The following is a 72089-nucleotide window of genomic DNA, read 5'->3' on the forward strand; positions in this document are numbered from 1 at the left end:
ATGCGCTCCACTGGAGTGCTCATTGCTGGCATGGAGAGGACCTTCATGGCAAGCATGAAGAGAACTGGATAGAGTTCTTGAGAAGCAAGCCAGAAGGAGATAGGATCATCATCCCTCTGTCTCTAAGTACCAGTTAAACTGGGCCCGCGTGCTCTCGTCCATGCTCTTCGAACGCTTCCTAATGGTCTGGTACTTGGCCAGCAGATGAGGCATCTTACATGGTGGTTGTCCATTCGCATCTTCCTCGCTAGATGTCCCTGTGCTCCATGCCGTCTCTTGCTCTCCTTCCTCCAATCGCGACCCATCACCTGCCACCTTCTCGGCCTCTGAGATGACATATTCTGTGTGAAATAAAAAAGAGAATATTGATTTTTAATACGTGAAAGAAATAAAAGGCATTATCAACCATTTTCATACGTTCTGTTCTTAATATCACGTCCAACTGTTTTACACTGCTGCTCATTATAAAACCAAATTATTAAAATGCAAGTAAATATTTTGTAATGGATGCTCATAATTCTTCTCGTTTGATTAATCTATCTATCTATCTATCTATTGCCAGACGCCTCAATCCCGTTTGGGGTGGCCACAAACAAATCGCCTCCAAGTCGCCCTGTCCCCCGCCATTTCACTGCCCTGCTCCCAACTCACACCCCCCTCTCTCATATACCTCTCCACCCCATCCCTCCATCTCATCCTCGGCCTCCCCCTCCCTCTTCCCCCCTCCACCTCACTCACATACACTCTCTTCGGCAGTCTTTCACCCTCCATCCTCTCCACATGACCAAACCACCTCAGTGTGTTCCTCCTAACGCTTCCTATCACATCCACATCCACACCACAACGCTCCTTTATATTCTCATTCGTCAGCCTGTCTCTCCATGTGACTCCACAGGCTCCTCTTAAATAACTCATTTCCACTGCTCTCACTCTTGACTTGTGTCCTTCCACCAACGTCTAAGCTTCACTTCCATACGTTAGAGTTGGTATCACAATACTGTCATGTAGTAACTTTTTCACTTCCATGCTCACTTCCCTGTTTCTTATCACTGCTTTCAAAGAACCAGCAACCTTTCTTCCCTGCTGTACCCTTTCAAGCACTTCACCCTCCAAACCTCCATCCTTACTCATCACACTACCCACGTACTTAAACGTACTCACATTTTCCAATTCCTCACCATCCAACCTCGTTGTACATTCACTGACTTCACCTCTCTCAAAGACCATCACTTTACTCTTCCTTACATTCACCTTTAGATTCCGTTTCTTACACACACTCCCAAACTCATCCACCAAGCGTTGCAGCTCCCCTTCGTCTTCACTCAACAACACAGTATCATCTGCAAACAACAGTACAGGGAGTTTCCAAACACTATCCTCTCTCACCAGGGCCACTCCAACATCCACTACCCTACCTTTTACCTCTTTTATTACCCCATCCATGTGCAGATTGAACAACCATGGAGACATGACACATCCCTGTTTCAACCTAACCTTCAAAGAGAAAAATTCACTTAGTTCACCATCCACACGCACTGCAGCCTTCGCACCATCGTACATACTCTTCACAGCATTCAACAACTTCCCATCTACTCCATATATTCTTAACACTTTCCACAATCCTTGTCTATCCACTCTGTCATATGCTTTCTCCAAATCCATGAAAGCCGCACACAACTTCTTTCCCTTCTCTAGAAACTTTTCCACTAAAGATCTAAGAATGAATATCTGATCTACACAACCTCTTCCCTTCCTATAGCCTCCCTGTTCTTCTCCAACTAATTTCTCTGTTCTTTCTCTAACTCTGTCAATAAGTATCCTACCATACACTTTTCCTATTATACTAAGAAGACAAATGCTCCTATGATTACCACACACTTCTTTTTCCCTTTTTCCTTTGTACAAGGGAATAATTATACCTGACTTCCAATCCTCCGGGACTCTACCTTCCTCCCAGGCCAATCTGAAATGATAATTAAGTAAAGAAATGACTAGTTCATGATTACTGATTCATGTAGGCTCATCTTCTATTCCATACTAGAAAAACGAATCCACAAAAATTGTGCAGCACTAGATTTCTGAGGTCAAAACATTAACTTAGCACTACAAAGTTTAGAAGTGTTATATGATCTTACAAGTACAATTATATGCTTGTTATCCTCAGTTCCCATAAAAATGACTGAGTCCTAAAACTTATAATCCATTTCTAACAATATCTATGTAGGGTTAAAGACATACCTTTGAAAGGGTCTTTCAGTTCCCCTTTCGCCACTGCTGCATTCCTTGTTGGACTGGTATTCATGTCGATTCAGTGGAGCATGAACTGAGGGTCCAGGATTGATGTGACGACAAACACCTTTTCTCTGAAGGGTTCATTGTGGGTCCCTACAACAGGCTTTGTCATTAGCCAGTTGATAAAGATGCCTTTGAAACGGAGGCTTGCTAGCAGGGTCTGGTTGAGGGGCTTACAGGTCCTCGCTTTTGTCTCCATATTGCGTAGATGGCTGTGTAGGTCTAACACAGTTGGAACCACCAGACTGATTGTTACTGATAGTTCACCTGTTGAGGAGAAAATAAAGAAAATATTCCTGACTTTCCTGAGTTCCAAAGACTTATCACTGACATATTACATTGTAACTATTGTTTTCAACATACAAAATGCAAATACAAGTGAAAATTTATTTCTATTCATGATCCACTGGCACTTACTTTCGATATATGAATTCTTCCAATTCTACAGGCTAAGTTGAATTGTGCAATTTAGCATTATTACAGAGCAGAATTAACATTCCATCATAACAAAGGATTTCAAGATTGAGTACTCATAAATGCTCACAGAAAAAAGCTGACTTTCATCAGTTAGCAAAGAAGGAACCTGTAATAGATAATACATTTATGAGCATGTAGATTTCTAATCAATTACAAGCATTCAGTTACAAAGTAATCACAAGGTCTGTATCTCTAAAACTTATGATCCTGAATGGAAATGATACCTTGTGTAATTGCAGTTGCCTCTACAAAGAGTTCCAGCACCTTGTATAGTTCATCTAGCTGAAGTCACTCCCTGTAAGCGAAAGCTAGGTGATCAAACTTCCTGCCTGTAAGGCTTGTATGGAGAATTTTGGCTTTAATGTGTGTATTTGATTTTACAAATATCCTTACAAGGCTGGAAAATTTTGCATTACAAAATGCAAACATTAAATATTTAATCATGTATTCCTTGTTTTTTCTCTAAATGTAATCAAATAAAAGCTAAATAAATACATTATTTATTACGTGATTGCAACTCCAAACAGGTATTTCAACATCAATCAAGAATAGCAAACTTACTTTGGTTCCAGCAAACTGACAAATGCTCTACAATCTTAATCCTCAACAATATTCAGTGGCATTGAGCAGCCAACCTCGATATGCTGGATCAATGCCTGTCCAATGGCCTGTTGTCGGGGATGGCTGTGGGTATACTTTGCGCATGCGCCTCCATCTGATCCCAAGCTGGTGGAAGGTTGAGAGGGTGTGGGAAATGATGTGATCTTTGGTTGTCCAGGTAATGCCTTTCCTTGTTTCATGTACTCTTTATGTCTGCATGCAAATAAATTTGGTAAGGTTTAACTACTGGTGGGTAGTAGACTAGTAGTACCTAGAGTACCTACATACTAAGAGTAGCGTCACAGGGGGTCCTGGTATAACAGAAAATGGCCATTTTGACTCCACCCCATCCACTCACTCACTGCATTGTTATGTCTTTTTCTACACAGTTGCTTGAATCCTGTTGATAACAGTGGACGTGATGCCGTGCTGCTGTGTCTATGGATGGAGTAAGGGTGCGGCTACACTTGCTCGAAACATGTTGGCAACATGTTTCTAACTTTGCCCAAAACAATATAACAGACATGTTTGAAACACTAGTGTCTCAAACATGTTGGCAACTCTGCTGGAATCATATTGTAGCACTGGTGTGGGTGAGGCTTTGAGCTGCAGACATGAATCTAACACAGAAGTAGACCATTACCTGCGACCATGATACCACTTCAGAATCTGTCTTTGACATCCTAAAGAAATTACGTAATTATTAACTATCCCACACTTGCATCGGTGTCAGTCCACTGTCATCTCCAACAAGGTCATTTACGAAATGATGTCCATCACTATAGGGGTTGGCCTAACGTGATGGACGTACCCAAAATCGCTAACAGACACTTATTTTTTGTTCCTGCTGTACTCATAATACAATCGTTGTCGCTGTGGCAAGTAAGGTGGCCTCCCTCATCGCCTTGTTGCTGGGTACTGTCTGTCACAAGTCTGGACCATACGAATACTTTACATTTATTTCGAACATGTCAGTGACTTTGTCAAAAACCAAGCTTGTGACATTGCCCGTAACACGTTTGTGACGTATTGCTAACATGTTCAAGGCATGACTAACATGGCACGAGCAATGTTTATGACAATGTTCGAGGGCAAGTGTGGCCGCACACTAATAGGTCAGAGAAATGGTTTATGCTGTAGCTATTCATTTCCTGCAAATCCACAAAGAAGGAAAATATGGATAAACAAAGTCCGTCACTGATGAATGTGAGCAGTACTTCTCAGTGACAGAGTGACAGCTTATTCAGCTTGATAGGTTATTGTGTTCACAGCATTAATAACATGGAGACCACTTATAATGAGTGCATAGAAGTTATAGCATTACCCGAACAGGCAGTTCACAAAGCAGTAGACCTGACTTTGCTAAAGGAGTGTAAAAAACGAGAACTTATTACAGTGTCAAGCAAAGCATATGACATGCTCCTCAAAGTAGAGCTTATGTTTAAGATAGGTTAGAGTGATTTAATAGGAAAGGCAAGTGTTAAAAAAAAAAAAAAAAAAAAATGGGTGAAGCAATAAATTTAATCGAAGGCTTTGAACTTCCCACCTGTCACAACCTTAAGAATTAACTTATGAGTTCATTTATACTCGCATGTATTTCTAGTGCAAAAAGATGAATGAAGAACGTAAAAAACACAGGAGAAAAAGAAGACAGAAGTTGACAGTAAAATTATAACAATGAGAAAACTAGTAAAAAATATGAAGTAATTAGTCAATTTTCGGAAAACTATATTTCTCGATCCAGGAAATCTGATACAACCACTTTGTAGACCATGATAATTTGATTCTATTCCACTATACATTTGTTTTCGGAAATGTATATTTAACGTAAAAATCCAATATAATATTACCTTGGATCTCCCCTCAGATTCAGACTTTTGCGTCGGTCTTTCTCCCTGTCAGGGAAGCTCTGGCGTTTGACATCATGCCAATACAGCGCCTGCTCGGACGTCACGACCAATGAAATTAAAATCAGCCAAAAAGTGGTCCAATGAAATCATTGATAGCATTAGATTTTCACATTTCAAAATCCCTTACTTTAGTCAGTTCGACAATGGATTCAACTTGTACTGAGCGTGCTGTGACTGAATAACGAGGCAATTGCTTGGTTTTTTTAACCCGCCCCATCCCGACGTTTTCTGGGCAGTGGTACGCCCCAGTCCCAACATTTTTGGACCTTTTTTTTTTTTTGGCTCAAACATCCGCTTTTGGTGAGAAACATCGAAAATTCATAGAGAAATCGCTCACCTGAGGTTTAAAATACTCGATCCAGGTACGAGTTCCTCCTTACCTGACTGGGTTTTCTAATAGGCTGGCACCAAAGAAAACAAGTTCTATGGGAGGGTAACTATTTTATTCACTCATAAACAGTATTTATTTATTTACTTGGTACGAATTTATATGTAGTACAAGAGTATATTGGTTTTCAAACATTAATATAGGCATTGTAAGCATTGTTTCACTCACTAACTCATCACCATTCATGACCTTTTTTTCCCACATTACCTGATCATCATTTCTGACTGTTTCTTCCTCTAATGCTATGTAAACTTTGTCCTCCACATTGTCATCGATTGGGGAATCACTCTGGCCCTGAATATCTTTATTGGCCAGGTCACTGGTAACAGGTGAATTGCCGAGACAATGGCGTGCAGGGGGGGGGGAGAGGTTATGCGGTGTAAGGCATTGTCCCTGCTTGGCATCTTGTAGAGGAATAGAGGAAGGTGTCCCGTGTATACGTGCCAAAAATCACTCGCGAAATCACTCGCGAAAATTGAAAATTGTGCAAATTAGGGACCTTGCAATGTTGCCGTGTTAATTTACGTCTCCGGGATATGAGTGCACATCATGTGAGGATGTGAATTCACGTCTCCGGGACGCGGCGGGTTAAGGATAATCAGGAAAGTGTAAATTTCCTTTGCAGTCACGGTGTTTTGCTTTCCTCCCCAAAATGTAAGAAGTGTGAAAGTGACCCACATTATAGACAGGACCATCATCGGTGGTACTGTATGAATTTTAAGAGTTACGCAAATTCAAAGAAGCAGAGGGCATATGGGTTTAGGGGACTGAGGCAAATTCCACCTCATTCTCCTCCTCCGACATTTAAGGTAAGGTAAGGTTAAGTTAGGTTGGGTGTGGTTAATGTTCGGTTTGGTTAGGTTAATAATTTGGGGGGCCAAGCCCCCCAAGTAGGGTATACGGTTCAACCCATGTCCTCAATTTCGAAACCAAAAATTGATCAGGTTTAGTGTGATTTGAATTTGACCTTCGTTTTTGTAGGAAATTACTCGTTTCGGAGATAGGCTTGGGTAGGCCTATATCCAAGACGAGTGATTTCCGACAAAAATGAAGGTCAAATTCATTCAAAGCACACTAAAATTGACTAGAAAAAATATTTTTGTTTCGAAATGGAGAAATGTAGTTTCCCAAAAATTCACCAAGTAATCAGTAGGTTCTATCTCATAGTGTTGCATGTACTGTTAATGTTAAGCATAGCTTTGTATAAACATTGTAAACATCCTACTTCTCATTCATCAACTTCTAATCCTATATTATGCTTTCCTCAATATTCACAGCAAGTTCTGTGGCTTTGCACCAGAGAGAGAGAGAGAGAGAGAGAGAGAGAGAGAGAGAGAGAGAGAGAGATTTAAGATTCGTTTAATTCAAGATACCTGAACACACTGAATTTAAAAGACTGGAGGTCGTAGACAGAAGGAAAAACAGATAGAGGAAGAGAGTTCCAGGGTTTACATGGTGTATATGAAAGACTGAGAATAACGATTCATTCTTGCATCAGAGGGTTAGTTTATTCCACAATTTGCTAGAAAATTGAGATTGAGTTTGAATTTAGGTATTATAAAGACAAAAACTGGTTTTGGTTGCGATTTTTGGCAGTTTCTAGGGGTATTTGCTGGAAAAATTGGGGGGAGATTGGCCGTTTTTGAGCCGAGTTTTGCGGGGGAACCTGACAACAATCTGTAAACCCTGCCGTAGCGCTAGCCAGGCAGTATCTATAGACAGTACAACGCTGTATGGCGCTCCGTGAATCTAATCAGCCATGATCTTTCTCCGTGTATGATCATGAATTCCGACCTTCCCCATGCTGCGATGAACTTTGTAATGATGGGCTCGACTTGGTCTCGAGCCAAAACTCCGAGACCAGATGCTTCGAGACCAAGATCAAGACCAAGACCACGTCAAACGAGACCAAGATCAAGACCAAGACCACATCAAACTGGTCTCGAGACCTGTCTCGAGACCTACAACACTGATGAGAAGCATCAATGGAAAATATGCAGGGACATGAAAGTGATCAGCCTACTTCTGGGCCTTCAGAGCGGTTACACAAAGCACATGTGCTTTCTCTGCTTGTGGAACAGTAGAGCTAATGCAGAGAACTATGTAAGAAAAGAATGGCCAGCAAGACAAAAGATGCACCCGGAATGTTCAGCCGTCTTCACAAACCCCTTGAGTATTCAGAAAACATATTCTTGTCTCCACTGCATCTCAAGCTGGGCTTGCCGAAAAATTTCGTAAAAGCTATGGATCAAATGGGTACTGGGTTTCATTACTTGTCTCTGAAGCTCGATGGTGTGGTATCTGAAACCAAATTGAAAGTAGTGGTCTTGAATGGTCCTCAGATCCGCATGCTGGTTAATGATGGTGACTTCATCAAGGCATTAAACCCGCTGGAGAGGGACGCATGGAAGTCATTCGTGAATATCTTGCAGAACTACCATGGAAACCAATGTTCAGACAACTGCGAAGAAACTATAGCAGGCATGTTACGGAGCTATCGAGCTCTGGGCTCACGGATGTCCTTGATTCATTTCTTTCACTCCTACTTCGATTTCTTCCCAGATAACCTTGGAGACATCAGTGACGAGCACGGTGAAAGGTTTCACCAAGACATTGCCATAATGGAGAGTAGGCATCAAGGCCGATTCAGTCCCAACATGATGGGCGACTACTGCTAGATTGTACAACGTAAAGAGAGTCAGCTGAACAAGAGGAAAAGCAAAGTGCGTAGGTATTTTAGAACTTCATTGCTTGCTAATATAATGAACAATAGAGTTCCATATTTTTGTACCTTAAATCATCAGAGTATTATCTGTGTGTGCCTCAATATATGTTAAAGGCTGAGACGAGTTATGCCACGCTGAATTTGTTTTCAGTCTGATATTCAAGAAACCTGGTCTGATAGCGCAAATGAATATCAGAATTGAAATCAGTGCTATCAAAATAGTCAGGGACACATACTCATGTATGAGAACCATTTTGGCTGTTGACCAGTGGGGAAGGAGACAAGTGGCAAAAAGAAATTCTAAACAAATGAAACAGCACAAGCGACCAGAAGAATTCTGTAATCTAAGAGATGTTGGTACAGAGACAAAGAATGAGTGAAGGAAGAAATCAGTGGAATATATATATATATATATATATGTACCCCCTCCACAATATGTCTACCCCGATGTATATATGTCCCCCCCCACAATGCATACATGCCCCCACTAAACTTGCTAGGTCAGCACGCTTTCCCAGGGCCCCCACGCCTGAACGAAGGCATGATTGCGTCAGTTGATAGCAGGCAGCCATGACGGGCAGACTATTTTACTGTGAGCTTGTAATAAACTCCTTATCTAGCTGTTTGTACACGGAGTTTCTATCACCAAAGTATAGCAAGTTACACACACACACACACACACATATATATATATATATATATATATATATATATATATATATATATATATATACCTGGAGAGAGAGAGAGAGAGAGAGAGAGAGAGAGAGAGAGAGAGAGAGAGAGAGATGGAATGCAAGAATGGATTTAGAAGAGAAAACGACAATAAAATGGAAAGTTAGTGGGAAAAGGGTACAAGTGCGTAAATTATAAAAAAAAAAAAAAAAAAGAAAGAAAGAAAAGGGAACTAGGACAGGAGGAAACCAAGGGGAAAATTGCTGGAAGAAGGCAGGTAAGGAAGAGTAAAGGACGACGAAATCACTAAAAGAATGTAGGAGAGGAATGGAAAACAGATTTCAAAGAGATGGGATGAAAAGAGACGAAAAAACAGAAAGTATTGTGTGTAAAATGTCATAGTGAGAGATAAAAATGTCTTAAGGATCGAATATAAGGGTTAAAAGAAACAGAGGAAGAAGTGAATGGAGGAACGTAAAAAAGAAATTAAAGAACGGATTTCAAAGGGAATACAAAGATGAAAAGTAGGTAGGAATGATGAAAAGGTGAATACAGACACGGAAGAAGAAAAAGAAAGTAAATAATGTACAAAAGTAATAAAACAGTGGATCTGGACGACTGGTAAATCAAAACAGATAAAAAGGAATAACAAAAGGAGGAACTGGACGAGGGATAAAAATTGTGTAAAGTAATAAACACTGTAGAAAGAGAGACAAAGAAGTAAATGAATAAAATGATAAAAGACTTAGTGGAGAAATGTACGAAAGATTAGGAGGAGAATGCAGAGATGAAATGTAAAAAGATCTAAAATGTGGACATTAACATAAACCAGAATTGAGACAAGGAAGGAAGGGGGAAATTAATTCAAAAACTCAAGTAGGAAAGGAAATAAACATAGGGTTTAGAACAGATTACAAACACAAAAGAGAAGACATGAGGGTAATAAATGTAAGAATGAACAACACAAAACAAACAGGAATAGAGGCAAGCCAGGAATGTGAGAACAAATGCAGAAAATAAAAGGGACCGAGAGCATGGAGAAAATTGGGACAGAAAAAGAAAGTAGAAAGGGAAAGAGACAGGAAGAAATCGAGAAAGAAAACTACTAGAGGAATACGAGAACTGATGCAGAGGAGAAGAAGTAAGATAAAAAAGTGAGAAAGAGGAAAGGGAGAAAAAGTGGGGCAGGGAAAATAACAGACAGTGACAAAGTGAGTGGAAGGAGGAAATCGAGAGAGAGAGAGAGAGAGAGAGAGAGAGAGAGAGAGAGAGAGAGAGAGATTGAGTGCAAGAGAAATTCGAGAAGGAATGTATACAAGAGTAAGGGGAAAAAAAAAGGCATATATACTCAACAGGGCAGGAAAAATTCAAGAACTAACGTAGACCATAGTAAGAAAAAATATTTTAAAAGAAGGAGGACGGGAAGTAAAAGTGGAACAGGAATGGGAGCAAACGAAGGCAGAAAGAGTGGGGTAAATACTGTACTAGAGAAAAGAGTGAGGGTTGGAAAACGAAATATAAGAAAAAAAAAAAAACTGTGACAAGACAAGATTATACAGGGAAATTGTATCGGCGACTGCATGGTATGGATGAATGCATCGGAGGATCCAATATTTATTAGCCCCTCCGGTCAAATGACGCTTTTTTACTTTGCAACATTATCTACACCGTCATTTTTTTTCCTTGTCTAAGTTAATGACTTGATCTCAGGTTTCTGTAACTTACAATTAATTTCAGTCGGGAATTCCTCATTTGTCCTTCGAAAATGGGTGTTATTGAATATAGGCTAATAATGAATGGAGAAATACTTACTGTACAGCGTCGCACTATATATAAGAATAACGAAAAAGACAGAGAAATAATCATCATGAAAGACAGTCACATTAGAAATTTTATACAATATTTGATAAGGAGGGAAACCATAAAATCACTACAAGAGCGAAATATCCATTGTAACGGGTATGACTAAATTATGTTAGGTTAGGTCAGATTAGGATAGACTTAAATATGTTAGGCTAAGGCATGGGTTGGCTGGGATTGGCTATTTTGTGGCAGTTGAGTGTTACAGCTGTCTTGTGTTCTTCAGTGTTTAATTTTCATGTGAACACATTTCCACCTAATAAGCCCAGTTACCCATATATATATATATATATATATATATATATATATATATATATATATATATATATATATATATATATATATATATATTCACTGCTAGAAGAAGTTGGAGAAGAACAGGGAACCTTTAGGAAGGGAAGAGGTTGTGTAGATCAGATATTCATTCTTAGATCTTTAGTGGAAAAGTTTCTAAAGAAAGGAAAGAAGCTGTATGCGGCTTTCATGGATTTGGAGAAAGCATGACAGGGTCGATAGACAAGGATTGTGGAAAGTATTAAGAATATATGGTGTAGATGGGAAGTTGTTGAATGCTGTGAAGAGTATGTATGGTGGTGCTAAAGCTGCAGTGCGTTTGGATGGTGAACTGAGTGAATTTTTCTCTTTGAAGGTTGGGTTGAAACAGGGATGTGTCATGTCTCCATGGTTGTTCAATCTGTACATGGATGGGGAAATAAAAGAGGTACAAGGTAGGGTAGTGGATGTTGGAGTGGCCCTGGTGAGAGAGGGTAGTGTTTTGAAACTCCCTGTACTGTTGTTTTCAGATGATACTGTGTTGTTGAGTGAAGACGAAGGGGAGATGCAACGCTTGGTGGATGAGTTTGGGAGAGTGTGTAAGAAACGGAATCTAAAGGTGAATGTAGGGAAGAGTAAAGTGATGGTCTTTGAGAGAGGTGAAGTCAGTGAATGTACAGCTAGGTTGGATGGTGAGGAATTGGAAAATGTGAGTTTGTTTAAGTACTTGGGTAGTGTAATGAGTAAGGATGGAGGTTTGGAGGATGAAGTGCTTGAAAGGGTACAGCAGGGAAGAAAGGTTGCTGATTCCTTGAAAGCAGTGATAAGAAACAGGGGAGTGAGCATGGAAGTGGAAAATTTACTACATGACAGTATTGTGATACCAACTCTAACGTATGGAAGTGAAGCTTGGACATTGTTGGAAGGACACAAGTCAAGAGTGAGAGCAGTGGAAATGAGTTATTTAAGAGGAGCCTGTGGAGTCACATGGAGAGATAGGCTGACGAATGAGGATATAAAGGAGCGTTGTGGTGTAGATGTGGATGTGATAGGAAGCGTTAGGAGGAATACACTGAGGTGGTTTGGCCATGTGGAGAGGATGGAGGGTGAAAGACTGACGAAGAGGGTGTATGTGAGTGAGGTGGAGAGGGGGAGAGGGAGGGGGAGGCCGAGGATGAGATGGAGGGATGGGGTGGAGAGGTATATGAGAGAGAGGGGTGTGAGTTGGGAGCAGGGCATTGAAATGGTGGGGGACAGGGCAACGTGGAGGCGATCTGTTTGTGGCCACCCCGACCGGGATTGAGGCGTCTGGCGATAGATAGATAGATAGAAGAAGGAACCAAAGGCCACGAGCCCGCAATAACTGTTCCTTCAAAGAGAAAAACAACATACAAGAGAGAGCCAAATTCAAGATCCGATCATTTCGATATACCTGGACACGCTGCGTTTGAAAGACCGGAGATCATAATAAGCAGGAAATACAGACAGAGAGAGACAGTTCCAGAGTTCACCTGTTGCATAGATGAAGGACTGGTAGTAACGGTTAACTCTTGCATTAGACAGATGGACAGAAAAGGGATGAGAGTTTGCTGCTAGACGGGGCTACGCGCCCATTGTAGAGGTGGAGGAATGCAAGCAGACAGTTCAGAAGAGCAGTGACCACTGAAGTAGCGATAGAAAAGAGATAAAGAAGCAACAGTGCGGCGAAGAGACAGAGGTTGAAGGGAGCCAGTAAGAGGAGGAGAGTTAATGAGACGAAACGCTTTTGACTCCAGCCTATTGAGAAGAGCTGTATGTGGGGAGCCTCCCCACACATGAGAATTATACTCTACACAGGAGCGGATAAAACCATATCTGACCACATTTACCACTTAGCCTGAGCCTACCTGATCCTCCCCACTTCACTCCACTTCGCCTGACCCCATCCTCATCCCTCCTTACCCCGCCCTCATCCCTCCTTGCCCCCCCCCTCACTCCTCCTTACCCCACCCACCATTTCATCTGACTCCACCTGACCCCACCCACCACCTCGCCTTCCTCCACCCTTCACCCAATCAGAGCCCCATCCATGACGCAGGTGTGAAACGACGTCGCCTAAACAAACAAGAGAAACACAATCTTTATTATGAGTAAACAGGCGCGAACACAGGAATGCGAGAGAGAGAGAGAGAGAGAGAGAGAGAGAGAGAGAGAAACCGGGCAAGCCACACCACAAAAGGCACAAAATTGTGAAAGAGAAGCAGAGATAGAGAAGGACGTAATGTTATTTATGAATATGAATACAATTCAGTGTGGAATGAAAAAGAAGAGGGAGAGGTGACAGGCCAGGAGTAAGAAAAAAATGAGAGAGAGAGAGAGAGAGAGAGAAACTAGGCAGTCCCATCTCTTAGGCTTAAAAAGGAGTGGGTCGAGAGGAAAGGTTTGTTTAGTGTTGCAGTGCTTTTTTTTTTTTTCTGGAGAAAAACAGTCATCAAGGAACGTGAACATAGATGCCATACGATCTGATTACACTATAGATAACGTAAGTTCCCCACATCAGAGAAGAAAATATATCACATCTCTTCTTCTAAATGCGCGCAGTCTCCATATTAAAATTTCTGATTTAGAGGCTCATGTCTTTACTGAAGAGTGTGAAGTAATTGCCTTAATAGAATCGTGACTAAATTCTGAGCAAAGAGATTTTCTCGTGGAGTTTAATTTACTAAGCTACCGCATGTTTGTGGTGAAAGTGAGGGCAGAACAGTGGGCAGTGTGTTGTACAGTACATTAAAGCAGGGTTCCATCCAGTCATAATTACCAAATCTTCTGTTAAAAACATCGACGGTATTTACATTCAGCTTAGAAATTATTTTTGTCAGAAAATCACACTTGGGTTAATTTACCATCGACCAGGATAGTCATCCAATGCTGACAATGAAATCTACAATTAAACTGCCCAACTCTCTTGTTTGGAAAGCACTGTAATGTTTGGTGATTAAAATTTACCAGTTCCGAAATGAGGAGAAACACCATCCATGTACACAAGGTTAGACCTACTGTATATACAGTCTTTCAGGAAAGTTCATTGTATTAGCTGGTAAATTATCCAACATATGGAACTAGCATCATGGATCTTGTCTTTGCCACATCAGAAAATAAGAGTGAGTGTGTTACTGAAGAAGAACTTAGTACATACAATCATCGTATAGTTACATTTCACCATAAATTCAGTGATGACAACACCAAGGCAGTTATATGAAAGTGATCAACCAGAAGAAGACTAATATTCATAAATGAGAAGCAATTATAGGTGCCAGTTGCTATCATCCCATCTTGGAAACGTATCATATAAAAGGTGCATGGCATTTTTTACACAAATTCTCAACAGTACAGTCAAGGATGTACTGTATTCCAATATGCAACAGAAGGCCTACCAAAAATTCTAAAACCCAAATGGTGGAATTCCAGTACTAAGCACTGTCTGTTAGCAAAAAATCTTCCATACAAAAATTATAATGCAACAAACAGTCAGATGAATAAAAACAAATGTGATGCTCTTCGGCGGCAAAAAAAAAAAAAAAACTAATGGAAGTCAGAAGAACCTTGAGGCAAATATCGCCAGTATCAGTAAATCAAATCCCAAACAATATTTCAGATACATCAGGTGTACAATGGTAACAACAATCAGACCCTTAAGCACAGAGCATGTTGAGAATGAAACTAAGATGGCGAACATTCATAATACTTTCTTTGCACAGCATGTACAAAATACAAATAGGATTCCTGCAGTTTCCCCAGCTTCGATAGAAGAAGGCAACATAATCAATAATTTAGCAGTTAGTGGAAGCGATGTACTGCATGCAATTAGTAAACTACAGCAGACTGAAACACGAGAAGAAGATAAAATATCTCCACGTGTTTTAAAGGAACTATTTATCTGTCTCTCTGTAGCCAGACGCCTCAATCCCGTAAGAGGTGACCGCAAACAAATCGCCACTATGTCGCCTTGTCCCCTGCCATTTCACTTGTCTTCCACGCAGCTCACCCACCCACCTTCTCGTATACCACTCCATCCAATCCCTCCATTTCACCCTCGGTCTCCCCCTCCCTCTCCCCCTCTCCACCTCACTCACATACACTCTCCCCATTGGTCTCTCTCTCTCCATCCTCTCCATGTGGCCAAACCACCGCAGTGTAAGTTTCTTTTAACGCTTTCTATAACATCCACATCCACACCACAACGCTCCTTCACTTCCTCATTTGTCAGTCTGCCTCCCCATTTAACTCCACGTGCTCCTCTCAGATAACTCATTTCCACTGCTCTCACCCTTGGCTTGTGCCCTTCCAGTAAGGTCCAAGCTTCGCTTCCATCCGTTAGACTTGTTATCACAATACTGTCATGCAGCAACTTTTTTACTTCCCTGCCCACTACTCTCTTCCTTTTCACTGTTTTCAAAGAACCAGCAGTCTTTCTTCCCTGTTGTACCCTTTCATGGACTTCATCTTCTAAACTTCCATCCATACTCATTACACTACCCAAGCACTTCAATGCACTCACATTTTCCATTTCCTCACTATCCATCCTCACTGTCCGTACTGTGACTTCATTTCTCCCGAAGACAACAACTTTATTCTTCCCCACATTCACCTTTATGATTTGTTTCTTAAACTCTCCCCCGAGCTCATTCACCAAGTCTTGCAGTTTCCTTTCGTCCTCACTTAACAATTCAGTATCATCTGCAAACAACAGAGCAGGAAGTTTCCAAACGTAGCCCTCTCTCATTGGGATCACTCCAACTTCCATTACCCTACGCTGTATCTCCTTTATAACTCCATCCATATACAAATTGAGCAACCATGGAAATAGGATACATCCCTGTTTCAATCCAACATTCAGATAAAAAATATCACACAGTTCACCATCCACGCTCACTGCAACTTTAGCGCCCCCATACATACTCTTCACAGCATTCAGCAGCTTCCCACTTATTTCATATATACTTCTTAATCTTTTCTGCATTCCTTATCTACCCACTCTGTCATATGCATTCTCCATATCCATGAAGGCTGCATACAACTTCTTTCCCCTTCTAAGAAATTTTTCAACCAGAGATCTTAGGATATCTGATGTACACCACCTCTTCCCTTCCTAAAACCTCCATGTTGTTCTCCAACTATTTCCCTTGCTATTTTTCTCAGTCAATAAGTATCCTACCATATACTTTACCTAGTACACTAAAACGACAAATGCCCCTATGATTGCCACATACTTTTTCCCCCTTTCCTTTGTACAGTAAAATAATTATTCCTGACTTCCAAACCTCCGGGACTCTCCTTCCTTGCTTTGGCGCATGCACTTGTATAAAACTTAATTTTATTTGAGTTTGACGGAAAAGGTCATGATTCTTCCACTGTGCTGTTCGATGTTAAATCCTTTGAGCTAGCTCTTCCGAAACAATGACTCCCACTCGGTGATTTTTCTCCCTTCCTTCATTGTAGATTGAGTGATATTTTCCACGTAACACTTTGGTTCCTTTACTAGCAATCAACGTTTCACGTACTTCAGGCACGTCGAGTGATCTTTCTCTCATAAGGTATACTAGCTCTTCTTCTTCTCTGATACTCCTTTATTAGGGCAACAGTATTTAGATATTTTCCTTCAACTGTCCATAAGTCATCGTCCAGACACGTGCCGGCTTGGTTGATCGATATTGTCTACTGCATTTCGAGGCAAAGTTCCCATTACTTGAGCCATTGGTTGCCCGTCGCAAGCTAGCTGGGACTGTCGCAACTTTACCGTCGTCGTTAGTGTAACCCATGGACACCCACGAGGAGGTGACGATCGGATTTTGCCCTCCATAGAGTAGTCCAAGTAACTGCATATGAAAACAGGGTTAACTTGTTTTTAACTTGTTTTTATTCACGTCGAGAGAGAGAGAGAGAGAGTTATAAATTATAAGATCATCGTTTTATTCCATCCGTTGATGAACTTAAACATGATCTCTGTCTTGATCTGATGCTGTTGATGTACGAGTACTACTCTCTCTCTCTCTCTCTCTCTCTCTCTCTCTCTCTCTCTCTCTCTCTCTCTCTCTCTCTCGCTGAGCAGTTTGTGACTCCTGTGTGTGTACTCCTCTCATCATAATTATCATCTCATGTTCATTTCCCTTCATCTCTTTCTTACTTCCCTCTTCCGTCTCCACCTTATCATCCTTCTTATATCTTCCTCCTTTCATTCCTTCTTTTTCTTCGTTTCAGTTCTTTTTCTTCTTCTTTTCTTCCTCCTCCTCCTCCTCCTCCTCCTCTTCCTTCTCTTCGTCTTCTTCCTCCTCCTACCTCAACTTCCTGCTGCCTCCCCATTATCTAAGATGCGGGTGAGCTCCTCGTGGAAAATATATCATAAATTTCCCCTCTACGCCCCCTCCCTGCGCAGCAGCTTTTACTTCCCTTCTCCTACTCACTTCCCTTTCCTTCCTCCTCCTCCTTCTTTTCCTCCTTCTCTTCTTCTTCCTCCTCCACTTCCTTCTCCTTCTCCTCCTCCTCCACTTCCTTCTCCTTCTCCTCCTCCTTCTTCCTTCTCCTCCTCATCATCCTCTTCCTCGTCTTCCTTTTCTCCTTGTCTTCTACTCCTTTACTTCCTCTTTCTCCTCCTCCTCCTCCTTACATTCTTATTCCTCCTCCTTTTCCTCCTCTTCCTTCCTGCCAGTGTCTATAATTTTACGTAAGATGCAAATAGCTCTTTCTTCTCATTCATTCACTTTTACTTCCCTTTCCTTATGCCTCCCGCATTTGTCTTCTCTCCGCGCCTTATTTCTCCTCCTGTCTTTCCTCCTCCACTTCCTGCCAGCGTCTACATTGCCTAAGATGCAGTGAAGGTTTTCTCGATCTTGTTCACTCTCCTTTTTTTTCCTTCTTTCTCCTTCTCTCATATACCATCATCCATTCCTTGTCGTCGTCGTCGTCGTCCTCGTCCTTGTCCTCCTCCTCCTCCTTCTCCTCCTCCTCCTCCTCCTCCTCCTCCTCTCCTCCACCTCCATCTCCTCCTCCTCTTGCCAGCGTTTCCATTGCATAAGTATTAGTCCAGTTTCTTGGGCATCCTTCATTTGTCTCCTTTTTCACTTTTCTTTTACATGTTTCGCCTCATTTTCTCATTTATCATCTTCTTTCTTCCCTTTCCTCCTCCTCATCCTCAACTTCTTTCATCTCTACTTGCCAGCATCTCAATTACGTAGACTGTGTTGAGGATTCTCCTTGTCTAGTTCATTTCTTTCCTCTTCCTCATCCATCACATTTCTCTCGTTCTCATCCTTCTGCCACTTATAATTCTCTCCTCCTCCTCCTCCTCGTTCTCCTCTTCCTCCTCCTCCTCCTCCTCCTCGTTCTCCTCTTCCTCCTCCTCCTCCTCCTCCTTCTCCCTACTTTTCTTCTTCCTCTTCCTCTGCTCGTCAGCGTGCCCATCACCTAAATTTTCTTGTCCAAACTGGACTGGCCTCACGAGTGACCGGTTCCTGGTGGTTCAACGAGGCAGACTGAAGAATGAACCTTGGCTTATCTTGTGTGTGTGTGTGTGTGTGTGTGTGTGTGTGAGAGAGAGAGAGAGAGAGAGAGAGAGAGAGAGAGAGAGAGAGAGAGAGAGAGAGAGAGGTGGTAACTAAAGTAGAGCTCATCCTCATGGCCAATACTAATAAAAACACAGTAGATTTATCGAAACTGAAAGACACAATAGGCAAGCTGCAGATGTCAGCTCTGCCAGTAGAGAGAGACTGAGGTAGGTATTGTTATAGTGACTAGAGGTCTCTTTGCAGACTGGAGGAGGTGGTTAATGGATCCATCTGGCCTATATGTCTATCTGTTTGTCTCATTATCTGTCTTTATCTGTCTACTATCTATTTACCTATTATCTCAGCCTGTCCAGTGATGTAAGACAGATGCTGCTCTAGTGACACTTGCTTTGTCAGTTTGGTGGAGATAATGCTTGATGGATTCATGTATGTCTGTCTGTTTGTCTGTTCATCTGTCTGTCTGTCTATCTATCTATCTTTCTCTCTCTTTCACACTGTCGAAGGAGGTTAAGGTAGGTACTGATAGAGTAACAATCGCTCTCTCTGTGTGATCGTGATGATGCTTCCTGGATTCACCTAGTCTGTCTGCGTATCTAGTTCTCTATCTATCTATCTATCTATCTCTTCTCTCAGACAGTGGAGTGGGATTAAGGCGGTATTGCTATGGTGACAATCCTCTCCCAGCCCAGTCAGGTTCAGATGGAGCGTAATGGATTCAGCTGATCTATGCTACATTTAGATAGGTATACATTTTGTGTGTGTGTGTGTTTGTGTGTGTGTGTGTGTGTGTGTGTGTGTGTGTGTGTGTGTGTGTGTGTGTGTTGCTTTCTTCCTTCTTACCCTTCCCTTTCCGTCTTCCTTATACTCTACTTCAGTATCTTTCTTAATCTCTCCTTCATACTCTCACCAACACCAACCCCTGTCACTGGGTTAAGGTTTTCGTACACTCCCTTCATATATTTACCAAAAGTTTATCGCCTCTCTCTTACTGTTTCAGGCAAAATATTAAACGTTGCACCTAAAGAATGGATAAGGTTTTCTTGAATTAGAGTCCCTCCCTCCCTCTCTCTTTCTCTCTCTCTCTCTCTCGTGGAAAATTAAGTCACGAGTGCAAAATGAGGCACAACGGTGAGGAAATGGGAAGCTTGAGAGACTACAAATATTTCGGTGGTGGTGTGGGAATGAATAGTTATTTAAAGGATGAACTGAGAGGAAGAGCAAGGCAAGGAAGGAAGGCTGCATGTACACTGAGCACAGTTACAAGAAACAGAGTCGAGATGGAAAGCAGAAAAAGAAAAATATTGCCTGACAGTACTGTGATCCCCACTCTAACGTATGGAAGTGAAGTTTGGACTCAGCTGGAAGGACACAGTTAAAAAGTGAGAGGATCGGATATGAGTGTTAGGCTTCTATGGTGTTATGTAGGAGCGACAGATATGCACACGGGGAAGTTCTGGAGCGTTGTGGTGTTGATGTATATGTCCTGGAAAATGATAGAAGTATGTGAGAGGAGCTTGTCATATGGAGCGAATGCAGAATGAGAAGTTGACACGGAAAGAGTATGTGATGGAGTTGAAAGGGAAGAGGGGAAAGGGGAGATCAAGGATGTGATGGTGATGGGGTGGAGAGGTATATGAGTGAAAACTATGCGAGTTGGCAGTAAGACAGCCTGATGGCGAAGAACAACGTGCCATGAAAATAGTTTATTTATGACCATCGCCTACGGCAGTATGGTGATTGATCTCTAGATATATGAATGAATAGATAGATGCAGATAAGTATTTCAGTAATTTCCCTTTTTTTTCTCTCTCTCTTTTTTATATACAGCAGACATTACTTAAGAGTGAATGATGGTTAGTAATTTATCGATAATTCCCCATTATTTTTTTTTTCATAATATCCAATGTCATATATTGAAAATAGAATGAATTACCTAAATTTGATTTGCCACAAACTAATCGCTATTCTCCCATAGTTTTTTTTTTTTTTTTCCAGGCCTTATCCCGAGCTAGGAAGATATTAAGTAGACGTTTATCAATGGCACTAATTTATCAATAATTCCCCTATATTTTCTTTTTATTTTATTATTAATTATTGGGCACAGAAGATAATTTCAGGTGTATCGGTTACAGTATTTAGTAGATCAGTTTAATCACCAGGTTAAACTCTGTAACCATGCGGCCAGACAGGATATTCTCACTCATTGGCAAGATCTGTCTCCACTCAACCCTCTGATGGGTAGGATGTATACGGGTATAGTGGTGTATTCCAGCAAGTGCCAACTGATTATATTCAGGTGGGAATGAGTCATACGTGTCGCCTCTATCTCCACATTCTTGTCGTCTCCTCTTTTCCGGCGTGCTTTCTTTTCATCTCCTTTTTGCCTTCTTTTCCTTGTCCTTCTCATCTCTTCTTTTCCCCTTTCTCACTGTTCTGCTCTTCTGTTTTCTCTTTTTCTCCCTATCAGGGTTGCCAGGCCGATTTTACCACTAAATACCAAACTCCTCTCGAAAATGTGCTGAATCGGGCCAAATTGTCTGAGCCACTACATTATAATTTATATATTACGGAAGTTATAGTGAATGAAAGCACTACTGGCCCCTGCTGATACTTGTTCCCATACTGTTACAACAATACATTTCCATTCTGTAGGGGTGAAAATAATCATACTTTACTGGTACTTACAGAACCACTTTAACTTGACCGATTTTCCCAGTACAAAACAACACCCTCGCATACTATTAACCGGTTGATAAAGGAACTGGTTTACATTACACTGACAACAATAGCAGAAATATACAAAACCCTTCTCAAAAAACTAATGCACCGGTTCCCAAGAGCCTCAGTTTCTCAGAGGTGCCAAAGTAATACTGCACTATGAAATCACAAAACATCCATAGTAAAATATAGGAGGGGGGAGGGGGTATTTCAGTACTGAATAAAAGCTTACAAAGACACATTAAGTAACTCAAGAAATATACTTACCTTTTCTGGTTGTCAGTTAAAAGTGAAACTTCAGCCAAATTATAATAATCATCAGCATCAGTGAGCACCAGAGTGAGCAATGAAATGACGACACATAAACATAAAAATGATGAATTATTTCAATATCGAATTAAGGCTTACAGCACCTTAATAAACACAGTAAGTACAGGGTATACCTGCCTTCCAGAGACAGTGACACCGCCCACCGCGATTGAATTAACAAAATTAAAAACAAAGAAATGAAAGCCATCCATGTGGAGACGGCTACAGTGGAAACACAAATATGAACAATATGAAGCAAAACCCAGTGTTAGGGACACTCATGCAATTGTCATGAAAACTAAAATTTCTCAAGGCCACGTAGCTAGTTTTAGCCAATTTATCCCTAAAAGGACAAATTTGGTCACCCTGTTCCCTACTCACCTCTTCTTTTCTTACATTCTTAAAGAACTGCCTAGCATTGACCAATCGGCCTATCTCACTTATCCTCTCTTCTTATGCCCTTATATTCCTATGTGCTTTTCTCACGTCTCCCTACCCGAAATGTTCCCTCTTTCTTGTTACACGTATCTTTTCCTCTTTCCTCTTATTTTTCTACCATCTATTCCATTCATATTCTCTTCCCTCTCTGTTCTTTACTTTTTCCTCTCCCTTCCTGTCCAACTTTCTCTACTTTTCCCTCTATCTCCCTGTCTGTTTCTCTTCGCCATCCCACTTTATATCTCTTCCATCTGTTCTCTTTTCCCCTTTCCCCATTTCCTTCTCGCCTCATTATTCTTTTTCCTCTTCTTTCTCGTGTTTCTCTCACCTTCATTTCCTGTTATCATTCCCCTCTTTCTGTTCTTTCTTTCCCCATTATTCACTCAAGATTAAGTAGATCAAGTCTGTCTAATTTCGTAGCCGATAAGACATGATTATTGTGCTTTCTATAGAGAGCAATTAACACCAGTCCTTTTGCTGGAGAGAAACGCAGTGATATGACAGGGCGGCTTAGTTGATTGGTTCTACAAAGGTCCTTCATCTACTTCCCTATCCCTAAAAGGAGGATGGTGGATTGCGTAAGGGTGGCAGCTTCAGCCTGTATTCCGCTGGGTTCACATTTCAGACGAGCGTAAAGTGACAACAACAACAACAATAACTACTACTACTACTACTACTACTACCACCACCACCACCACCACTACTACTACTACTACTACTACCAACACCTGTCCAAGGACGTCAACTACTAGCACCTATTCAAAGACATCAGCTGTATTATATTCTTGCTAACTCTAGATGGCGGCATTCATTTGACATCTATCCCGCTGGATGGGTTAGATGTAGGCTTTAATAATGCCATCTTTACTATGGGTCCATCTGCAATCGAATATAATCTTTTGGTGGTAGCAATAAAAATATATGGAAAATATACCGAAGGCATTAAATTAAATGTATGATGAACAAGTTACAGTATAAATACATCAATAATATATATACTCACACACTTTTTTTGAAAATGATATATAAATTGAAAACACTTCCACAAATTCTTACAAATACTGAATTCGATTAGCAAAACTTGATAAGAAGTCTCAGATTATAACGCTTGACCACCGTGTTCAGAAAGGAGAGATCCCTTATAATGAAATCTTCTGCATCTTAATGACGAAAATTTAAGATCTTACGCTAGTTTCTCAGCAACGTCAGTCACTAATACACACACACACACACACACACACACACACACACACACACACACACACACACACACACACACACACACACACACACACACACACACACACACACACAGAGTTAGAGTTTCAACAAATGGGGAAAAACGCTGTAAACCAAAAGGAACGAATAATGGTTATGAACAAGGAAAATGAACAGATGGCAAAAGATACTGGAAAAAATGACGAAGAGATGCTGAGACAGTTACGAAGGAAAATAAGGATTCTGAGGAAAAAGGTTGAATAAATATGATGACAAATATACTAATGAATAATAAGAGATATGCTAAAAAGACTGTCCCACTTTAATGAAAATATAAATGGGAAAGAGGCTGAAAAAAAAAAAAAATAATGCCGAAAAAAGAAAAACAATGCCCCCAAAAAAGTCCAGAGAAAAGGCCAAATGAGACAAGAAAAGCAATTATAAACAGATCAAGGAATTCGAGAGAAAATGAGAACCTGAAATCAAAAGTAAAAGATGCTTACGAATAAAATAGACTGAGAAATGAAAATTATGAATAATGGAATCTAAATCCCGAAGGTGTCCTGGAAAATTATGAGGAGAGCAAAAAATGAATAAATAAATAAATATAAAAATAAATCAGAAAATAAATTAAAATGTTGAGGAAGGGAAAAGATTGTAGGAAGTGAACAAAAATATGGAAGAAAATAGGAGATGAATCCAAAAGTTGCCCAGAAAAGACAACAAATTGAGTGAAAGGAAACGCTAGCAAAACATATAAATAAATGGTGGCAAAAATTATCGAAAAAACCAGCAAGGGTTGAGAAAAAAAAAAAAAAAAAAAAAAAGGCAGTGAGCGAGATGGCCACCTCTTCTGAAACTTGCCACATCTCCCCCCTAGGACCTGGACTGAGAGAGAGAGAGAGAGAGAGAGAGAGAGAGGAACGTTTGCGTTTAAAAGGAACGAGGAACAAAGAACGATAGCAAACAAGAACAAAGTAGAAAAAATTAAGGAGAATGACAATCAGCCACAACGGCGTCTTTCGTTTTCCCTGTTCCTTCCGTATATTTTATTTTGTGATGTGCATCTTGACTTAGAGGGGAAGGGAACTGTGTAAGGGGAGAGAGAGAGAGAGAGAGAGAGAGAGAGAGAGAGAGATTAAACATGGGTATGTTTAATGAGCGATTGGTGAAAAAGATAACTAGATCTGATGTGAGAGGTGTAAGACTGAGAGGAAGACCACGAATAGGATGGATGGACAGTGTGAAGAGAGCGCTGGATGCGAGACGGATGTCTGTTGAGCAAGGAAGAGTGGCTGTGCGTGACAGAAATAAATGGAGAGAAATTGTGAATGAATAAGTGATGACGCAGCCCTGAGGGGATATTCTCCCGCATTTGGTCTGATCAGCTAGTCAGGTCAGGTGCGGGTAAGGGGATGGGTCTGTTATGATGTGGCAGGGGTAAACCAGTTCTGCTGTCGGGCCCTGCTGTGGATGTCACTGCTTGCATTGCGCAGTTGACCCTTGTGCGGTGTGATGCGGTGAGGATCTGTCCGTTCTCCCCTTTGGGGCTCAGATGCGAATGAATGTGTTTGAATGGATGAGTAAATGGAGAGTGAGTCGTCCTGTCTCGGCTACCTCCCTTTCCTTGGGGGAAGCAGCCTAGGTATATAGATAGATAGATAGATGTTTGTGTGTATAGGTATATGTGTGTGTCAGTGTGTCTGACGCACACACACACACACACACACACACACACACACACACACACACACACACACACACACACACACACACACACATATATATACATACAAAGAAAATGAGAGAGAGAGAGAGAGAGAGAGGTGGTAACTACTGTAGAGCTTATCCTTATGGCCAGCACTTATAAAACACAGTAGATTTATTGAAGCTGAAGGACACAATAGGCAAGTTGCAGAACTCTGCCAGTAGAGTGAGATTCATGTTGGAATAGTTACAGTGACAAGAGGTCTCTATGTAGTCTGGAGATGGTAAATGGATTCATCTGGTCTACATGTCTATCTATCTGTCCATTATGTCCTTTTATCTATCAGTCACTTATCTATCTATTATCTCGGGCCGTCCAGTGATGTAAGACAGGTACTTCTCCAGTGACAATTGCTTTCTCTGTTTGGTGGAGATAATGCTTAGTGGATTCATCTAGAGTCTACTCCATGTATGTTTGTCTATTTGTCTATCCATCTGTCAATCCATCTATCTATCTATCTATCTATCTTTCTATCAATTTCAGACCGTCGAGTGAGGTTACGGTAGGTACTGATAGAGTAACAATCGTTCTCTCAGTATGGTGGCGATTGTGCTTCATGGATTCATCTAGTCTGTCTATCTATCTCTTATCTCAGACTGTGGAGTGGGATTAAGGCAGGTATTGCTATAGTGACAATACCTCTCCCATTAAGGCTGAAATGGAGCGTGATGGATTCAGCTGATCTATGCTACGTTGAGGTATGCTGTTGAATACTAATATATTTGTGTGTGTGTGTGTGTGTGTGTGTGTGTGTGTGTGTGTGTGTGTGTGTGTGTGTGTGTTGCATTCTTTCTTCTTCCCTTTCCTTTTCCCTCTTCCTCATATTCTCCTTCAGTCTCTTTCTTAATCTCTCCTTCATACTCTCACCACTACCAACCCCTGTCACTGGGTTAAGGTTTTAGTACACTCCTGCCATATATTATTCAGAAGTTTATCGCCTCTCTCTTACTGTTTCAGGCAAAAATTAAACGTTACACCTAAAGAATGGATGAAGTTCTCTTAAATGCGTCTCTCTCTCTCTCTCTCTCTCTCTCTCTCTCTCTCTCTCTCGTGGGAAATTAAGTCACGAGTGCAAAATGAGGCACAACGGTGAGGAAGCGGGAAACTTCAGAGCCTACAAATATTTCTGTAGTGTTGTGAGAATAAATAGTTATTTAGAGGATGAACTGAGAGGAAGAGCACGGCAACGAAAGAAGGCTGCAGGTAGTGTACACTGAGCACAGTAACAAAAAACAGAGTCGAGCAGTGAAAGCAGAAAAAAAAAAAAAATGCATGACTGTACTGTGATCCCCACTTTAAAGTATAGAAGTGAATCTTGGACTCAGCTGGAATGACACAGTTAAAGAGTGAGAGGATCCCTGACGAGTGTTAGGTGTGTATGGTGTTAGGTAAGACAGACAGACAGGCACATGGGGAAGTTCTGGAGCGTTGTGGTGTTGATGTATATGTCCTGGAAAATGATAGAAGTATGTGAGAGGAGCTTGTCATATGGAGCGAATGCAGAATGAGAAGTTGACACGGAAAGCGAATGTGATGGAGTTGAAAGGGAAGAGGGGAAAGGGGAGATCAAGGATGTGATGGTGATGGGTTGGAGAGGTATATGAGTGAAAACTATGCGAGTTGGCAGTAAGACGGCCTGATGGCGAAGAACAACGTGACATGAAAATAGTTTATTTATGACCATCGCCTACGGCAGTATGGCGATTGATCTCTAGATATATGAATGAATAGATAGATGCAGATAAGTATTTCAGTAATTTCCCTATTTTTTTCTCTCTCTTTTTTATATACAGCAGACATTACTTAAGAGTGAATCATGGTTAGTAATTTATCGATAATTTCCCATTATTTTTTTTTCATAATATCCAATGCCATATATTGAAAATAGAATGAATTACCTAAATTTGATTTGCCACTAACTAATCGCTATTCTTCCATAGTTTTTTTTTTTTTTTCCAGGCCCTTATCCCGAGCTAGGAAGATATTAAGTAGACGTTTATCAATGGCACTAATTTATCAATAATTCCCCGACATTTTCTTTTTATTTTATTACTAATTACTGGGCACAGAAGATAATTTCAGGTGTATCGGTTACAATATTTAGTAGATCAGTTTAATCACCAGGTTAAACTCTGTAACCATGCGGCCAGACAGGATATTCTCACTCATTGCCAAGATCTGTCTCCACTCAACCCTCTGATGGGTAGGATGTATACGAGTATAGTGGTCTATTCCAGCAAGTGCCAACTGATTATATTCAGGTGGGAATGAGTCATACGTGTCGCCTCTATCTCCACATTCTTGTCGTCTCCTCTTTTCCGGCGTGCTTTCTTTTCATCTCATGTTTTCCCTCCTTTCCTTGTCCTTCTCATCTCTTCTTTTCCCCTTTCTCACTGTTCTGCTCTCCTTTTGTTTCCTCTTTTTCTCCCAGTCAGGGTTGCCAGGTCGACTTCACCACTAAATGCCAAACTCCTCTCGAAAATGGGCCAAATTAGGCCAAACTCTCTAAGCCACTACATTACATTACTGAAGATAGAGTGAATAAAAGCATTACTGGCGTCTGCTGATATTTGTTACCATACTACATTACCATCCTCTACGGTAAAAAAAAAAAAATCAAACTGGTACGTACAGAACCATTTTAACCTGATCGACTATCACACCACAAAACAACACCCTCGCATACTATTAAATGGTTGTTAAAGGAACCTGGTTTACATTATACCGATAAAAATATCAAAAATATACAAAAACCCTTCCTCAAAAAAACTAATGCACCGGTTCCCAAGAGCCTCAGTTTCTCAAAGGTGTCAATATAATACTGTACGATGAAATCACAAAACATCCACATTATAATATGGGTGGGGGGGGGGAGGGAATATTTCGGTACCGACTACTTGGATTTCACCATGTGGTAAATATTGTAACCAGACTGACCACATTGCAATTAGCAGAAGGCATAGGAGTTATCTGCAAGATCTTTGCGTAAGGAGGGGGGGGGGCAGATATAGGTAGTGACCATCAACTTGTAGTGTCAAAGATTAAAATAAAACTTAAGAGAAACGTTAATAGTAATTGTACAGGAGGTAATAATTATGATTTTGATGAGCTGAGAAGTGATGAGAACACGAAGGAAAAGTTTCGGTGGGAATGTAGGAACAGGTTTCTAGTCCTGCAGACTTTGATGGAATCTGAAGACAATGATACTAATGAAATGTGGAGAGAGGTAAAAAAGGTTTTGCATCAGAGTGCTATGGTTAATATTAAGAAAACGGGAAAAGCGAGAACGAAAAAGTGGATGTCAGATGAAACATGGAATGCAATTCAGAAACGGAAAGAGACGAAGTTCAGAAGAGAAGAACATGTTAATGGCCAGGTAGCTGAAGTACTTAGAGCAAAGTACTGGAGTATACATGCTGAAGTAAACAGACTCGTTAGACGTGATAAGATGAGGCTATATGATGAAAAGGGAACAGAGACAGAAATTAAATTAAGTAAAAATAACGGTCAGAGCACAAGAGCAACGTATCAGGCCATAAAGGAGTTAATTGGGACTGAAAAGAGAAGGAAGGAAATACCTGTGTGAGATAGAAATGGTAATTTGATGACTAAAGATTTGGATATAAAATGAAGGTGGAAAGAGCATTTTGAATCTGTTCTAAATAGACCAACCCCAGCTGAAGAGGACATGTTGCCAGCCGAGAAAGATTTGCAGACAGAAACAGGGGATATAACCTTGGAATAGGTAGCAAAATCTATAAAAGAGTTAAAGAATTTTAAGGCCCCAGGAGAGGATGGAATATTTCCTGAAATGCTTAAGGTGGAAAATGATGAGTTGATGAATGCGCTTTAGAAACTTTTTAATGTGGCTTGGGATAATGGAGGAATTCCAGAAGAGTGGTAAATTGGAGTGATTATAAAAATACCCAAAAAGGGATATTTAAATGTGTGTGGCAATTGTAGGGGGATAACTTTGACACCTGTAGTTGCAAACGTCTTTTCCAAAATCTTGTTGAACAGAATAGAGCCAGTAATTGATAAAATTTTAAAAGAAGAACAAGCGGGATTTAGAAAGGGTCGAGGTTGTAATGATCAGATTATTGTAAGGTGTCTAATGCAACAAGCTTATGAGATGAAAATGCCACTTAGTATGTGTTTTGTGGATTTTGAAAAGGCGTTTGATAGTGTTTCACGTGGAGCTATATTGAAAATTATGTGATTCTATGGTATACCAGGAAAGTTTGTACATATTATTAAAGCCAGCTTGAAGGTACTTTTTGTTAGGTAATGGTCGGTGGTTCTTTGAGTGATCCATTTCAAGTTAGGTCAGGAGTGATTCAAGAAGGAGTTCTTTCACCATTGCTGTTTGTTTTGGTTATGGATTATGTTATGAGAAAGGTTGTAGGGAGAACAGGTGCAGGAATTAACTGGAAAGAAAATATGAAGCTGATGGATTTGGACTATGCTGATGATATTGTACTGATTTGAAGAAGTATTTACGAGATGCAGAGGGTGCTTGATTGTCTGGTGGGGGAAGGAGAAAAAGTGGGCTTGGTAATAAATTGTGGAAAGACTGAAATTATTAATATGAACGTGGAGAACCAAATCGATTGTGTAATTGGGAATAATGTGGTGAAGAATGTAGAAAACTTTAAATATCTGGGAACGATTGTATCATCTAATGGATCATTAAACAATGAAGCTGAGGAGAGGATTAGACAGGCTTGGCGAGCTGTTGGAATGTTGAAATCTGTTTGGAATAATAATATGCTTTCGGTACATACTAAAGTGAAAATTTACAAGTCTATGGTTAGACCAATTTTGATTTACGGGCATGAGTCATGGTACAGTACAATTGCAACAGATCAGAAAGTATTAGGATTTGAGAATAAAATACTGAGAGGGATTCTCGGGGTAAAGTGGCAAGACAGAGTTACAAATGAAAGACTAAGGGATATTACGAGAGTGGAACCAGTTAATGAATATGTGGGACTGTCTCGCTGGAAGTGGCTGGGGCACATATACAGAAAACAAGGCAGTTTAATACAAGATGTGCCAGAGTTGACTGCTAGAGGAAGAAGAGGTAGAGGTAGGCCGAGGGAAACCTGGTTGAGGACAATGAAAACAGATGTAGGAAAGGAGTGTTGGTGGGACTTGAAGGAGATGGCAAGAGACAAATATTGGTGGAGTGAGTTCATTGAGGCCTTATGCATCCCATGGGGTGCCACAGGAAATGATTGATTGATTGATTGACTAAAAGCTTACAAAGACACATTAAGTAACTTAAGAAATATATTTACCTTTTCTGGTTGTCAGTCAAAAGTGAAACTTCAAAGTACAATAAACATCAGGATCAATGAGCAAGAGAGAGCAATGAAAGACAACAAATAAACATAAAAATGGTGAATTAAATCAATGTCGAATTAAGGCATACAATACCTTATTGAAAGCAGTAAGTACAGGGTATACCTGCCTTCCTGAGACAATGACACCGCCCGCCCCGATTGAAAATACTATCTACCTTAGCGTCGAGAACTAACAAAATTAAAAAGAGATATGGAAACGATTGCAGTGGTAACACAAATATAATATTAAGCAAAACCCAGTATTAAGGACACTCACGCATTTGGCATTAAGATTAAAATTTCTTTAGGCCACCTAGCTTCTTGTTGCCAATTTATCATTAAAATGACAAATCTGGTCACTCTGCTCCCTACCCACCTCTACTCTTTTTACACTCTTAAGGTACTGCCTAGAATTGGCCAATCGGCCTACTACACTTATCCTCTTTTCTGATGTTCTTATATTCCTATGTTCTTTTCTCTCTTTATGTATTGCAAGGAGTTTTAGTCCATCTCTAATGCCAAGTGTAACGCTCAGAATTTTGGTCATCAATAACCGACACCAGTGTAATAACGAAAAATTTTATGCCACCAATGTAATGTAAGAAATTTGAATACTGCCACCAATATGATGCTGAAGATTTATCACCAGTGTAATGATCAGAATTTAGATACCTTCAGTGTAACGCCGAGAATTATAGAAATTATGAGGAATAGGGTAGCGTGATCTTATTTAAGAATATATGGCTTTATGAGAGATGAGGTAGCGTGATCTTATTTGAGAATATATGAGGGAATGAGGTAGCGTGATCTTATTAGAGAGGGCGTGAGTAGTTAGATATTAAGCACACTTTGCGGGCCACTCAACCTCGTCTGTACCACTCCTTGGAGGATAGCAATATACACTCACAATAACTTAGCCTAAGATTTATTATGTATTAAGAACTGAGATACAGATATCTCTTCAAACTGGGAATGACACTAAACAAAATATAATGAGGATCTACAGTATAACAACAGAAATAGGAATCTTCTCAAACTGATTATGCAAAGAACACTATTACTCTTCAGAAATATGAATCTTCACGAACTAAATTAATATTTAGTGATGAGGACTTACAGTATAACTCCAGAAATATGTATCTTTACACACCAGATCAACATCCCAAGAACACCGATATGCATGGATATAGTCCCGTGGTCTCTGACGGACTCGTCGGGAAGGAACTTAAAGATTATCACCAAAGAATATTCTCTAAGTGCACGATAATTGAAGAATCTTATATAAACTAGACACAATAATCAAAAGAACCAGTAATCACATGGACCGTAATCAAATGGACAAATGGACCAGCCGATATTCACTTTGATTCCATGAACTAAAGGGGGGGGGGGGTTAGTGTGCCAGCGGCTAGGCCGCGGCTAGAACGCCCGAGTCCTTGGGTTGCGAGCCACGGCCTTCCACAACTCTCGTCTGCAACGATGAAAAGGAGCGATGATCTCATTATTCAGCACAAGAAGGACCAGGGGAAAATATCACTGATTTAACCCACGAACGTATATGATGACTTAATACACGAGGGAGAGAAAAAGGGGGAAGGGAGGTGAGAGCTTGGGCACTAACCTGCAACGATGAAAAGGAGTGATGATCTGAATTGTTTTTTTTTTTTTTTTTTTCATTTTTCTGGTCGATCGACCACTGGGGCCAAAGCCTCTGGTCATTAAGGCCGTATATATATATATATATATATATATATATATATATATATATATATATATATATATATATATATATATATACACACACACACACACACACACACACTTTAATGCATATATACAAACACTTTCATGCACACGTACATATATATATAATAATTTTTATTTTATTTGTTTTTTGTATTTTTATTTTTATTTTATTTATTTTTTTTTTTGACCTTACATTATTCATTAACATAAATACCTAATCTAAAGACCCTAAAACTAATCACCTAACAGACAAATCGCTAACCTACACTAAATCCTACAGAGACAAATAGCTAGGCTTAAACTAATGGTAAAAATACCTCGACTAACAGAACACCATCGACTGCAGATATGTAATGCCTTTCTACATTACATACCTGCACTTATTACCTGGTGACTCTGAGTCGAGGCACAACCTAATATAGGGGACATAAATATATGAAAGGGAACCAGACGAGTCAGGAACATTCCCAGATACGTCAGTTGTCTGCCCTAATTAGGACACCTTAATCAAGATGGTATAATATATTTACCTAATATGTACAAAAAGTGAAGAACCTCGCCCAACAGACCACCATCGACTGCAAGTGCCCAATACCTCTCTATATTGCACACTTGCATTCATCAACTGGTGACTGTCAGGCGAGGAACGGGGTTTAATGTAGGGGACATCAGTATTAGAAATAGATCAGTGGGAGGAGGAACTATTTCAAATATGTCAACTGTCAACCCTAATTAATAGTACAATATTTACATATTTACAGTTGATAAAAACCAAAACCATATAGGAAAAAAGTCACATCACTCTGATCAGTCCGGTCTCTCTCAAGAAAGCCATCAATTTATCAGTCATAACAATGTCCCCATCACCCAAGATGGTGGAAAGGGTGAAGGGGACATCTGCTGCGCCACAGTAATTTATAAGTGAAGCGCATTCACGAATAAATCGCCAACAGCGCAGGATGATATGACTGATAGATAACACTGCATCACAGATGTCACAGTGCGGTGGGAATCGTCTTTCCATATAGGGTTTCATATGAGTTAACATGGTGGCATTAAGCCGTAGACGAGCCAACACTTTTTCTTCCAGGCGACTGGGACGGTTGGCAGTGTCCCAGTCGCCCAGGTACGGCTTACACGTTCGAATATTTAGTCTGGTCCACTGACCTTGCCACAGAAGATTTATTGATTTCTTTCCAAGAGAGAGACTCGACCGTGGATCACGAGGAACGTCCCAAGTCTCCTGGAGCTCCACAGCCGACTATGCAAGTAAGTCAGCCTGCTCATTGCCGTATATACAACAATGACCAGGCACCCAGATCAGCGTGAATGACTTGTTGCATGAATGCAACTTATTAACGATGCGGCCCTGGATCTCGTGAGAATCCTTAGTACAAGATGCAATTGCCTGAAGGGCTGATTTTGAATCTGACAATACAACAAATGAGTCATGCCTAGAACTGAGAGCATAGTCTATGGCTTTGTCAATAGCAAAAAGTTCGGAGGGTAAACATAGATGTATGAGTCGGCAACCGATACCTGAGGGCACATTCGGTCGATCATACACTTGCACCCACACATTCACTTGACTTGGAACCATCGGTGTACAATTGGTGGGACCCCAAGTGACGCACGATGATATTACGAAACACTTGGTGGACCTCCACCTCCGGCGCCTTGGCCTTTGGTGCTGGGAGCCATGATACGACAACGGTAAAGCCGGGTGGCTCCCAAGGCGCAATATTTTTTAACACCAACTTGTCAGTCACTGAGGTCCACACCAAGCTCCTGAGTCAGTAAGTGGAGGCGAACGGCAAGTGGCCGATGCACCCCCCGCAAAAGGTGGTGGTATTGACGCAGGGGGGTATAGGCCACATTGCCGATATTACTTTTCCTAAATGTTCGTAGTCCATAGGACAAGGCCAGGTGGTCACGACGAATACAGAGGGGAGGCACATTCGCCTCCACTTCCATACGAGCTACACGGGTACACCGGACGGCTCCAAGACACATTCGCAAACATTTATTCTGCTACAAATCCAATCCTTTCAGCGTGGCATCAGATGCCAGGCCATACACCTGTGCGCCATAGTCTTGCTTTGATCGAATAAGGGACTTATACACCATTAATAAAGATTTTCTGTCGGTACCCCATGTAGTACCCACTAGGTACTTGAGGACATTTACTGATTTATCACAACGAACAAGCAAATTATTAACATGAATTTTGAAGTTCATCTGATGATCAAAATGTAATCCCAAAAACTTTACAGAATTATGAAAAGGTACCGCCTGATTATCCAAAGTTAAACACAAATTAGGTATGTTACGAGTCGTAAAAACTACAGCGGCACACTTAGGGATGGAAAACTTAAATCCCCACTGCAAGGCCCCTTGGTGGACGGAGTCAAGGGCTGCTTGAATCTGCCCAGCCGAAAATTGTGCATTATGGGAAGAGTGCCATATTGCACAATTGTCAGCATAGAGCGAGTATTTAAGATTCCTCGGGATGGGAGCTGATGACAGAATATCATTGATCGTAATGCTAAATAGAGTAGGACTAAGCACACTTCCCTGCAGCACCCCGTTTTCCTGGATAAATATATCCAATGTTACGTTACGGGGCAATTTGACAGAGAAAGTCCTGTCTGTTAAGAAATTTGAAATAAAAATAGGCAAATTTCCTCTTAAACCATAAGCATAGAGCTTCATTGGTATACCGTGTCGCCATATCATGTCATAGGCTTTATGGATGTCCAAAAACACCCCTATCATGAATTCTTTATTGGCAAATGCCTCTGCAATACAATGCTCAAAATTCATTAAATGATCTAGTGAACTTCTGTATTTACGGAAGCAACGTTGATGATCATTTAACAAGTTCTTCGACTCTAAAACAAAAAGAAGTCTATTATTAACCATTCGTTCCATGACCTTATATAGACAAGAAGTCAACACAATAGGACGAAAAGAAGTGGGATTCATAAGACGACCAGCCTCTTTGGGTATCGGTATGACGTGCGCAAAGTGCCATGAGTTTAGGAACGTTTGAGGTGCCCAAATCTCATTGTACAATGCTAACATCTTAATCAGGTTGGCCTGATTAAGATGCTGGATCATACCGTACGTGATGGTGTCTGGTCCAGGGCTGGTGTCTTTACAGGATTTAAGGGCAAGGAGCAATATATCTAGCGTACTCTCTTGGTTGTACGGGGAGTCTACGTCTTCTGTGGCAAAGTCAATTAACTGTAGCTCAGCCGTGCGTTTATGATGTTGAAAACGCGGATCATAATTGGCTGAGCTACTTACATGAGAAAAACTCCTGGCGAGGATGTTAGCAACGTCCACGGGCTCGTCATAGATGGTGTTATTCACCTGCAGGGTGGTCACAGGGAAATATGGGCCTTTATTATTTAATATTCTTATTGTGGACCAGACTTTACTTAATGGTGTTGTACGAGTCACCGTGGACACAAAGGACCGCCAGGAGTCACGTTTGGCCCTTCTTATTATTCTCCTTGCCTCAGCCTGTGCTTGTTTGTATGCAATAAAATTTGTCTCAGTTGGCTGACTGTCAAAAATCCTGTATCTCCTATTGCATTTTGTTAATGCTTGTCGGCAATCCGGTGTCCACCAATGTGCTCCATGCTTCGCATGAACTGTAGAAGTCTTGGGAATAGCAGCCTCAGCTGTGTGTAATATGGAAGTAGTTATATTTTCGACCTTAACATCTATGGTCTCCCCAGATATATCTAAATTGCGATCCTTGAGAAGGATCCCCAATCTGCTTTCTTATAGTTAAATTTTGGAGGTGGAGGGTCCGAAACAATGTCGCATGTATAAGAAAGACAGATGGGTAAATGATCACTTCCCAAGGAGTCGTCATAAGGGTCCCATGAGAAATCTTGATGTATACCAGGGGAGGCCAGAGATAAGTCAATGGCCGAAAAGTTACCAGTATGATCATCTACACGAGTTGCTCTACCATCGTTCAGAAGACAGAGGTTGGACTGTAGTATTAGGTCGGCTACTTGCTACCCACGACCATCAGTCCTCAAGCTACACCACTGATAGTGATGGGCATTAAAGTCGCCCAACACTATAGTCGTTCTATTTTATCAAGGCAGTTTGGGTCGGGCCCTCTGGGACCTCACTCTGTTAGCTCTGTTGCCACATCGTCGCCACACACGTGCTCTCTCTCTCTCTCTCTCTCTCTCTCTCTCTCTCTCTCATATTATATATTAACTACTACTAATTGTATTTTCTTAATTTTTTCTCTTGTTTTCGACTTTTTTTCCACACCACCCCTGAGGTAAAAGTCTATAGGTGCTTTTTTTTTTTTTTTTTTTTTTTTAAATAGCTTCCATGGCGGGAGACTGACCGAGTATGACCCGCTCACGCAGGGCTGTCCCTCGTGTCACCACCTGACAACGTCTCAAAGGCAACGCTGACGAGTCTTATGAGATGTATACTATACTACAGCTTTTTTATTGAATTACATCTATACAGAGTGTTTAAAATTCATTTATAAGTAGTTACTAGCTTAAAATAGGAGAGTGAGAGAGAGAGGTGAACACAAATAATTACACGTGTATCGGCGGCGATGTGACAACAGAGCTAACAGTGTGAAGTCCCAGAGCGTCCCACCCAAACTGCCTTCATAAAATAGAACGACTGTAACTTATTCCCAGGTAGATGCTCAACTAGTGAATTTAAAGCATCACTATCAATGGGGCCGTGTGGAGGACAGTACAGAGAGCAAATAGACAGATACGTGTTATTAAATTTTACTCTGCACGCGACAGCTTCCAGAGTAGAATTTTGAATCACTTCCGTTTGTGGGTGTGATTTGTGAGTGTATATGGCAACTCCGTGACCTTCATATCTTCTATATGAGTGATAGTGTTTGAACTGTGGAGGATCAAGATGATCCTCCAGGTGTGTCTCCTGTAAACAAACAATGTCTGGCCTGTGTATTGACAGCAAGATTGCTATATTTGGTAACTTATTCCCGACACCTCTACAATTCCACTGTAACAGAGTGAATGCGGTGGTTTAAGATTTACGAGGGTGGCCAGAATGCTTAGTTTTTTTATGCCCCCCGCGTCCAGGCGAGTGGCTACCGGGGGACCTTTCCCGGTTCTTGTTCATGGAGACCTCCATATTTTCATCAATGACAAGGCTCCCAGACTCCATCGAGGAAGAGCTATTCTTTCTCTCCCTCGCTGGACCAGGAAAGGGAAGGACATGAGGACGTGCTGGCTTGGTGAGGGTGGTCGGATTAATCTTATCAGACTTGTCGGACTTCGATTTTGGCCGCACCGACTGCGAAGGAGCAGCGGCAGCCTGAGAGTAAGAAGTAGCGACAGGGATGTCTGTAAGAGAATTGGAACGTACAGGGGGTCTAGACTGAGAGGTAGGGCGAGTGGCATGAGGAGCGAAGGTTAGGTCAGTCTGTGTCTCCACGGTGCACATCACGGGATGGGACAACCGCCGATGCATAGGAAACATTAGGTTTGGGAGTTGCAACAACAACAATAACTACTGCTACTGCTGCTACTACACTACTACTGCTACAACTACTGCTACTACTACTGTTACTACCACTACTACTACAACTACTACTACTACTACTACTACTACTACTACTACTACCACCACTACTACTACTACCACCACTACTACTACTACTACTACTACCAACACCTGTCCAAGGACGTCAACTACTAGCACCTGTTCAAAGACATCAGCTGTATTATATTCTTGCTAACTCTAGATGGCGGCATTCATTTGACATCTATCCCGCTGGATGGGTTAGATGTAGGCTTTAATAATGCCATCTTTACTATGGGTCCATCTGCAATCGAATATAATCTTTTGGTGGTAGCAATAAAAATATATGGAAAATATACCGAAGGCATTAAATTAAATGTATGATGAACAAGTTACAGTATAAATTCACCATAATATTATACTCACACACTTTTTTTGAAAATGAGATATAAATTGAAAACACTTCCACAAACTCTTACAAATACTGAATTCGATTAGGAAAACTTGATAAGAAGTTTCAGATTATAATGCTTGACCACCGTGTTCAGAAAGGAGAGATCCCTTATAATGAAATCTTCTGCATCTTAATGACGAAAATTTTAGATCTTACGCTAGTTTCTCAGCAACGTCAGTCACACACACACACACACACACACACACACACACACACACACACACACACACACACACACACACACACACACACACACACACACACAAAGTTAATTCTGGAGGAAAAAGCGGTACCGAAAAAACATGACAAAGATGATGAGACCTAAATTACAACACACACACACGCACACACACACTTATCAGTCACATCATTACTATATAAAGTTTAAACGCCATCTTTTCTCTAACATTTCTCATTCTGATTCCCCCATCTTCATATTCCTTCTTTCATTATTTTCCACCTGTCGATATTTTGAGCCCCAATACCTCTTTCTTTACTCATTGTCACCACTTTTTGTTCAGTCTCCACTTTCCGTCCCCTCTTTCCTTTCGGCTGAACAGAAACTCGCAATTTCTCCTTTTAGTCCAGGAGACGGGTGGCGTTTTTTTTTAGCTGAACCTTGCTTTAGGGTATATACAAGGTTTTTTGGTTGTTTATTGCTCTCCCACATGTCCTGAACAAGAATCCGACGGATGCCACTCTGGCACCCTTGGGCAAAATTTTTTATTGGGGCAAATAAATACCCCCTCCTTTATAAGCGATTTGGTCAGCCGTTGTAATATTCAGACACCGCTCCCAGTTTCATCTTGAAATTAAGTCATTGAAGATGTCAAGGTATTATATCTTGTCTTTGTATGTCTAAATGTATATGAGCTTTCACCCATCCCATTCAGTCTATTCGATGAATATGGTGATATGAGGAAAGGCAACAAATCCTCTCATGTCATCCATCTTGCAGTATTGAAGCATTCAACCATTCAGCCCGAGGTTGAAATCATTGGTGGTAATGCAGTGCTGCACCACGTCTCCTGGCCAAAGAATGCAACAATGGAACAGCTGGCAGCTAACTTCAGCAAATCAGTATCTCGAAGTCATGAGGTGTACGTTGTCTTTGACCGGTACCAGGAGGGATACATTAAGTCCCATGAACATGAGAGACGTACGGTACATCTGGAGCTCTGCCCCTGACATCAAAATGACAATGGCCACTCCTCTGCCAGCTAGGAATGTGCTCATGAAGAATGTCAAGAACAAAAAGCAACTCATTGGCCTTCTTACTTCAGCACATGATGATGATGATGATGATGTGAATGTGAAGATGATTGGTCAGGAGGATGAAGAATTTGGACATGAAGAAACCGATATCAACATCATCAGCTACACTCTTCTTTTGGCAAGAGAGGAAAGCAAGGAACACATTCAGGTACTGAGTGAGGACACAGATGTGTTTGTGCTGCTGGTGTACTTTTGTTGGAAACGCCACCTCTCCCAGGAGGTCACAATGAGGAAATTTGATGGAACAGTTATCGATATAACTGCTACAGCTAGAAAGCTTGGAAATAAAAGCTTGCAGCTTTTGCCCTTGCCTGTGGTTACCGGGTGTGACACAGTCTCATACCCCTTTGGGAAAGGTAAAGTATCTGCCATTAATGTCCTGATGAAGCATGACAACCTTGATCTTACTCCAGTGGGTCAACCAAACACTTCTGAAGAAGTCTTGATGGAGACTGGTCGTCGTCTGTTTTGCCTCTTGTATGGTGCCAAGATCTGCACAACCATGGCTGAAGTTCGTCACATGCTCTTCACCACAAAGAGAGAAAAATGCTCCAATCTCCGCTCTCTTCCGCCAACAGACGAGGCACTCACTCACCACATGAAGCGAGCTCACCTTCAGGCAATGTTGTGGAAAGCTGCTGATGAGCAGCAACCCCCAGATGTGAATGCAGAAGACTATGGGTGGCATAACAGAGATGCTGTCCCCTATCCAGTAACAATGTATAGGCCTGCAGCACCTTCAGACATGAAAATTATCGCATGTGGATGCACAAGCAACACACCATGTAGTCGTAAGCAGTGCAGCTGTAAGAGTGCAAAGATGTCTTGCACTACATTCCGCAGCTGCCAAACAGAGGACAAGTGCAACAATGAACATACAGTTAAGCAGATGTTCGATGATCCTCTTGAATCAGACAGTGAGGATGATTTGGATGAATAGATCTCTGTTTTGAGCTATGGATGTAAATGTTTAAAGCTTACATATTGTAGTGAAGTGTAGAGAGCTTTATTTTAAATATTTTGGTGAAGGGTAGTCTAGAGAACTTACTGATGAATGTTAGTCACTGCTGGCATCATACATTTTGTTGCTGTTATATGCTATTTTTATACCTTTGGTAGCTTTTTGCCCATACTATGTCCATGTATTGTCATGATGAATGTGTATGATGTTAAATAAAACTCATAGACTTTATTATAATAGCAGTGACAGCTTGTACATAGTATTTAAAGCAGATATCCTTTTGATCTTCTGCACAGTACCACAGTGATAAATATGGTCCGGCTGCCATTTTGAATTTCTGTTAATAAAAACAAATGCCCAAGGGTGCCAGAGTGGCATCCGTCAGATTCTTCATTAGGACACCCAGGAGGACTAGAAACAGCAAAAAAAACCTTGTATATACCCTACTGCAAGTTTCACCTCACTGTCTCCTGGACTATTTCTCCCATCTTCATAATGTGTCCCTTATTTTCTTGCTCGCCATCGCACCACAGCTGGCCACTGGGTGTGTTGAAGTAATAAATTTCAAATGAAACTGGACCATCTAATTTTATGATTTAATAGATTTTTTGCTGATACTATGTTGATGTCAGATTTTTTTTATTGTTAGTACAGTAAGCGTAAATCACACATTTTGCATATATTTTTGTTGACATATAAAGCATTCGCATTTTTAAAAGTTTTGCAGTACATTAAATTCTGTAGTATGTTTCTGGGAAATGGTTTCAGATACTAAGTATGACCAGTAAGGCTAATAAATGCTGGATCCTCCGATGCATCCATCCATACCATGCAGTTCATCACAACAGTTATTAATTTCACTCTCTACAGGAGGACCATTCTCCTCATTACCGTCAGATGGAATATTCGACACCATAATGAGATCAAAATACTCCTAGGTACTCTTTCTCCCTCCCTTTGAAAAATGGAGAAATGAATTCCCCGAGCTAGACCTTGATCTATCTTATTACCCTGCTAAGTGACGGGAGACGCTATATCTCCCAGCAAGGCAACTACCCAGGCGGGGTGCGAACTCTCGACCCTTCGGTCTTGAGTCAGGTGCTCTACCAACTCCTTTTGAAAGCCTGACTCTTGAGGAGGGGTGGAGTTAGGGGCGGGGCAGGGGGAGGGAGAGTAGGGTTGCCAAAAGTCAGTAGTTAAAACAAGTCTCCCACAGGAAACACAAATACAGGATTGGTCCAGAAGCTGAGCCATAAAGATGCTTGAATAAGCTGTTGGTGAAAGCTTACAACGTTTCAATATATACTAATGATGATCTTAGCGTCAGAGTCATCACAGGTGTTGATGCCAAAACAAAAGCCCCATTTCATCATACAAGTTTGGATTTTAGGATTCGAAGCACCGCTTGAGTCATTTTGCTTCTGCTCGCAAAAACGTCTGGGTTCGAACAACTGAAAAATGACAGCCGCCGACCATACTAACTAAACTAGGTATACGTAAAAGTACTGACAACGCATCTGTTTTACAGCCATGATCGACTCAAACTCAGATCTTGGGGAACCTGTGTAAATACAAGTATAAACCAATTAGGCATCCCATGCAAGTACAGACAACACAGAAAGTAGCCCATGTAAATATAGGAAAATTAATAAGTTAGTTCATATAAATACAGGAAAAATTAAACAGGTACTCCAAGTAATTATTGGGAAATCAGTCAGACAGCCCATGCAAATACAAGAAAATCAATCACCTAACTACCAGAGGCTAAATATGGGGAAATCAACCCCACTGGGGCAGGGAACAGTTTAACGTTTTGAATTCCATAGAGCAGACTTTACCCGACTACCAGAAGACCCGCCGACATGTAAAAATACTCTCACTAATACCACTACACCAGTCCTGTATGAGACAGCCCTAGCATGTATTCAATATGGACGGTAGGTGTTAGAGCCGAGGTGGTGACGCGTGGAGGTATAGGAGGACTGTTGGGCCTTGGAGATATGCCCTGGGGATAGGCCCTGAAGCCTTTGCCCGGAGTCGAAAACATAAAAAAAAAAAAAAAAAAAAAAAAAAAAAGTAAAGACTGTAGCACCAGTCGAGCAGGGCAGTACTCCCAAGGTGGTTGGAAAGCTGATGACAGGGAGAGCTGGAGCTCCTGTTTCATCAGCCCTCGGGACTAGTTCCTGACCGTCCCCTTTGCTAAACTTTTTCAGTGTCTCAGTAACACAGAGAGTAGGCTAGCATGCTCTCCAGTACAAGTTTTTCTACTTATCAACACCAAACTACATGCACAGTACACATTACACTTCCTTTTCCAAAATTCAAAAATCATAGCAGAGCAACACGTGGACTCGGAGTCCCGGGGGGGGGGGGCATAAATGCCCCCACCTTCCACCGCTCTCCTGGTGATGACTCGAGCTGCCTGGAGCCACTGTCTGACTCTCTTCTTCTTCATTTCTGCAACATTTGCAGCCTTTCCTCTAACTTTCGCTCTGTTGAGCACCACCTCTCCTCTAAACCTTGCCTTCTTTTTCTAAATGAGATTCACCTGTCTGAGGCAACTGACAGCAGACCTTTTTCTGTATCCTCCTACTTTCTCTATACTCATTTCAAAGCCAAAGGTGGCTCTTGTGTATATATACGCAATGACTTATCTTGCTCTCATGTTCCTGAACTCGATTCGTCTGAATTCTCTACACTCTGACTTTGGCTTTCCAGTCATTCTCTGACTAAATATATCTGCACTGTTTACTTATCCCCTAATTCTACTGACTATCAAACATTCTTCAATTATCGTACTTCTAAGATATGGGTGAGAGCTAGGAGGGTCAGGTGTGGCAGGGAGGTTTTGAAAGTGAGTTGGAAAAAAGAGAGAAAGTGATAGAGTATCAGGAGAAATTGAAAGATGAGTGGAACGCAGTGAAAGATCAGGAAAATGGCAGTGTGGAGGAGGAATGGCAGTTATTTAAGTGTGCTGTGGTGGGGCATGCGGAAAAGGTGCGTGGTGTGAGACGTGTGGGTGGTGGTGGTGTAAGAAAAGGAAGTGAATGGTGGTGTGAGGAAGTAAGTATGGCTGTGGCTGAAAAGAGACGTGCATATGAAGTGTGGCTGCAGAGGAAGGATGAGGTGTCATATAAGAGGTATAAGGAAAGGGGGAATAGGGCGAGAAGGGCTGTGCGTGATGCTAAAATGGCAGCAGATGAAAGGTGGGGTAGGCGGCTGACTGAGAATTTTCAACAGAATAAGAAAATGTTCTGGAAGGAGGTGAAAAGGGTGTGAAAGGGAGAGTCTGGGAGGGAAGAGCGAGTAAAAGTGGAAGATGGGAGGATGTTAATTGAGATGGATGCAGTAAGGAAGAGATGGGCAGAGTAATTTGAAAGACTGTTAAATGTAGAGGAGGAAAGAGTGGCTGAGATTGTGGCGGATGGAAGGGCACAAGGAATAAATGTGTTGGGAGAGTTGAATGATTCTTTGATCATGAAGGAGGAAGTGCAAAAGGCAGTAAAGGAGATGAAAAAAGGGAAAGCTGCAGGTATGGATGGGTGTCCTGTGGAATGCCTGGAGGGTGGTGGAGCAACTATTGTTGACTGGTTAGTAAGATTGTTGAATCTGTGCTTTGTGAAAGGTATGGTGCCAGTAGACTGGGCAAGTGCTTGTGTGGTCCCGTTGTATAAAGGCAAGGGTGATAAGTATGAATGTACTAGCTTTAGGGGTATAAGTCTGTTGAGTGTTGTAGGTAAAGTGTATGGTAGAGTGCTAATTAAGAGAGTTAGAGAGGGTACAGAGGGAATGATTGGTGATGAGCATTGAGGCTTTAGGAGAGGGATGGGATGCTTGTGTCACGAATTCGCGCAAGCGTAATTATAAATTCGTGACATTTTACATCAGTGAGAAAACCACGAATTCTAGTGGAATTCCCACTGTGCATCACTCAGTTCAACCGTCCTCATATTCACTCTGATCGGGATGGTTTTCAGAATATTTCTCAATGTTTCACAAGTGATCATTCTTATGCATGACATTAGTACCTCCACTGAGTGATTTATTGTGAGCATATATCGCTCACTTTCTTTCCGTTGATCGTTGAAGTTAGAACACGGCCATCCCTTGCCCTCTTTCATAGTTTGAAGTTAGTCAGGTTTGGATCGTCGTGAGTGAAGAATCGTTTGTGCCCAGTGTAAGGCAGCACCGCTGTTGTACAGCGAGTTCCTGAATCTCCACCTAGACGGTGAATTGGTGAAGAGGGTTTAGCGAATTGCAGCATCTGATGTCCTGCACAGGTGCCCAGTTCATTTTGCTCAGCTCCCCTCCACTGACCAGTATTTCTTTTCGTTTTTTCTAGGTTTAAGTGCTAGCTTTTGAATGAGTGAGTGAGTGTATTCTCCCTGTTATTTTGAATTCATTTTTGAAACTCATGTAACGTAAATTTATTTAGTTGTAATTAATAAATTTACAGTTCTTTTTCTTTGAGCTTAATGTAGTTAAACTCGTGTTTTATTTCTCCACATTAAGCTTATTTTAGTTACCGCTCCAAGTTGCACAAACGCTTTACATTATTCATAACTGGCACTTAGGCCAATTCTTTTATATCAAGCTTAAATCCGTTGTGCCAGCCAGGAGTTAATGCACCGGCAAGAACCTGTTTATTATTAGCATTAGTTATTGATTGTCAGGGGTGGAGTCACTTTCTCGAGAGGCTACCAGTACTACAAACAGCACTCGTGAGTAATTAGTCTCTGCTGTGTACTATTGAGAAAGTTTATAAATTCTCGTCTTTAGAGAATCGGCGAAGCAAGCCGGCATAAAGTAAAACTTACTGTTTGATTTTCACAAGTCAATTCCTTGTCTATTTTCAAGCAACATCTACGCATTATTAATATATAAATTCACATCCCCCCGTGACATCTGGCGACCTCATTCCGGGATATTAACTCCTAACTCTGAAGTCATTAACGAGATAATATTCACTCACTCACTCACACCTAGGTATTTATCATTAAAGTCTATAGGCACTATCTTACTGGTGGTTATTGATTCATTTCTATTAATTTTATGTAATAGTTTTCACAGTCAGTTGTTTTTACTTAATTTTCTTTCTTTACCAGTTTAACCAGATAAAACTGGTAACCACCAACCTGTGCCTATTTTCTTTACTCTTGATTATTGGCATTTCTCTGCAAAATAGCAGTCAGTACTCAGTCATTAGCCCACTCAGCCTTAATTGAGTTAGCATCATGACTGCTAATGTATATGTACAGGAAGCCAAAGATGTGGGGCTTGGCGACCCCGAACAGATCAAGGACTACGTCCTCTCTCGGTTTAGTTACGAGCAGCAACGTGAGAATGATGCTCGTGAAGAGCGTAGAATTCAACGCGAATACGAGTGAGAACAACGTGAACACGAGCAAAAACTACGCAAACTCGAGCAAAAACAAAATGAACTTGAGTTAGAACAATGCAAGAGAGAACGTGTAATATGAGCGAGAACAACGCAAGAGAGAACGTTAATATGAGCGAGAACAAGGAGAGAGAACGAGAACACGAACGTGCAGAGCGCGAGGCACGTGAGAAACATGAACTTGAGATGCTGAAGCACAAGCGAGACTCCTTGGCTTCAGACACATCTGGTGCAGCTAACCCAAGCTCCACGAGTGCTCTCCCTGCACATGTTCTGGCGACCCCACACATCAAGCTTCCTCCATACAAAGAAGGCGAGCGAATTGAGCCATTTATAGCTCGTTTTGAAGACATGGCTCAGCTGTACCAGCCGGATGAGGCAGTTAAGCGGCTCCAGTTTCTTAGCTTGTTTGAGGGCCCTGCCCTCGATATTCTCCACGGAATTCGTGGAGACAATCTCACGTATGCGATGATGAAGGCTGCACTCATCAAAGCGTACAGTCTCACAGTTGACGATGCCAAGAGTCAGTTTATGAGGGCACATTTACAAGAAAAAGAGACTGCTGTTCAGTTTCTTGATCGGCTTACTGCTTACTTAGATGAGTGGATGGAGCAAGATGAAACTCCTTCCACGTGCGAGGGGATAACTGACCTTATGCTGCACATGCAGCAAGAAAAGTCGTGGCCTGCTGAGCTTACGGCACAGCTTAAGATCTGCCAGGTAAGGGATGCCAGCCAAATGGTGGCGAAGGCTGATGTATTCTTCACTGTGTATGGGTATCAAACTTGTAAGCAACACACCTGGAACAGGAAAGCTGACTAATCTGGGAAATCATCTCAGACTGAACCCCAGCAACAAGGCCATTCTGAGAATAATGGCCAAGGTCCAAACAGACCGCAGAAGAAGGACCAGAGGCAAAATACCCAGAAACCTGAGTGGAAGTGGTACGACAAGTACCCTAACCAGCAGCAGTATCACCTAAGCAGTCAAAGATCGGGACTATCCTTTTCTGCAATAGCCCCAGTGTATCGGAGGCAGGAGATGAATGCAGCCTTCATTCCTCAACAGCAGTACGGCGGTGTCGTCCCTAGCAGTACGGGCACTCCCCCACAGTTCACTAGTCCCCCAGTGACAGTGAATGCTCTGCCACAGGAGGTCAACGCTCCATCTCCTCAGACGGTGAGTACGACCCTTCAGGTATCTCTTGTTCAGCCAGGGTTTGTGGAAGGCATTCCTGTGAAGGTCCTGAGAGACAATGGTTCCTCAGGTTGCTCTGTCAGGCAGAGTCTAGTTCGGCCTGAGGAATACGCAGGTCGACAGATCCAAGCTCAGCTTATTGATGGATCAGTGAGATTGTTCCCTGAGGCACATATCCAGGTGGCATCTCCATTTTACACTGGTACAACAGTCACAGTTGTTATGCCAGAACTTTTATTTGACACTATCATAGGCAATATTCCAGGTGCCAAGTATAGTTGCACCATAGATGACGCTACTCAGACTTCGGTTATAGTAACATGAGCCATGGCCGAGGCTCCGAACTGTGTCACCCCGGTGACCATTGCATCGCTGCAAGATCTGATTTGTAGCCCAGATGTTGTTCAAGAACAACATTCTGACCCGACACTTGTTGTCGTGTGGAAGAAACAGAAGGGTAGAGTGATTAAGTATTCACGGGGAGGTCAAGCCAAGTTCCTTCGTAAACAAGGATGGTTGTACCGTGAGTCACGAACATCCCATGGCGAGGTTCAACTGCAGTTTGTCGTTCCCGCTAAGTATCGCCTGGCAGTGTTAGAATGGGGTCATTGTTCAGCCTCAGCAGGTCACATGGGCAAAAGGAAGACCTAGGGCCATATCCGTGCTGACTTATTCTGGCCAGGAATGGGACCGGAAATAGATAGTTTTGTGCGTTCCTGCAATGTGTGTCAATGCATCATCAATCAGGGACATGTCCTTCCTGTGCCATTTGAACCCACACCCATGATCTCTGAGTCAGTCGAAAGAGAGGGCAGTGGTAATGTGGGTGCAGATCTGATGTCTCGCCCGTTGGCCCCACAGGACACATTATGTCCAGGGCCTGTACGTACATATGTACCGTAGGTTAAGAGGAAGTTTGAGAACCTCGCAGGGGCAATCCGAGGCTGTTTGAATTACCTTGTGGAGTATCATGAGCTGTGGGCCTCTCTGAGGATTCCCGGAAAATGCACATTATCCACATGAGTGTTCACACCCATGGTGGGTGTTAAAATGTGACCTGCCCGAGATTGCATAGGGATTCTTAGCTTGCCAATGTTAATAATAGTGTAGGTTTAGGGTTTAACCAGTAAACTGGGTCCTTTTGCTTAGCGAATTGCAGCGTTTGATGTCCTGCCCAGGCGCCCAGTCTTTTTGCTCAGTTTGACCACGTTTCCTGGTTAATAATAATGTAGGTTTAGGGTTTAAGCAGTAAACTGAGTCCTTTGACTTAGCGAATTGCAGCCTTTGATGTCCTGCACAGGCGCCCAGTTTTTTCGCTTAGTTTGACCACGTTTCCTGGTTAATAATAATGTAGGTTTAGGGTTTAACCAGTAAACTGGGCCCTTTGGCTTAGCGAATGGTAGCGTTTGATGTCCTGCACAGACGTCCAGTCTTTTCGCTCAGCTCCCTGTCCTGGGACCACGTTTCCTGGTTAATAATGTATCTAATACGAAAATAATGGCGACCTCGAATATACAAAGCTTGGCTGTCACTTATAATTTTCGGCTAGGGCGTACTTTTTGTAGCGTACATACTGACTGCTAGGCAGAGAAGTTGTAAATTAATAATGATTGTTTGTCGCACTGACACTTTTGATGCTCCACCTTGATTGCTTTTACAGGTGCAGCTGGCAGGTGTAGCATTGTCGTGCAGATCAGCTGATCATCTCTGCTGCATGCTGCCGCCTCTTCTCTTCTGACTCATCTTCATTATTTACTATTAACTTGTATTACATAGTATTACATGTAGGCACAGTTACACCACAACTGTCACACCTACACCGTGTATTACATATATCACGCTACATAACAATTAGTTGTTAATGTAAATGTAGCGAACTTATTGGTCAGTTTGACCTAATCTCAGGATTTTTCACCGTCGTCACAGAGTTTTTTCCTCAAGCATGCTTCTATTTAATGTAAATATGAGGTTTTTATGCTCATGGCCGACTGTGATTTTCACCTGTAGCAGGGTAGTATACACACCACAATGTGAATCTTGTGTGACTGAGTTAGGATTTATATGTATGTATATCGAAAAATTTTTAAAGAAAAATGTGATTTTGATGGGGCGTAATGTCACGAATTCACGCAAGTGTATTTATAAATCGTGACATTTTACATCAGTGAGAAAACCACGAATTCTAGTGGAATTCCCACTGCGCATCACTCAGTTCAACCATCCTCATGTTCACTCTGATCGGGATGGTTGTCAGAACATTTCTCATTGTTTCACAAGTGATCATTCCTATGCACAACATTAGTGCCTCCACTGAGTGATTTATTGTGAGCATATATTGCTCACTTTCTTTCCGTTGACCATTGAAGTTCAAACATGGCCATCCCTCGCCCTCTTTCATAGTTTGAAGTTAGTCAGGTTTGGATCGTCACGAGTGAAGGATCGTTTGTGCCCAGCGTAAGGCAGCGTCGCCATTGTACAGCGAGTTCCTGAATCACCACCTAGATGGTGAATTGGCGAAGAGGGTTAGTGAATTGCAGCATCTGATGTCCTGCACAGGTGCCCAGTTCATTTTGCTTAGCTCCCCTCCACTGACCAGTATTTCTTTTCGTTTTTTCTAGATTTAAGTGTTAGCTTTTGAATGAGCGAGTGAGTGTATTCTCATTGTTATTTTGAATTCATTTTTGAGACTCATGTAATGTAAATTTATTTCATTGTAATTAATAAATTTACAGTTCTTTTTCTTTGAGCTTAATGTAGTTAAACTCGTGTTTTAGTTCTCCACATTAAGCTTATTTTAGTTGCCGTTCCGGGTTGCACAAACGCTTTACATTATTCATAACTGGCACTTAGGCCAGTTCTTTTGTATCACGCGTAAATCCGTTGTGCCAGCCAGGAGTTAATGCACCAGCAAGAACCTGTTTATTATTATTAGCATTAGTTATTGATTGTCAGGGGTGGAGTCACTTTCTCGAGAGGCTACCAGTACAACAAACAGCACTCGTGAGTAATTAGTCTCTGCTGTGTACTGTTGAGAAAGTTTATAAATTCTCGTCTTTAGAGAATTGGTGAAGTAATCCGGCATAAAGTAAAACTTACTGTTTGATTTTCACAAGTCAATTCCTTGTCTCTATTTTCAAGCAACATCTAAACATTTTTAATATATAAACTCACATCCCCCCATGACAGCATGGATCAGGTGTTTGCTGTGAGACAAGTGTGTGAAAAGTATTTAGCGAAAGGCAAGGATGTGTTTTGGGCATTCATGGATTTAGAGAAGGCGTATGATAGAATTGATAGGGAGGCTTTGTGGACTGTTTTAAGATTGTATGGACTTGATGGTAGGTTACTAAAATGGGTAAAAAGTTTTTATGTAAATAGTAGAGCGTGCGTAAGAATGGGAAATACTGTCAGTGATTGATTTCCCATGAGAGTGGGGCTGTGGCAGGGATGTGTGATGTCACTTTGGTTGTTTAATATTTATATGGATGGTGTTTTTAAGGAAGGTGAATGCAAGAGTTTTAGGTGGAGGTCTGAGTCTGGTGAATGTTGATGGTAGAGAGTGGAATCTGAAGCAGCTGCTGTTTGCAGATGATACTGCACAGGTGGTTGATTCAGAGAAGAGATTGAGACAGTTGGTAGAGGAGTTTGGAAGGGTGTGTGAAAGGAGGAAATTGAAAGTAAATGAGAATAAGAATAAAGTGATGAAAGTGTACGAGGTCGGTAGATGGTAGGGGGATGAATATAGTTTTGAAAGGTGAATTGCTTGAGGAGTGTTTTAAGTATTTAGGGTTACATGTTGCTGTGATGGAAGAACAGATGCAGAAGTGAAGTTTAGATTGAATGAAGTAGGAAAGGTGCTGGGAGGAAAGAAAAAAGTGTTTAGATGTCGTTTGCTTAGAATGGATGTAAAAAGAATGCTGTATGAGGGTGTTGTGGTACCGACTGCATTATATGGGGCTGAAACATGGAATATGGGTGTAGCAGAGAGGAAAAGTTTGAAAATAATGGAGATGAGGCGTCTGAGGAGTATGTGTGGAGTGACGCGTATGGATCGAGTGAGAAATGAAGTGCAAAGGAGAACTGGAGATGTTTGGGAGATGGTTGGTCGAGTTGAGCAGAGGCTGTTGCGATGGTTTGGGCATATGAAGAGAATGGATAATGAGCGATTGGTGAAAAACATAACTAGATCTGATGTGAGAGGTGTAAGGATGAGAGGGAGACCACGAATAGGATGGATGGACAGTGTGAAGAGTTCGTTGGATGCGAGAGGGATGTCTGTTGAGCAAGGAAGAGTGGCTGTGCATGACAGAAATGAATGGAGAGAAATTGTAAATGAATAAATGATGACGCAACCCTGGGGGGATATTCTTCTGCATTGGTCTGATCAGCTAATCAGGTCAGATGTGGGTAAGGAGATTGGTCTATTATGATGTGGCAGGGGTAAACCAGCTCTGCTGCCAGGCCCTGCTGCGGATGCCACTGATTGTACTGCACAGTTGACCCTCCTGCGATGTGGTGTGGTGAGGATCTGTCTCTTCTCCCCTTTGGGGCTAAGATGAGAGTGAAAGTGTTTGAATGGATGAGTAAATGGGGAGTGTGTCGTCCTGTCTCGGCTACCTCCCTTTCCTTGGGAGAAGCAGCCTAGGTATATAGATATAGATAGATCTTACTTCTACAATGGAACACATTCTATCCATTTCTCCTTTCTCTGAAATCTCCATTCTAGGAGATTTCAATGTTCACCACCACCTTTCGCTCTCCTCTCCTTTCACTGATCCACCTGGTGAACAAGCCTACATCTTTTCTGTCCTTAATGACCTAGAGCAGCTTGTACAGCACCCTACCCGTATCCCTGACTGCCTTGGAGAGAGCTCCAACATACTTGACCTCTTCCTTACAACTAATCCTTCTGCTTACACTGTTAATCCTTTCTCTTCGTTGGGCTCCTCTGATCATAACCTTATTACCTAAACCTGTCCTATCGTTCTGGTGCGGCCTGTGGACCCTCCAAAGAAATGTCATCTGTGGCACTTTGGAGCTGCGGATTGGGAGGCCCTCAGGCAGTACTTCTTTGATTTTCACTGGAATGATTATTGCTTCCATGGCCAGGAGCCATCTGAGTGTGCCTTGCACATTACGGAGGTTATTCTCTCGGGCATGGAAGCATACATTCCTTTCTCATATCCTCTGACTAATGCAAGAAAGCCTTCGTTTAATCATGCTTGTTCTAATGCTGTCCGCAACAAGGAGAGGGCCTATAAAAGGTACTGGAGCCAACCCACCCCTGAATCACATCCTTTTTATCTTATGCCCAGAATCGAGCTAAAGCTGTTCTTTGCTCTACTGAAAAGAATTTTATCCGTACTAAATGCTCTCAACTCTCCAATTTGAATTCTTCCCGCTCCTTCTGGCACCTTGCCAAAAACCTTTCTAACAACTTTACCTCATCATCCTTCCCTCCTCTTTTCTACTCTGATGGTTCTGTAGCTATTTCTTCAACTGATAAAGCAGATCTCTTCGCACAGACTTTCTCCTCCAGTTCCACCTTAGACGATTCCGGTGCTGTTCCTCCGTCACTTCCCCCCTCTGACTTCCTCATGCCTGACATTAAAATTTCTTCAGCTGACGTATTTTCTGCCATCACTGGCCTCAGTACTAACAAGTCATATGGGCCTGATGGAGTCCCTCCTGTTGTCCTCAAGAACTGTGCTTCTGTGCTTACACCCTGCCTAGGCAAACTCTTTTGCCTTTCCACTTGTACCTTTCCTTCTTTCTGGAAGTTTGCTCTCATTCAGCCAGTCCCAAAGAAGGGTGACCATTCCCAGTCCTCTAACTATCGTCCAGCTGCTTTAACATCGTGTATCTCAAAAGTTTTCGAGTCAATTCTTAATAGAAAAATTTTAAAGCATCTTTCCTATCACAACCTTCTTTCTGATCGCCAGTATGGGTTTCGTCAGGGACGCTCCACTGGCGATCTTCTCATCTACTTTTCAGACTCCTGGTCGTCCTCGTTTGGGGACTTTGGCAAAAGCTTTGCTATCACACTTGACATCTCAAAGGCTTTCGATCGAGACTGGCATAATCTTTAATTTACAAACTGCCCTCTTACGGATTCTGTCCTTCTATCTGTGCCTTCATCTATAGCTTCCTTTCTGGTCTTTCTACAGCTGCTGTTGTAGACGGCCATCGTTCTTCTCCTAGATCTATCAACAGTGGTGTTTCTCGGGGCACTGTCCTATCACCAACTCTCTTCCTTTTATTCATCATTGATCTTCTAAGCTGTACATCTAACCCTATCCACTCATATGCTGATGACTCCATCCTTCACCTTTCCATTTGGTTCCCACAACGTCCATCTCAGCAGTTACTTCAACAAAAAAAAGGGATGAGGCTATGGCACATCTAATGTCTGACTTGGCTCGTATCTCTGACTGGAGTAAAAATAATCTTGTTGTTTTTAATGCATCAAAAACTCAGTTCTTACACCTATCAACCCGACAAAATCTTCCATAGGTGTACCCACTAATGTTTAATAATACTCAGGTTAATCCAGCATCATCCTTGAACATGCTTGGGGTTTCATTCACTCGGGACCTGTCTTGGAAAGATCATATTACATCTCTTTTAAAATCTGCTTCTATGAGATTGGGTGTGCTCAGCCGAGTCCATTCCTTCTTTACCCCTGCACGATTGTTGACTCTATACACGGGTTTTTTCTGCCCCTGTGTGGTGTACAACTCTCATGTGTGGGGAGGCTCCCCACGTACAGCTCTTCTCAATAGGGTGGAATCAAAGGCTTTTCATTTCATCAGCTCTCTTCCTCTTACTGGCTTCCTTCAACCTTTGTCTCTTCGCCGCACTGTTACATCTTTATCTCTGTACTATCGCTACTTCAGTGGTCACTGCTTCTCTGAACTGTCTGCTTGCATTCCTTCACTTCTACGACGGGCGCGTTGCACCTGTCTAGCTGCAAATTCCCGTCCATTTTCTGTCCAACTCTCTAATGCAAGAGTTAACCGTTACTCCCAGGCCTTCATGCAACAAGTCAACTCCGGAACTGTATCCCTCAGTCTGTATTTCCTACTAGCTATGATCTCCAGTCTTTCAAACGCAGTGTGACCAGGCATCTCCAAATGATCGGATCTTGAATTTGGCTTTCTCTTGTATTTTGTTTTTCTCTTGAGAAGGAATGGTTAATGCAGGCTCATGGCTTTTGGTTCCTTCTTCGTAGCATAAAAAAAAAAAAAAAAAAAAAAAAACTGGCTGGTGCACACCATAAGACACTTTGCCATAACTGTGTGTTCCTTAGGACTCCCGTGCAAGTAACTGTTGGAGCATGTTTACGAAGCATGGTATCGATTCTGTCCTCGGAAAGTGACCGTAAACATGGTTCATTATGCTCTGGCACTAACTGACCCAACATTACTTAACACGGTACGACATGATCTAACCCAGTACATACTAACCTAGCCTGAGCTAACCTCTCGCACCCTGAAAATTAAATAACCTAACCTAGTCATGTCTGAGCTAAGCCACTCTAACTTATTCTAATATAACCTAGCCCGACTTACATGTCCTAACTAAACCTGATTATCCTTTCCTAACATAACGGGACCGAAAAGATGACATTAGACTAGCCCAACCTATCCTAGCCTTCCCTAAACTAACCCAGTATCATCTAACCTAACAGCCCAATATAATCAAACCTAACTTAAACTAAGCTAGCATAACCTTGCGTATCCTAATCAGCTCTAATATAACCTAGCCTAACCAAATCATAGCAACCTTGATCATATCCAAAGCTCATTTGCACTTAATCTGACTCATCAAAATCTAACACAAACTAGCCTAAAATAGCCTGACCTAAATCTAATCTAAAGAAAAGCTAACGTACCTGACCAAACCAGACTTAAGAGAAGTTATCCATACCTGAGAGAAAAAGAAATTGATAACAGCATCCATTCCGTTCATCGTTCTGATCCCTTGGCCAAGCGGTGCTTATAATTTAGCAACTTAACGAGAAACTGTGTGCTACAATGTTACAGTCCAATGTTCAAATATACACAAGTTTTCCTGGCAATGCCTGTGCCTTTGCATATCCCACGAACGGATATATCATTATTAATCTCTCTTTTTTTTTTTTAATTCTCATCGTTATGTCCAAACTTCTCAGCCTCCCCCCCCCCTCCGTGCATTCTCAGTCTATAGCCTAATTCACCTCCACTCACTCACTTTCTCATTTACCCTCATCCTTTCTCACCCACTTTCATCACCTCCACCTAAACCACCCCATCTATAGCCAAATTCACCCCCACCCAGTCACACTCTTATTTATCCTCACAATTCCTTACCCTCCCCCACTCACCTCCACACTCGTCCACCCCTACCCTCTCCCACTCTTAATCATTCCAATCTCCACCCACCCTCATCCTCCCGCTATTCTCTTCTCTCCCACCCACACCCACCCACACCGTCCATCCTCACCCACCCTCATTCACTCCACCTTCACCATCACCCCATCGTCTTCACCTCCATCTGTCCTCACCTTCCCTCGCCAGTTACCCATCCTCACCTGCCACCACCCCTATTCTCACTTAGCCCCCATCCTCACTCTCCTCTTCTCCAACACCACTCTTACTCCCTCCCCTCCTCACATTCACCCTCCCCCACCCCATCCTCACCTTCTTTCAACCCATCCTCACCCTTGTGCACCCCATTCTCAACCTCCTGTATTCATCATTACCCCTCCGCTACCCAACCCTCACCCTCTTCCAACCCACCTTCACCCTCCCACACTCAATCTTACTCCTCTCCCACCCCATTCTCACCCATCTTCCACATCCTCACTTACACCCACCCGTCACACTCTAACCATTTCCGTACCTGCAGCTGACAGGCATCAGTTTATGTGCTACTAGAGGTACACCCAAGTTGAAGAGAAACGCCGGGTTATAGCAAAGTTAAAGGTAAACTCTCCAGCCCTAGGACGTCATTATCTCTAATGATTTCTTTCTCCTGATGATTTATCCACTTCCGTATACACTTTTTTTCGGGCAGGAATGGTTTAATGTAGCTTTCAGTAACTCATGTAGCATAAGAGGTAATACAGACTCTTTTGGAGGCAGCAAGATTAAACTAAACTAATCAGTCTTAGTAGAAAAGGCTCAAGCTCAAGTAAATTCTTAAATACGACCCTAGAAGGAGTAGTTATGCCATCCGTGGAAAAACTTTGTTCCCTGATTCTGCTTATCTGTGACATTCCAGGAAAATCGGTGGACATGTCACCTCTGGGACTTGTGCTGTTGTCTGGGAATTGACTCTAAAATTAAACACACACACACACACACACACACACACACACACACACACACACACACACACACACACACACACACACACACACACACACACACACCAATTACCAACACTCGATCCGAAAAAAAAAAAAAAGGATTGTTCCTCAAGAAAAACTCGCTGCAACTTTTCCTCTAGCAAATCTTTTTTCAGATTACACCGGAGGACACGCTTTTAATTTCATTTTTACCACCAAGAGACACACTTTTTCAGTAATATTATTTATCTCTCCATTTCGAATTGTCTCTCGCAACTCCTAAGTTAGAACTTGATCGACACACGGATGATGTATTTTTCTTTTATACAGATAAGGGCATTTTACTCTTAATAATGTTACTCTCTTTACCGGAAGCCCCCTCTTTCACATGAATCTGTCACCATAAACTGGAACGACCTGAAATGTTTGCTCTATAGAACGGTGCCATCTCATATTATTCCAACACCTGACATCATTGATATGTACTACACTAATCTACCCCAATTCTAATCTAAACAATCCAAGCCAAACCAAATCAAACCAAGACAAGCCTACCTTATCCTAATCCTATCCAAACGAATCCTAATCAATCAAAATCAAACGAGCTACACAAACTTAACCAAACCAAACGTAACCTTTCCAAGCTCAACAACAACTACCATTACCCATCCTCACTTAACGTAAAACAAACGAAATCAAACTGAAGCACACAGTTCTTACTTATTGGAAAACAAAATCTAGCCAGACATATCCCAACTTAGCACAGTCTAAGCTATGCAAATATAAACGTACGTAACTTAGTCAAACAAAAATAAACGAAAATGAACCAAACCAAGCCAGAACAATCCTAACCAAACCAAGCCAGAACAATCCTAACCAAACCAAGCCAGAACAATCCTAACAAAACCGAGCCAGACCTGTCCTAACCATACCAAGCCAGACCTGTCCTAACCATACCAAGCCAGACCTGTCCTAACCATACCAAGCCAGACCTATCCTAACCATACCAAGCCAGACCCAACCTAACCAAACCAAGCCAGACCTATCCTAACCATACCAAGCCAAACCTATCCTAACCATACCAAGCCAGACCGAACCTAACCAAACCAAGCCAGACCTATCCTAACCAAACCAAGCCAGACCCATCCTAACCAAACCATGCCAGACCTATCCTAACCAAACCAAGCTAAACCTAACCTAAATTGACGTCACGTAACCTACCCTAACCAAATCTAACAAAGCCAGACCGACTGCAATCCAACTCTTCGAAAGTGGTGTTGTCAAAGAGCAGAAATTCTTACCTCGGCACAAGAAATTGAGAAAATATGAAGCAGAGACAATTCAAACACTGACACAATCTGGAAGTTCAGCCTAACGATAAAACTGGTTGAGTAGGAATTTGTTTTTCAGTGTAAGGATAAAACTAGGAAAAAAGCGTTAACTTTCTTGAAGACGATCACGTTGGGTCGAGTTCCGGTACTGTGTGTGTGTGCGTGTGTGTGTGTGTGTGTGTGTGTGAGAGAGAGAGGGGGGGGGAGAGGAGACTCAAATGACTCGTTTTTCTTCCCAAACCCTTAATATCTCTCAGTCTCTCTTCGTCCAAGTACTACCGCTGCCTTTTTCCTTTCCAAAATACCCATTTTCCGCAAACGTTCTTTCCCTGAACCCCTGTGCACTCACACTACAGGGATAATTTCAGTGTGTGATAGGTATGATCATAGGACGGAAAATATAACATAACGTTGTTTCGGGAATACCAGGAGAGTATACGTCGTAATATTAAGGAGATGCAAGAAGGAGGGATTTTAAAAAAGATTAAAAATCCTTTCTGTACCTTTTTCTCGTGTAGAGTTAAAATGTGCAAGGACGGGATACTGCATACTAGACTAACACACGACAGTAATACTATATTATGGCTGACTTAACACTGATTATTTTCATATGAGGTGAAGGTATAATGAATGGTGAACAAGAAGGATGAGATTACACCATTCAAGATGGTTCACTCATTTACGTAGTACATCCTAACGTGTGAATTAATGGTAAGTAATTTAGTACTTGACACTACAACACGCTATTACGTGACACACACACTATATTTTTAGTTCAATACAGTATGGAGGAGTATACTATATAATCCCAGAATTATAATTTTCAATAAGCAATGATAAGACTATTGAAACTAAAATCATTTCAGTAACATATAATAATCTGCAAGAAGTTGCTTGGAGAGAATTACCCGCTCAAAGAAAGAAGAGACAAAAAGAAAAGAAAAAAATGTTTCATCATTAGCGTCTCCGAGGATAAAAGCGACATTATCCAGCTCAAATATTAATCCAAAGAAAGAAGGCACTTCTGATGAACGGCTCACCAGGCAGCGGGAAAAGAAAAACTGAAATGTGTGAAGTGGTGGACGGAGGAGAGAGCAGGGAGGAGAGAATAGCATGTACAATATAGGAGGAGGAATGGGGCGGAAGTGAGAACTACCAGGAACATATGGGAAGGTGGGTGAAAAGGACTAGATTATGGATGGGAGAGAGAGAGAGAGAGAGGGAGAGAGCGAGCTATATATATATATATATATATATATATATATATATATATATATATATATATATATATATATAATAAACAGTTATGAAATAGCAAGTTAGCGTAAAGCTAGTAGAAAAATCAATACATACCTAAAGTTAGAAAACACTGAGAGAGCGCATGACTCCGTCAATGCCATTCCCATTAAAAAGGATCAGGATCAGGACCCGTGGAGATATTGAGTGCAATACCAAGGATCCTGATCCACCCCCAAATTTAATAAATTGTTCTTTCGATTCATGCAAGCAAAACATAGGTGAATACATAACCTCCCCCAACTTCTTTGGCTGAGGTAATATTCTGTGCTAATTCTTAACCCTTAATGGTCATAGATAAAACAAAAGATAAAGAAATGACCTACGCCATCACCACAGACAGCAGCCCAGCATTGTGGTGCTTTCATTGCCTCTTCCAACGGAGGTGAAGGAGGCTAAGTTTCATTGTCCAGGAGATATCACCCGTGTCACTGCTGGAATAGGAAAACTGAGAATAACTCAGGAGCATTAACCCGCGGCGTCCCGTCGACGTACTTCCACGTCCTCATGTTATGTCACTGCCAATCCCGTTGACGTACTTCAACGTCCTGCAATTGCAAGGTTCATAATTTCCACAATTTTCAAAATTCGCGCGAGATTTTCGATTCGCCCACGTACCCAAGCCTCCCCTACCTGCCCCCAGGCGGGCAGCTTCCCAGACCCCGCGTGACCTGCGCTCCCCCTTGTCTCGGTCACTCACCTGTTAGCAGTGACCCAGGTCAGACATGGCGCGTAAAGGTCTCTCAAACGACGAAATACAATCCGCCATGGATGCCTTCACTGGAGATAGTGATTCTCCACTTGATGATGATGTGGTGGATCGAGATTATGTGCAGCCTGAGAAGGAAATAACAAGCAGTGATGAGGAGGTCCCTTCGCCGACGGAAAAAGCGGTATGTCACGTATCGTAAGGCAAGGGAAGGCCAGCCTGCACCCAAACCACCTGCATGGACCTCTCTCCATCCCCTAGAGAGAGATTCTGATGAGGATGAGGATGAGGACGATGACGATGACGGCGGCTTAGGACGTGATGTTGCCTCGTGGTTGGGGAAGGAAAAAATCTCACCCCGAGGATCAGAAGGTGGGGCGAGAAGGCAAATAAAGTATGGCCTAGTGTTTTGTCTGGGGAAGGCGAAAGTGGTGTGGTGGGAGTGCGGGGTGAAAGGGAAGTGGTGTGAGGGAGGCAGCACGAGCACGTGGTGCACGTAGGCCTAGGGGAGAGGAGGTGGAGCCACTCCCCAGCACATCTTTCGCCATACAATATTCCCAAACTTCCTCCACACAACCCCAGGATGTGGGGAAAGGAAGGAAAGGGAAGGGAAAGGGTAAAGGAAAAGGGAGAGGGAAGAGAAGTGCGAGTGATGAAAGGCGCCGCTCTCCACCTCCCCCACCACCACCAATGTTGCGTTGTGCCTTCAGCCATATTTCAGAGAGTACCATAACTTCCTACACTACTGAAACTGTGTGGGATGGCGATATGACGCTCAGTATAATGGTAAGGCCAGTCAGTATGTGCCAAGTCTTATATAAACTTGAAACGGGTGTAATGTTTGCAGGAAAGTAATGTATAAGTTGAGAAATAGTGTAAGTTGAACGAAGTGATATGAAAACTACACCCACTGTATAAATCTGCGAAAATATGACGCTCAGTATAACACTCTGGTCAGTATATATGTGATAGCAATAATATAAAGTGGAAACGGGTGTAATGTTAGCATGAATAAAACGTATAAGTTGAAAAATAGTGTAAGTTGTAATAATTGATGTCATGAGTACACCTATTGTGTAAATCTGCGAAAATATTATGCTCAGTAGAACATTCTGGTCAGTAAGTATGTGATAGGAATTATATAAAGTGGAATTTGTTGTAATGTTAGTAGTAAGGTAATTTATAAGTTGAATACTAGTGTAAGATGAAACAAATGATATCGCGATAACACTCACTGTGTAAGTACGCGCTAATATGACGCTCAGTTGAATCGTAAGGTCTGAAATTATGTGATATCAATTATATCAAGTGTAAACATGTGCAATGTTAGTGAAGAATTATTATATAAGTACAAAAATAGGTTGTAAATTGAAATAGTAGTCATAGCGACTTCACCGTGTGTTATTATGCGCTATTATTACGCTAAATATTTACGCAAGGCCTGAAATTATCTCAAAACAGTTCTATAAAGTTGAAAAGTGTATAATGTTATTAGGGAAGTATTATGTAAGTAGAAAAAACACAATACGAGTTGAAACAACAGTCACAGCGAGTTCACTCACTATGTAAATAAGCGCTAACATTACGCTAAATGTTATCGAAAGGCCTGTGAATACGTAAAAACAGTTCAATAAAATGTAAAATGGTATAATGTTATTGTAGAAGTATTATGTAAGTAAAAAAAATTATATGTATCATGATTTTAGAATGTTAGCGATTCATCGTGACCAAGTTGCCCGATTTTGCTCGTTTCGCATGATGGTACAATGCTTATTTCTGCTCTATTTTTGTATAAAATCCAATACACTCTTTTATCACATGTTTTTATGTTTGTAATAAATACATATCTACTTACTTTCATTGGTTTCCCAGACTTATAATACCATAGAAAACGTTAGAGGCTCAGACCACCTACGGAGAACACGGGGCCAGGTGGGACCAAGGCATACCTGGTTAGGGTAATTATGGACCCCGGGGAACAATATCTTTGCAACTGACCATTGTTTCTGACCAAAAGCAAAAGTTTTAGCAAAAAAAAAAAGGGTCGAAAAATGGTCGGGATTGGGGGGTACCAGTGGTCAAAAAGTGGTTGGGACGGGGCGGGTTAACCCGCCACTTGCCGGCTATTTTTAGCCCTATGGGACACCCCAATGCCGGCCATTTTTCGACCTTTTTTTTTCTTCTAAAATGATAGATTTTGATGTGGAAACAACGAATTTTGCCATTAAAATGCTCACTGAGGGTCGGAAATGAGTTTTATTGAGTCCTGCATACTCATGTACAGGTATATCCGCTGTCTCACGCTCACTACGTACGTGAGAGAAAGCCGTTTTCTATATAAGGTATACTCACGTATTTATGCTGGGAAGGTATAGCAATGTTCAGTACACTTTTCTGATTACTTATTACTTCAGCATCTATCACAATTTGCGTGTCTTTCTCACTGTGAATGCATTATCTTACACTTACTTGAAGATAGGTACAACCTGACATCATTAGGTACAGTCCTGGCACTTACAAGAAGGTATTAACGACTTGACTTCACTATATAGTCCTTACACGTACAAGAAAATATTTACAACTTACACTTACATGAAAATATTTACAAAATGCCTTCACTATGTACAGCACTGGGTGAGGCACACAGGCAGAGTGACACAGAGCAAGCGTGAGGGGGAGGAGCGAGTGAGTGTATGGCCTTGACAGCCTGAGGGATGGTAGAGGAACAGTTACCTTACATGACTGCCAATTTTTACCCGTGAATCTTGAAAAATGCGGTCACGTGAAGTTTTTTATTTTAGACCGTTTTAAAAAAGCACTGGCACTGGTCACGACATTATGTCAGACTGTTTTAAAACGGCACTGGCACGCGGCGGGTTAAGGATACACTTGGAAAATAATTCGAGAAAGCTGATTTTTTTTCATGAAAGCTCCAAAGAAGCCTCCTAAGTCAAAATCAACAAACATTCTAAACATTCCACATAAGCTAACAGTGTGCTACGAAAGATTCAAGATGACCACCATTGGCATGGGTAGCATCTTTAGCAACTAAAATTCACACTTGGTCATGTAATACCTCCTTTTATGGGTTTTAAGGAGTGATAAATCCATTTCTGCTATTGTTCTAAGAATTCTGTCACTGAAATACACAGAGAACGTGCAGCAAACACGAAAAATCGGATATCTGTATTTATAATTTTGCTATAAATTAATAAACTAGAGTAGGCTATACTACATCAGATGTTTTATTTTTCTGGCTTAACACAGAATAAAGTATAGAGGCAGAAGTACATACTGTCGATGGACAGAAGACAGTGTAAGTGGAAGGGATGGTGGTACAAGAACAGTGTGATATTCGTGATTATTGTGATGAGCCAGTCGCCCCTGACTGAAGTACTGTCACAGAAAGAGGCCTACCTATCATATTGAACATTAGTGCTGATCTGAGGGATGGACTTAATGAAAAGCTAAAGTCCAAAGTGTTGCCAGTTCTGGCTCATAAATGATGCAAAGTAAATTACATCATGCCATCATACATAAAAAAACGAAAAAGGGGGTCAGAAGAATCGGAGACAATGCATTAGATAATCACCTGCCGTTCACAGGCCATTATCTTTAATATATGAGGTGCAGCATGTCAAAAGGGGGCTAAGTGCCATTTTTTACTTTTCGAAAAAATCGAGTCCAAAGTTTGGCAGTGTTTTGAACAAGTGCCATTTCCAAACCCGAGAGAGTTTAATGTTCATATTTGCACTGAAGCTCAAGGACTACTCTTTCATCCTACATGCAGTAATTGAAGGTATCAGTCATGTTTTTTGTACAGAACCAATTTTTCCAAAATTTTCCAGGTTCAGTAGTGTAAGATGAGTTAAAAAAAGTGACATCGCCAGCACTTGTGATGCGATTTTCTCATTTCACTCACTATAGAAAAGAATAAAGGGGATTGTGCATGATTCCCACACATCCGTCACCCCACGTCATATTCCAGGAAAGTCAGGTAAGTACACAATCAACAGGTAAGTATCTGGAAACCGGCAAGTACAAAACAATGACCTCGAACACACTGAATATATGTATAAAAAACTCATAAAACATAACCAATCACTTTAGGTAGGAGATAGAGTAGATATGAGGTACATAAGGTAGATGGGAGGTAGAGTAGGTAGACAGGAGGTAGATTAGGTATAGTACTAACAGTACCAGTAACTGGGCACAAGTATGGATTTACTATTGAAGATAAAAAGGTTAAGAGGGTAAATAGTAGGTAGAACACTGTATCAAACTCACTCTGCAGGTAAGGTTGATCCAGGACATCGGCAGGTGACTGTGAAGTAAGTAAAAGACGAAATCCTTAGTAATCCAGGGCAGATGGATCCAGACATAGGACAACAGAGTGGTGGATGGCGTGTAGTATAAGTTAGTGTACTAGAAATCCTTATGGCTAATCCATTTGGACGAGTCCCAAGTAGCCAATGGGAATGCGGGGATGGCAAGCCAGATGCTCCCGCCAGTTTTCATTGCCCCGTGCACCAGTGGGGCACAATAATAGAGAAAAAACGTGCGACCCTGCTTATAGTGTGATATTATCCCTTTATGATTTGTCCGGCTTTCTCATAGCCTCTGAGCTGCGGGTGGAAAAGAAAAGTTACTCTCACCAACAGGACTCTCAACCTTACGATTCGTGCCGGATGGGTATCATATCACTACCAGAGTAAAGAAGAAAGGTGAATAAAGTGATATACGCAGAAAAACCACCAAAGAACTAACGTGAGGCGACTCAAGAAGCAGCAACAACTGAATTATTATCATCTGTTGCATCCAAAGCGATGGAGCAAGCTGATAGTTGGGAAGAGTCTGTATATACACGCATTCAAAATGTTGGTGATCTTGTGGCAGCTGAGGCCAAGTACCACCATGACTGTCAAATCCGTTTTCATAATGGGCGAGGGCTTCAGAAGAAAGCGAGAGGGAGGCCTTCAGAGTCAGTCAACACCATAAAACAACATGCATTCCTGAAACTCTGTCAGCACATAGATGAGGGTAATGAACATCAATTCTCCATAACAGAACTAGAGTCATTGATAAGAAAGTACCCTGATGATAGATGGTGAATGCTACACTACCAAGCGCTTGAAAGATAAGTTACAAGACCATTGCAGAGAAAGCATGATAATGACATGTGGCAATGGAATTGACATCATATACTCATTTCTAGATGAAAGTAAGAGCAAACTAAGGGAGAATTACAAGGCAACTGGTTTGACACCAGAGGATGTTGTAGACATGGCTGCGTGACTTACTGATGACCAAATGAGGACCATCGTGTATGACACATCTAAATATCGAAATTTTCTGACATGGACAACAGTGAACATATGGTGTCAAAACTTCTGGCATGTTTACTATCTCGGCTGATCAAAAGTATGCGTCGTCAGACAGGAATAACACACAGCATAACAAGTACAGCATGTCCCAGCTGTTTCAGATCACCAATTCTATTTGCGATATCTGTATACATCAATTCTAGGTTAGAATCTCGTGAACTAGTAGATTTGCTTAGTAGCCTAGGATTTGCAGACGACTATCGAGAGGTACTACGCCTGTATGATGCAATGATACCAACTGGGGAGAAACAGTGTGACTAGGAAGGGGCACTTGTTAATTTTGTATTAACAATGCAGACATTAACATTCGCACACCAACTGGACATGGAACATGGCTTGCTGGTATCACTATGCTGAACCACAACTCCCTCGTTGAACCACAGTACGGTCAGCTACTACTGCTGGTCGATGTTCTGAGATACCACTCAAGAAATACAGAAAACCAGCAGTTCCAGGTCTCAGACATGTACTCGTTGGCCCTCCGGAACCACCAAACCTCAACCCGGGAAGTCTGAAGTTAGCAACTGTGCTCAATAATATGAGGCTGGCTAGCCATTTTATGTCCGATTCAAAACAGTGTCCATGCTGGGGTGAGTTCAATTAGACGGCAGTCAGACAGGGAGAGTTTGATATGAGCTGAACTGAGATTATTCCATTCCTGAACCATAAACCTAATCAACTACACATTACTTACTCGGCTCTTGCTTACACACAAATAATAACTGAAAAAAGTAAGTTGGATTTGTCTCCAGTAACATTTGATCAGCCTCTCTACATTAAAATTGTGAAAATAGTCCAATCTTCTCCAGACCTCACGAACCTCATTGATAGAATAGGTGGATTCCATCTGATTAAGTCTTACATAGGAACAATGGGTAACATCATGAGTGGCAATGGTTTGCAAGGGCAGTGGAAAACTGTCTATGCACCTCACTCAGTAAACCAAATGCATACGCTCGTGCTGTACATACACACATGTTATCTGCCACCTTGGCTATGTCTGAGGTGCTTGATACACCAAACTGTTTGAATGGAGTGAACTTGAACGAACTCAGAACTCTACATGAGATGCTCCTACAAAAGGAAGGCCCACAAAACAATATTCTCCATACATGTGTTGTCATTCATCTTACTCAGATCTTACATGATCTTGAACAGGAATTATCTCTAAACTGTAGAACCTTGAAACTATGGACTGAGTACATGAAAATGGTGCACTCTTTGCTGCTGTCCATCTGTGCTGAACGCACTGGTGATTGGAACTACATATGTTTTGCATCTCAAAGATGATCTCTGTCCTTCATTCTGGGGACATACTGCATACACAAAGTGTACTAGACTTTATCCACACCAGATGAAGCAGCTATCTAACCTGATGGACGATGAGCAGTATGAGAGCTACACAATCTGTGAGTACTGGATCATCAGAAGAACCCACAGGTTCTGGTCTAGAGGCTTCGCTGACCAGACAATTGAGCAGATATTGATGCGAACGCTGAAGACACATGGAGGTCTAGCACATGGTTGTGGAATTATTGGCAGTGCACGGTCCATAATGGTCCATGTCCTGCCACAAACAGTTCCTGTTTGTGAGTCACTAGAAGTTTTTTGTGGTCTACAGTATATTCTCAGACAGTCGACCACACACAGACCTCAGGGCTAATTCATGCCCAACTGATGGAGAAGATACCCCCATGTTATAATTGTGATCATAATTAGTTATGATACAAAAACAAAAATATTTAGAAATAGTTCAATAACTGCTGCCGGCAAAAGTTAGTGCTAGTTGTTGACTTCAAATGTGTTGAATTTACCATTTTGTTTAAAATGGTACATTACCTTGACCATATTTTGAACATACGTCAATAAATCATTGAAATAATGGTGGAAATGGTTTTCTTATACCCAGATACCCTTAAGAGATATATTACATGACCATCTGTGCCTTCTGATTCCAGAGCTATATAAGCTTCCCATGCCATTGGTGGTCATCTTGGATTTTCGTCCCACACGGCTAGCTCATGTGCAATGTTTAGAAAGTTTTTTGTGGATTTCGACTTAGCATGCTTCCAAGTACCTTGCCTGAAAAAATCAGCTTTCTTGATTTTTTTTCTTTCCAGGTTCCCTTCGAATTGAACCAATGCTCCTGGCCTAGAAGCGGCTGGGAGGAAAAGGCGAGGATTGAGAGAGGACTGGTGGGAGGGGGCACCTGAAGTCTGCAGCCCATGCCATGTACTGAAAAGTCACATTTGTGGCACAACATTTTTATCACACATTAAATGAAAAAAAAAAAAAAAAAGTGGAGTAGCGGGAGGGCAAGAAAATCGATTTAGAACAAAAAAAAAAATAAATAAATAAATAACACTGAATTTGAAAAGTAACTAGGATAAAATTAAGTAACCTGTAATTAATGTACTCAATTAAGAATGAAGTTAGAATAAACCGTCAGGAATATTTGTAGTGAAACGAACAATTGGAATTTGTATAATGATTGCCACGGCAGCCATGTTATATAATGGGCGCCAAGAACCCAATGTGGGTGTCAAACTGAGCACAGTTCTTTATGTCTGCCGTAAAATTCTGTGTACTGTGAATAATGTTTAGTAAAGAAGCCACTTTAATTTGCATCTCATTATCTGCCTTACTGAAATTGAAAATGCTAACTACATGCCGATATTTCATAAGATAAAAGAGCCAAGAACTAGAATTTTGTGTCAATAGAAATGAAGCGTCCCGGGATGTGACAGGTGGGCTGCGTGTCATGCCAGCTACCAGCCAGTGAGCGCCGCACCTGAAAACAGTGTGTTTATCACTTCTCTGCTGCATGTCTTCTATAATCCATTATGTGTGATATCTTGTTGTGGGGAGATTACTGAAGGCTGCTACAAACACTCTAGTTCGAAAATCTTTTCATAGCTAAATAACACCATCCGGAAATAGCAATGACAGCACAAAAAAGTCGTTCCCACACTCAACTGGTTAGAGAAAATACTGGAATGTCATAAATATACTATTGATGGTGTAGTGGTTAGAACGCCTCAGTCAGGGTGACAGCATTGTGTAGCTGCGATCACCAGGAGGCGAATGGAAGCTGTTGATCTGTAGTGCCTGTATGGAAGTAGTCTGTATGGAAGTAGGCATCTTTCCTATCACAACCTTCTTTCTGATCGTCAGTACGGGTTCAGTCAGGGACGCTCCACTGGCGATCATCTCACCTACCTTTCAGACTCCTGGTCATCCTCCTTTCGGGATTTTGGCTAAAGCTTTGCCATTGCACTTGATATCTCAAAGGCTTTCGTTCGAGTCTGGCATAAATCTTTAATTTCCAAACTGCCCTCTTACGGTTTCTATCCTTCTATCTGTGCCTTCATCGCTAGCTTCCTTTCTGGTCGTTCTATAGGAATTGTTGTAGACGTCCATCATTCTTGTCCTAGATCTATCAACAGTGGTGTTCTTCAGGGCTCTGTCATATCACCAACTCTCTTCCTTTTAATCATCAGTGACCTTCTAAGCTGTACATCTAACCCTATCCACTCATACTCTGATGACTCCACCCTTCACCTTTCCATTCAGTTCCCGCAACGCCCATCTCAGCAGTTACATTAACAAACAAGAGATGAGGCTATGGCACACCTAATGTCTAACTTGGCTTGTATCTCTGACTGGGGTAAAAATAATCTTGTTGTTTTTAATGCATCTAAGACTCAGTTCTTACACCTATCAATCCATCAAAATCATCCACAGGTATACCCACTAATGTTTAATAATATTCAGCTTAATCCTGCATCATCCTTGAACATGCTTGGGGTTTCATTTACTCAGGATTTATCTTGGAAAGATCATATTACATCTCTTGTAAAATCTGCTTCCAAGAGATTGGGTGTGCTAAGCCGACTCCGTTCTTTCTTTACCCTGCACAATTGTTGACTCTATACAGGGGTTTTATCGGCCCCTGTGTGGAGTACAACTCTCATGTGTGGGGAGGCTCCCAACATACAGCTCTTCTCAATAGGGTGGAGTCAAAGGCTTTTCGTCTCATTATCTCTCCTCCTCTTACTGACTCCCTTCAACCTCTATCTCTTCACTGCACTGTTGCATCTTTATCTCTTTTCTATCACTACTTTAATGGTCACTGCTCCTCTGAACTGTCTGCATGCATTCCTCCACCTCTACAACGGGCGCATAGCACCAGTCTAGCAGCAAACTCTCATCCCTTTTCTGTCCAACTCTCTAATGCAAGAGTTAACCGTTACTCCCAGTCCTTCATTTATGCAACAGGTCAACTCTGGAACTGTCTCCATCTGTCTGTATTTCCTGCTGACTGTGATCTCCAGTCTTTCAAACACAGTGTGTCCAGGCATCTCGAAATGAATGGATCTTGAATTTGGCTCTCTCTTGTATTTTGTTTTTCTCTTGGAGGGAACTCTTATTGCGGGCTCATGGCCTTTGGTTCCTTCTTCCTCGCATAAAAAAAAAATGTACCCCAGAGTGTACTGACCCATGGTAACCTAGCCTCGGACTTCTACATATCGAGGAGTGTAATATGGCAGTGACTGTTATCGCTGTAATTTTTGCGACTTTCAATGAAATAATGTTATCATTTTTTTTACGAGACTAAATTAATCCAGCCAACTCTTTCAGTCCGATGACATCTTGTTCCACTGTATTCGTGTTATTTACAGACGATTTTAGTATGGTTAAGATATCTCGAGTTCAAGCCTCAACAGATCGAAAACCTTCTTTTGATGAACAGAATACTTTGTAAATAGTAACAATGACGTGATAAATCATCGTAGCAGAGAGTCAATACAATCTATATTTATCATCCATTAATTCTATTTTCACTACCGAGAGCGTAAGGGCCCGGGTCTAGGCTACTCCGTCTCCACATTTAAGGCGAGTATCACCAGCTTCGTTTACCCCGTGTGACATTATGGAAAAATATCTCTCCATCCAGTTCAAGCGCCTCAGTCCAATAGACCACCAGGCGTCTTTTGCTTATGTAGTCACTGTCCAACGTAGTGAATTTTTTCATGGGTTACAGGAAACCATTTGGCTTGTCGATTAGTGTAAAGTAGATGGTGTTGGCCCTACTTATTACAATACTACACACACACACACACACACACACACACACACACACACACACACCACGTCCTCCATTTTCGCGGCTGCCTACCCTGTCCCCTATAAAACTGTACATCGCTCTTTTCCCGCACTAAGAAAATCCAATTAATTTCATGGGAAAGCAGTCACAGGATTTACGCAACAGAATAACGCCATCTCTCAGTTTACTCCATTTTTCATGGTATTTTTTCTTTTTTTCTTTGCTTCTCTCTCTCTCTCTCTCTCTCTCTCTCTCTCTCTCTCTCTCTCTCTCTCTCTCTCATCACTATGTTGTGTTTCACTTTAGCGCACATACACCAAGCGTGATTAATGTAACCACTTCTGTTTGTGTCTCGAGTAGAATGTTTACACTTGAAATTGGCCTTCACATATACAACTCAGTAAACGTAGTGAGGATGGCTAGATTGTTTATGCGTAGTCATCATCATCATCAACATCATCATCAACAGCAGCAACAGCAGCATCCAGACTTCTCATCCCACCCTTGGATAGGGTGGAGTGGAACCAGAAAGAAAGAAAAGAAGTGATAAAATAAGAATCTAATAAAAATCTACCCAACTGAAGAGACCACACTCTCATTCACTCCACATTCAAGCTTCCGGATTCCTAACCCTACTTCACAGGTACCAGCATCCGCACTTAAGCGCATCCCATCACCTGACAGACTCGTGGGCGTAAATACTGTCTCTGTTCGTGGTGATAGATTATGAGACAGTGTATGATGACTTCTGAAACCCACTGATGAGATGTCGGACACCAACACACTTTTTCTGAATAATACAGGTGGTTCTTGTATAGAACCCATCTTCCACTGTGCTGGCTTGTTTTTTGTGTTACGGGGTCCTGCATCATTCCTTCCTTTCCTGCTCTCACTGCCACACCCACGCCCACACCAGCAGCCTGTGCCGTCCCCAGATCACATAAGACAGCATCAGGCGAGTTCTAGGGGAGTATTTTTTACGGATTACTTTGATAGACTAATAACCTGAACGATACTACCGTCTGCGCCTGTTCATTGATACTGAGCGCCTCTGTCAATCCTTCGTTCCTCGAACTGCTCTTGAACATCAAGTAAATTTGAGGAAGACTCGCAAGCAAGTAAATTTGATCAAAATAATAACTTGCCATTATTATCCCAGCCTTTATTTGACCCTTAAAAAATGAGTGTTAACCTTTTACTTTACATTACTGTAAAATTTACTCTTGATTTCGACCGAAGAGTTTTACTGAGATAATGAGTGTCTCATTATGTAGAAAGGAAACCAAGGTCTGGCTACCTGCAATTTATCCTTTCTGTTTATTACACATAAAAGAAACGTAGGTGGTATGTATCAACAACACGATGAGAATATGGCGGATGTGAAATAGCCGTACTGAATCAAACCGAGCTCCTTCAGCCTTCAGAAAAACCCGGAAAGAGAATGGCATAACAGTGCGGAAATCGTAATCTTACTAACATAACAACGGCTGTGCCTGGATTAAGCATTTTTGTTATTACGAAAACTACCTGGTAAGTCAGAGACAAAGGCGAAAAAAGCGAACGGATTATTATATCTGCCAGTACATTCCCAAGCACTGACTTGTCTTGGCTCGTCGATGATATTTCATTAACTGTAGCCTCTTTATACTACCTCGTTGAACTGGGCAAACTTTGGCTGTCTGAACGTTGCTACTCCTCACCCTGCCCTAGCATGGGAAAGGCGGTCCAGATGATGATGATGATGATGATGGTGATGATGATGTTACTGGGGAACTGAAAGTAATGATTAGAACAGGAGTTTCTGTGCGTG

Source organism: Coenobita brevimanus, chromosome 88, assembly GCF_032717465.1.
Source record: "Coenobita brevimanus isolate Jiangsu-jjx chromosome 88, ASM3271746v2, whole genome shotgun sequence".
NCBI lineage: Eukaryota > Metazoa > Arthropoda > Malacostraca > Decapoda > Coenobitidae > Coenobita > Coenobita brevimanus.